We start from the raw sequence: 72089 nt of genomic DNA, 5'->3' as shown, positions 1-72089 counted from the left end.
TGAGGACACTAACTTTTATTAGATTTCAATCTAGACTCTAGACTTTTATTAGATATAACTGTGATTTTGTTCGTCTTAAATTACACCTAACTTTAGGCTAACTTTTATTAGATTTCAATCAATTTTTATTTTACCTTTATTTTATTTGCTTTTGTCACGACTATTTTAAATCTACGTGAGTTCAATTAATATCTACAATGTTACTTCATCTAAATCTCCACGACTTTGAGGAAATCTGTTGGTACATCTCCATATTTATATCTAAACATCCCATTTTTTCCATGAGTGTGGAAACATCACCCTAGTAGACACGTTTTAAAACTATGAGGTTGACGACGATACGTAACGGGCCAAAACGGACAATATCTTCTAGTGGTTGGAGAGGTAAACGAAGCATTCCTTATAAGGGTGTGAAAACCTTTCCCTAGTAAACCCGTTTTAAAACGATGATGCTGATGACGATACATAATGAACTAAAGCGAACAATATCGGCTAGCAGTGAGTTTGAGCTATTAGAAAAGGTATCAGAGTTAACCACCAGGGGGTGTGCCAGCGTGGGAGGTGGATTGTGAGATCCCACATCAGTTTGAGAGAGGATGAAACATTCCTTATAAGGGTGTAGAAATCTCTCCCTAGTAGATACATTTTTAAATTGTGAGGCTGACGGCGATACATAACGAGCAAAAGCGAACAATATCTACTACTAGTGGGCTTCAACCATTACCAATGATTGGTTGGAATAACTCAGTTGGTTAGTGTGTGGTTGTTAATCACAAGGTTGGAGGTTCAAGCTCTCCTTATTATATAAGGGTTTAGACACCACTAATCTCTTAGCCATTGCTACAAGCTCACATATGGTCGGTCAAACTTGCTAATTAGGTAAGTGGCCTTATGATGAGTGCCATATGTGGAAATGGTGAGGGGGTGATGGACCTCATAGAAAGACTCTAGCAAGCATTTAGGGACAATATTGTGTAAGAGATATGATGAGGTTCGACCTCAATCTAGGATACTAGTCCTTCACAAAGGTGACAATGCACCCTATAGATGAGTCGGTAGATCCGCAGTGCTAAAACCCCATAGAGACCTTGAGTCTAGCACCTTAGACTACTTGGTCATCCTAATTGCTTATTGTGATATCGCACATTTGTTGGAGAGGAAAAAATAAAGCATTTTTTACATGGGCGTGGAAACATCTTCCTAGTAGACGCGTTTTAAAACTATGAGGTTGATGACGATGCGTAACAAGCCAAAACGGACAATATCTTCTAACGATTGGGGAAGGAAATGAAGCATTCCTTATATGGTATGAAAACCTCTCCTTGGTAGACGCGTTTTAAAACGGTGATGCTGATGGCGACACATAATTGGCAAAAGCGGATAATATCTGCTAGCAGTGGGTTTGAGCTATTACGAAAGGTATAATAGTTAGCCACTGAGCGGTGTGCCAGTATGGGTGGTGGATCGTGAGATCTCACATCAGCTATAGTGGGGATGAAACATTCCTTATAAGGGTGTAGAAACCTCTCCCTAGTAGACGCATTTTAAAATCGTGAGGCTGAGGTGATACATAACGTGCAAAAGCGAACAATATCTACTACTAGTGGGCTTGAGCCATTACCAATGAGTGGTTGGAATAGCGAAATAACGGAATAGCGAAATAACGGAATAGCTCAGTTGGTTAGAGCGTGTGGCCTTAGTCACAAGGTTGGAGGTCACTTCTCTAAATGTTGATTGAATGGAAATTATTGTGGAAGAGTCTTAACCTTTACATAGATGTATTTAATACTCAATCTATTTATACTCAATCTAGGATACAATAGTGACAATGCAAGCCCACGCTGTCTCGCGCTTTAGTCACAAAGTTGAATGACACTGTGACCTATATGGGTCACAGCCTCATGTATTTATAGATGTATAATGAGATTGCATAACAAACCATGAAATCATAGATTTGGCAGTGGCTTTGTCATAATATCGGCGAGCTAATCTTTGGAAGATATGAGTCGCACATCAAGCTGACTCGTTCACGAACGAAGTGATAATCAACCTCAACATGCTTCGTCCGTTGATGAAAGATTGGATTGACGGCCAGATAGGTGGCACCAATGTTGTCACACCACAGGCTAGNCCCCTCAATCTGGACGATGTACTACTAAGTTCAGATTGCGCCTAAAATTGCTAGAAGAAGGAGCTGGCAATGGCTTTGTCATGATATCGGCGAACTGATCCTTGGAAGAAATGAGTCGAACATCAAGCTGACAAGTCGATACTCGTTCACGAACGAAGTGATAATCAACCTCAACATGCTTCGTCCGTTGATGAAAGATTGGATTGGCAGACAGGTAGGTGGCACCAATGTTGTCACACCACAGGCTAGGCGCTCGCGCTTGCGAGATCCCGAGCGCACGCAAGAGAACTTGGATCCAAATTAATTCGGCAGTGGCATCAGCAACCGCCTTATATTCGGCCTCTGTACTAGAACGAGAAACTTTCGATTGTTTCCTTGAACTCTAGAAGATAAGATTGCCACCAAAGAAGGATCGCATAGCCTCCCGTGCTTCGATGATCATTAGGATTTTCGGCCCAATCAGCATCCAAAAAGGCATTAAGCAAATCAATGCTGGACTTTGTAAGACACAAGCCCATATCAATAGTGTCATGGGGGTGATGGACCTCATAGAAAGACTCTAGCAAGCATTTAAGGACAATATTGTGTAAGAGATATGATGAGGTTCGACCTCAATCTAGGATATTGGTCCTTCACAAAGGTGACAATGCACCCTATAGATGAGTCGGTAGATCCGCAGTGCTAAAACCCTATAGAGACCTTGAGTTAGTACCTTAGACTACTTGGTCATCCTAATTGCTTATTGTGATATCGTACATTTGTTGGAGAGGAAAAAATAAAGCATTTTTTACATGGGCGTGGAAACATCTTCCTAGTAGACGCGTTTTAAAACTATGAGGTTGATGACGATGCGTAACAAGCCAAAACGGACAATATCTTCTAACGATTGGGGAAGGAAATGAAGCATTCCTTATATGGTATGAAAACCTCTCCTTGGTAGACGCGTTTTAAAACGGTGATGCTGATGGCGACACATAATTGGCAAAAGCGGATAATATCTGCTAGCAGTGGGTTTGAGCTATTACGAAAGGTATAATAGTTAGCCACTGAGCGGTGTGCCAGTATGGGTGGTGGATCGTGAGATCTCACATCAGCTATAGTGGGGATGAAACATTCCTTATAAGGGTGTAGAAACCTCTCCCTAGTAGACGCATTTTAAAATCGTGAGGCTGAGGTGATACATAACGTGCAAAAGCGAACAATATCTACTACTAGTGGGCTTGAGCCATTACCAATGAGTGGTTGGAATAGCGAAATAACGGAATAGCGAAATAACGGAATAGCTCAGTTGGTTAGAGCGTGTGGCCTTAGTCACAAGGTTGGAGGTCACTTCTCTAAATGTTGATTGAATGGAAATTATTGTGGAAGAGTCTTAACCTTTACATAGATGTATTTAATACTCAATCTATTTATACTCAATCTAGGATACAATAGTGACAATGCAAGCCCACGCTGTCTCGCGCTTTAGTCACAAAGTTGAATGACACTGTGACCTATATGGGTCACAGCCTCATGTATTTATAGATGTATAATGAGATTGCATAACAAACCATGAAATCATAGATTTGGCAGTGGCTTTGTCATAATATCGGCGAGCTAATCTTTGGAAGATATGAGTCGCACATCAAGCTGACTCGTTCACGAACGAAGTGATAATCAACCTCAACATGCTTCGTCCGTTGATGAAAGATTGGATTGACGGCCAGATAGGTGGCACCAATGTTGTCACACCACAGGCTAGGTGCTTGCGCTTGTGAGATCCCGAGCTCACGCAAGAGGACTTGGATCTAGATTAATTCGGTGGTGGCATCAGCAACCGCCTTATATTCGGCCTCCGTACTAGAACGAGAAACTGTTGATTGTTTCCTTGAACTCCAGGAGATAAGATTGCCACCAAAGAAGGATCGCATAGCCTCTAGTGCTTCGACAATCATCAGGATTCCCGGCCCAATCAGCATCTGAAAAGGCATTCAGCAAATCAGTGCTGGACTTTGTAAGACACAAGCCCATATCAATAATGTCATGTAGATAACGAAGAATTCGCTTGACTGCCGCCTGATGTACAGAAGTCGGGGAGGACATGAACTGACATACTCTATTGACACAGAAGGATATATCAGGACGTGTCAGAGACAAATATTGGAGAGCACCAACGACACTCCGATAGCAAGTAGTATCCTCAGGCGAGAGCTTTTCACCTCCATCCAATAACAACTTCTCAATAGGAAGCATAGGTGTGGGCACACCTTTGGGGGTGAGCATATTGGTTATGGACAATAAATCTTGAATGTATTTATGTTGTGTAAGAACAAGTCCATTGGAAGTATGACGGACCTCAATCCCAAGAAAATAACTCAAAATGCCAAGATCCTTGACGGCAAAATCATCCCGAAGCAGTGTAAGAAGTTTTTCAGTAGCCGTAGAAGATGAGCTGATGATAATAATGTCATCAACATAGATGAGGATATATATCTGAATGCCCGTCTTGTTAAAAATGAAAAGAGAGACATCAGCCTTTGAAGGTGTAAAATCCAGCTGTAAAAGTTTAGAGCTAAGGCGAGAAAACCAAGCACGCGGAGCTTGTTTGAGGCCATAAAGCGACTTATCCAGCTTGCAGAGATAACCAGAATATTGAGAATCCACAAATCCAAGGGTCTGCTTCATATAAACATCTTCATTAAGAAAGCCATGAAGAAAAACATGTTGAGTATCAATCTGCCGAATAGCCCAACCACGAGAAATAGCAAGAGATAAAAAGAGCCGAATGGTAGTGGACTTAACAACTGGACTAAAGGTATCATCATAATCAACGTCATACTGCTGTTTAAACCCTTTAGCAACCAGGCGTGCTTTGTAGCGATCAATAGAGTCATCTGGCTTTTGCTTGAGTTTGAAAACCCATTTGCAATCAATAACGTTAAGACCAGCACGAGGAGGAACTAAGTGCCATGTTTTATTTTTGAGAAGTGCCTGAAATTCATCAATTATTGCCTAACGCCAGAGGGGATGCTCCATAGCAATAATATGTGAAGTAGGTTCAGAGGCAGAAGACCAAACTACAGAATATGTTACTGTTCCATGTGTACGCACCTTGGGTTTCTTGATATTATGCTTCAATCGAGTACCATACGGATGAGTAGTAGGTGCAGGATCCACAATTGAAGGGATAGCTGTACCAGTCGTTGCGANATTGAGGGGACAGTTGTACCAGCCGTTGCGAGGGGAGCAATCGGTGCTACAGCAGTCGGTTGACCAGCGGCTGAGGATCCGACCGGACATTGTGCAATATCATCTGCTGGAGGAGGATCTGAGGCCCAATATTGGTGAAACATCCAACGCCGATTCGCGCGGCAGCGACGCAGAGGATTGCAACGACAATTTTGAAGCTGATGTGGGCACCAGATTTTCTGCATCCAAAAAGTTAGTAAGCACAGATATATGCATATGACCATTATCCAAATTAGTACTGCTGCTACCCAAATGCAATGTGCACAAATCAGGGGCATTGTGCGTCGGCTGCAAGGTTGGAAAATAAGATTCGGATTACCTTGTTGATCGAATATCTCAAGGCAAGAACATTGTTTGAGATTCGAATCACTCCACAAGCAAGATCGATCATGTCTAGCTTGAATGATTCTTGTTGATTAAATATCTCAAGACAAGAACACTTGATTGAGATTCGAATCATTCCACAAGCAAGATTGATCATGTCGAGCTTGAATGATTCTACATGCAACCTAAACTACATAGAATTGCAAAGAAACTTAGCCATTGGCTAAAGAAGATTGGCTAAAGAAGAGCACAAATGCTTCTTTTACTGTGTTTTCCAAGTCTACTTACAAATACAACATACATGGTTTTATATAGTCTACAAAATAAAAGGCATTCCAAGAGTTTAACATTCATACTTTATGGCCATAATTAGCCATTATGTAAATGTAACCTAAAGTAAATAAAGTTTTAAAACACAATAACTCTAAATTACTCTAAATTGTAACCCACCCAAAATTTATAACAATCAAACTTCATTCTTCTTCAATGTGGCATGAATTGAAACATTCTTTTGATAATTTTGACAACCTTTTCTTCACATCTTCATTGAAGTATATTGTATGATTGATGTTTTTTTGGTTCATATCAGTACTGCTGCTACCCAAATGCAAGGTGCACAAATCAGGGGCATTTTGCGTCGGCTGCAAGGTTGGGGAAGAATTGGGTGGGGCTCTCTTGAACGGAAAAACATTCTCATTAAATATGACGTCTCTAGAAATATAGACACGACTAGAATCAGTGTCAAGACACTTATACCCTTTACGTAAAGAATTGTAGCCTAGAAAGACACATTCCTTGGATAAAAAAGAGAGCTTTTGTTTGTTATAAGGGCGAAAATGAGGCCAACAAACACACCCAAAAACTTTTAATAAGGAGTAATTTGGTGGGGTATGAAAAAAACGTTCTAAGGGGCTTTTATTATCGATGACACGAGTAGGAAGATGATTGATGAGATATGTGGCTATAAGAAATGCGTCATCCCAAAATTTAATAGGTACATCAGCATGAGCTAGAAGGGCTAGGTCAGTTTCAATAATATGACGGTGCTTGCATTTAGCAGACCCATTTTGTTGATGCGTGTGAGGGCACGAAACACGATGAGCAATTCCAAGGGAACAAAAGAATGTATTATGAATTTTCTGATATTCCCCACCCCAATCAGACTGGACACACTTGATTTTAATATCTAAGAGACGCTCAACATGAGCTTGGAACTGCAAAAGTATACGAGGAGCTTCTGTACGATTCTGCATCAAATAGATTGACGAAAATTTACTGAAATCATCAATGAAGCTAATATAATATTTAAAACCCCCAACAGATGGAGGTGACGAACCCCATACATCCGAAAAAATTAATTCCAAAGGTGATGAAGACCTAGGAGAAGAACTAGTATATGGTAACTGATGACTTTTTGCTAACTGACATACATTACAAACCAACAAAGGTGACTCACTAACACAAGAAATATTATTGAGACGCAAAATTGACTTTACTACTTGAGATGAAGGATGTCCAAGACGTGCATGCATTGGGTGTGAGTAGTAGATCTGCTCACTAAGGCGTGCTTGAGATCATCGACATCAGATGGCTTAATAGGATAGAGACTAGACTCACACCTCCCGTCTAGAAGACTTTTCATCGACTGTCGATCCTTAATAGAAAAATGCAAAGGATGGTATTAAAAAAATACGTCATTATCACAGAAAATTTATGAACGGAAAGAAGATGTTTTGAAATTTCAGGCACATGCAAAATATTACGCAATGCAAGAGGATGAGCAACAATATTAATTAAAGAATGACCAGTATGCAAAATACGCAAGCCTGCTCCATTGCTGACTTGAACTTGTTCACCTCTATGATAGCGTTCACGCACAGCGAGATGATCCAGGTCACTGGTGATATGATCAGTGGCGCCTATATCGCTGTACAAATTTGGATCAATCTTGTAAGAGGAAGTAGCCGCCAGTGCCGCAGAAGGAGCAGAAGGAGGTTCATCTTGATAGAACTTATCCATCCTATGCCAGCAGCGAACAACAGTATGCCCCACTTTGCCGCAGATATGATAGGAAGGACGAGCAGAAGGGTCACGACGATCACCAGTAGGACGAGAGGGCGCAACACCTTGATAACGGCCATGACCATGATCCCTATGCCCACGGTTCTTATGCTTACCACCACGACCAACATAATTGGCATAAAATCCAGGATTTAACTAAAGTTCAGCTTAATGTTGTTGTTGGCGAGCTTCAAACGCCATTAAATATGTAAACACATCGTCAAGCGTGAGGGCTTCACTCTTGATAGTCATTGAGGTGACAAAGGGATCATAGTTAGGGCCAAAACTAGCAAGAAGATACGAGATGACATCATTATCCTACAAGGCAGAGCCGGTGGCGGCCGGCTCGGTGGCCAGCCCTTTGATCTTGCGAAAATAATTTGTAGCAGACAGATCGCGTTTCTTGGACGTGGCGAGCTCAACACGGATCTGAACAGTNAGTTTGAACTACAAAAGGTTAGTATTCAAACTCATTAAGTTTTAATACTTATGAATATGCTAGTTATTTACTATAATTGATGTTCTAAAAGTGCCTAAGATCCAAATTGCTTCCGCATGTGTTATATTAACACCATCAGAAGGGACCAGCTTGGCAGGTGCGACAATGGTGCCATCGAGGTAGCCCATAAGCTTTATACTCCATAGGTAGGGGAGGAGCTGGGTGCGCCATATGACGAAGTTGTTTTTGGTGAGATGGATTCTGACAACGTGGTGAAGAAGGATTGGGTCAAAAGTCGACGCCATGGTAGTTGAGATCGTGTTGGAGATGGTCGATGGGGAGAAGGAAGAAGATATGATAGACATTGTTAATGAATAAACCTTGGCTCTGATACCATGTTAAGTTGAATGGCACTGTGACCTATATGGGTCACAACCTCATGTATTTATATATGTATAATGAGATTGCATAACAAACCATGAAATCATAGATTTGGTAACAAACCATAAAATCATAGATTTGGTAACAAACCATAAAATCATAGATTTGGTAACAAACCAGGAAATCATAGATTTGTACATATATGATCTATTGTACGTTTAATAGAAACATCTTCCTAGTAGACGCGTTTTAAAACTATGAGGTTGACGACGATACGTAACAGGCCAAAACAGACAAGATCTTCTAGCAGTTGGAGAGGGAAACGAAACATTCCTTGTATGGTGAGGAAACTTCTCCTTGGTAGACGCGTTTTAAAGCGATGATGCTGATGGCGACACATAATAGGCAAAAACGGACAATATCTTCTAGCAGTTGGAGAAGGAAACGAAACATTCCTTATATGATATGAAAACCTCTCCTTGGTAGACGCATTTTAAAACGATATGCTGATGGCGACACATAATGGACAAAAACGAAAAATATCTACTAAAAATGGGCTTGGGCTATGATAAATGATTGGCTGGAATAGCTCAGTTGGTTAGAGCGTGTGGCTCTTAACCACAAGGTCAGAGGTTCAAAACCCTCCTTCTAGCAAAGAGATAGACAGGTACCTATATTGCTTTCGGAGTGGTAAAATTAACATGAAAATGGATAGCCACCCAATGTCGTCGAAACCCACGTGAAAAACACACCGTGAGGTTGACGACGGTATAATGCTTATGGCGATACATGATAGGCCAGTTATGTCAATATTAATCACGACTGTTGGAATTATGGTTCTTCTAGCGGTTGAGAGGGAATCGAAGCAACTGGGCGGTGTGGTGGGCTTGAGCTATTACAAAAGGTATCAGAGTTAGCCACTGGGCGGTGTGGTGGGCTTGAGCTATTACAAAAGGTATCAGAGTTAGCCACTGGGTGGTGTGCTAACGTGGGTGGTGGATTGTGAGATCCCACATCGGCTCGAGTGGGGATGAAACATTTCTTACCACCGGGCGGTGTGCCAACGTGGGTGGTGGATTGTAAGATACTAGAAACCTAGTAGACACATTTTAAAATCGTGAGGTTGACCGCGATACATAACGTGCAAAAGCGAACAATATCTACTAGAGGTGGGCTTGGACTTAGCTGGAATAGGAGCGTGTGGCTGTTAACCACAAGGTCGGAGGTTTAAGCCCTCTAACGAAGTTATTACAAATGATTGTTTAGAATAGCTCAAGCGAAAAGAATTATTATTTTTATTAAATTGAAGAAAAAATAATTTCAAAATAACAAAAATTATAAGATTTATCTAAAATGAAATGAAATAAAATGAAAGCCTAAAGGAAAATAGTGAGTTGTCATGATTTAGTTGTGTCGCTTCCTTTCACTGGCAAACTGCATTCTCTGTCTATTTCTTTTGGCCCTAAATTGAGTTTCAGCTCTTTGCTCTTTCCCCATAGCACACTGTACAGACCTGCGATCAATAACAGCCCTCCTATACCACTGCAACCGAACGAACAAACGAACGAACAAATTATTAACACGTCTAATTATTAAGCATATTCAATTTTGGGTCGAATAAAACAAGTATGAATCAAACCCTTAAGTTACCTTCCAAGGCTGATATTCTCGCCAAAAAGAAAGGTCGAACCAAGAGTTGTAAGAACAAGAACAATTGGTGTTGACATGGCTAAGAAAACGGGTCCTTTCTTCTTAATGAGCCACGTTTGAATCGAATATGTAACCCCAGTTGCCACTATTCCCTGCACCAAATATTATTATCGTTATTCGAACACTTTGATGTTTTACTCTGTTGTATGAGATTTAAGCATCATAGAAGCGACAAATAGGTGACATGGTCATGTCATAGGAAACATGTCAAAAAAGACAAAAGCATGCTGAAAAGACGTGTTAGTTTGTGGGGATAGACTTCACTCTTAGAAGCGATAAATAGGTGATGTCACAGGGGATGCAGGAAAATGTTGGTACCTCTCCTGGTAGGATGTAATTCAAGGACGAACCAAGGAGGAGTTGGTGGGTATGTGATGCCCGAATAAATAAGGAATACATGACTGAATCGAGACCATATTTGAACGAAAATGATTCTAAGAATAGGATTCATGAGAAATACTTAAAAAAAATTGAAATTACTACCTATACCAACCCGGTACACCTTTTTTTTCTTAGATTTTTTTAGAAGGTGACCTAACACGAGCCATGTTGGCTTTACGCTGAACGAACCAAGGTGGAGTTGGTGGGCATCTTAGAAGGTCACGAGCAATCCTATGTTAGATGACCTTCTAAGATTTTTTTAGAAAGTATGTGAATGAGGACAACATGGCTCGTGTTGTTCTTTGCAGATAAACTTCACTCTTAGAAGCGACAATTCGTATATGCAATCACTTCTTACCACCGGGCGGTGTGCCAACGTGGGTGGTGGATTGTAAGATACCACATCNAGATCCCACATCGGCTCGAGTGGGGATGAAACATTTCTTACCACTGGGCGGTGTGCCAACGTGGGTGGTGGATTGTAAGATACTAGAAACCTAGTAGACACATTTTAAAATCGTGAGGTTGACCGCGATACATAACGTGCAAAAGCGAACAATATCTACTAGAGGTGGGCTTGGACTTAGCTGGAATAGGAGCGTGTGGCTGTTAACCACAAGGTCGGAGGTTTAAGCCCTCTAACGAAGTTATTACAAATGATTGTTTAGAATAGCTCAAGCGAAAAGAATTATTATTTTTATTAAATTGAAGAAAAAATAATTTCAAAATAACAAAAATTATAAGATTTATCTAAAATGAAATGAAATAAAATGAAAGCCTAAAGGAAAATAGTGAGTTGTCATGATTTAGTTGTGTCGCTTCCTTTCACTGGCAAACTGCATTCTCTGTCTATTTCTTTTGGCCCTAAATTGAGTTTCAGCTCTTTGCTCTTTCCCCATAGCACACTGTACAGACCTGCGATCAATAACAGCCCTCCTATACCACTGCAACCGAACGAACAAACGAACGAACAAATTATTAACACGTCTAATTATTAAGCATATTCAATTTTGGGTCGAATAAAACAAGTATGAATCAAACCCTTAAGTTACCTTCCAAGGCTGATATTCTCGCCAAAAAGAAAGGTCGAACCAAGAGTTGTAAGAACAAGAACAATTGGTGTTGACATGGCTAAGAAAACGGGTCCTTTCTTCTTAATGAGCCACGTTTGAATCGAATATGTAACCCCAGTTGCCACTATTCCCTGCACCAAATATTATTATCGTTATTCGAACACTTTGATGTTTTACTCTGTTGTATGAGATTTAAGCATCATAGAAGCGACAAATAGGTGACATGGTCATGTCATAGGAAACATGTCAAAAAAGACAAAAGCATGCTGAAAAGACGTGTTAGTTTGTGGGGATAGACTTCACTCTTAGAAGCGATAAATAGGTGATGTCACAGGGGATGCAGGAAAATGTTGGTACCTCTCCTGGTAGGACGTAATTCAAGGATGAACCAAGGAGGAGTTGGTGGGTATGTGATGCCCGAGTAAATAAAGGATACATGAATGAATCAAGACCCCTGTCTGAACGAAAGTGATTCTAAGGATAGGATTCATGAGAAATACTTAAAAAAAAACCGAAGTTACTACCTATACCAACTAGGTACATCTTTTTGTCTTAGATTTTCTTAGAAGGTGACCTAACACGAGCCATGTTGGCTTTACGCTAGACGAACCAAGGTGGAGTTGGTGGGCATCTTAGAAGGTCACGAGCAATCCTATGTTGGGTGACCTTCTAAGATTTTCTTAGAAACTATGTGAATGAGGACAACATGGCTCGTGTTGTTCTGTAGGGATAAGTTTCACTCTTAGAAGCAACAATTTGTATATGCAATCATGGGGATAACTTTTTTCACATCAACAAAATTCAAGTAAATAACGAAATAACTTACGCAATATAAAACTGCAAGAAGTCTTAGATCCCAACCCAATTTCCATTCGTCAAGGTCTCTCTCCAAAGCAATGGCAACAATAAACGATTGAAACGAGCTAACAAGACATTGAAGGGTAGTGAAAAGAAGCGTTGAAGGATAACTTTTCAGTACGAATGCCTGTATTAAACCAAAAGACTCGATAATTAAAAACAAAATCGTTATTAAACACGTCTCGACTCGTAGAATTACAAAGAAATTAAGTACCTGAAGAACAAGTGATAAAGCCCATAAGATATTTGAAGCCAACATTAGGAGGCAACCCTTTAACCAAGTGTGGGTTGAAGCATCATGAAGTGGATGTTGATTATGTATAGTAAAAAGGTGGTGATTGTTAAAGAGAGTGAGTTGAGGGCCTTTGTAGAACACCAAAACCAACACACCGCCCGTACAAAACACTATTCCTCCAACCTTTGCTAACCCTACTATTGACCTTAACCTCAACACCTCCAACCTGCCAAACAATGAACAAAAATTTTACCATTTTGTAATAAATTTGAACAACACCGACCCATTTGTAATTGATTTCGGTTTATATTTCAAATGGGTTGTTGTTTCCTTTTAAGTTCTGAAAATTTTTACCATATTTATGTGTATTTTATCGTACTTTTGTTTGTTTGACTTTTTTGTTATGGTCTGTGCTTCGAAACCTTGAAAATTAAACCGTGACATGGTTGGTGAGATTGAGAATTATGATTGAGGATTGAAAAGAATTGTGAGATCCCACAATCTCACATTGGTTGGAGAGGAGAACGAAACACCGTTTATAAGGGTGTGGAAACCTTTCTCAAGCAGATGCGTTTTAAAGCCTTGAGTGGAAGTGTGAAAGGAAAAGCTCAAAGAGGACGACAGTATCTGCTAGCGATGAGTTTGGGCCATTACAGAAAATAGGTTTTTGTTCTTTCGATACCATAATCGAATGAGAGCGATCCTGAGAATAAGATGATTAAGAAAGACTTTAAAAGAATTGAAAGTTATTACCGATACCAACAAGATGCACCTTCTTAGTGGCTCAATCGTAAGAACTCTAAAGTTAAATGTGTTATGCTTGAAACAATTCTATGTTAGGTGATCTTAGAAACGAGGAGTAAGTAAAGTCACCATGTCGTAGGGAAATGCTGAGGCTATTATGTGCCGAATTTAGATTCCAAATCCTAATCCGTCATCAGGAAGGTTTACATGGATGGAAAGCTACTATCTATACCAACAAAGTGCACCTTCTTTTTTAGTGGCTTAATCGTATAACTTCAAAATTAAGTGAGTTTTGCTTGAAACAATTCTTTGATGAGTGACCTCCCGTGAGTTTTCATAAGAAGTATGTGGATGAGGATAAAGCATACTGAAAGAACTTGTGTTGGTTTGTAGCCGAAAACACCTATGTTGATTTGTTGGGATAGTTTTCACTTTCACAAGCAAGAAGTAAGTAGAGTGACCATGTCACCAGGGGTGCAGAGCAATGTTGGGCCGATCATGTGCCGTATCCGGATTCCAAATCCTAGGCATGATTTATTACACAAAACTTCCAATTTAACCTAAAACTATTTAATAATTAAGTCCGATTAGATACCTAATGAATCTTTTTGAAGTTTAAGAACATATTAGATATTACTCCAAAATCATACGTACAAAAATTTGAAAGTTTAAAGACCAAAATTTAAATGGATAGTTACCTGAATAGAAGAGCGAAAAGAAAGGTAAAGACCGGAATAGAATTTACAGTTGCTGCAGCTAAACTTGCCGATGTATAAATAAGAGCAACCCCCTGAAGATCGAGACTTGCAGTGATCCTACGAATAGAATAACGAATATTAGAAAGATTTCTCTCTATTAGCTAAACAGGGTCGGAGGTGAAAATTATTTTCTTCATCCCCATCTCCGTCCCCACGTTGACCCCACCCAAATCCCCTATATATATATATTATTTTTATATTTAGTAAATGAATAAATAAATATTTTTTTTTAAACGTGGAACATGTATGTTAAAATATTGAAATTAGAGTCTTTTAAAAAATAATATTCTACACTATTTTTGCATATAAAATATTAGTGCATGAAATATTCTTTAATTTATTAGAATATTTTATATTTACGAGTAGAAATTTATTTGAAAATGAAAACTATATCAAACGAATTTCATTTTGAAAAAAAATATATAAAAAATCGGAAAATATTTCGCTCGTTCTTGGTGGTAAATCTCAATCTAATTCTAAACAAAATAAATGAAGAACTTGCCAGAGATAAGAATTGAAACAGGAGACGAGAACAGACACAAAGAAGACTTTCTCGCCCTCTCTCCCGTTTTTTTCAAAAGTAAAAATTAGATCATTACAAAATTTAAAACTTGAGGAGCAATAAAAACATACCCAAATAAAGAAAGCATAAAGATCTTGGCAAAGGTGACAAATGAGAGGGGTGGCGCAGTTTTCCTGAGAAACAAACAGGGTGTTAGACGAACACGAACACTTTGCTTTGGGCTTCCCAAAAGACCTCATACCAATAGAGAGAGTATTTTTTGTTTATAAACGCATGATCATTCCCTAAATTAGCCGATGTGAGACTTTCATCATCCAACACAGAGAAGCTAAGAAAATGAATGAAAGAACGACGAAAAAAAGAGTTACCATTCGAAATACAAAGCGATGGGCAACAAGAACAGTGTGGCTATGGCTTGCCTATAGAAAACAAAGATAAAGTTGTTCATTCCACCATCAAAGGCAGCTTTGGAGAGAAGAAACATTCCTGCATAAATGCTATGTCTGAGTAGCACTGCAAAATAAGGCTTCTTTTCCATCTTCCTCGAACTCTCTATGTTCATTGGCTCATAAACATATATGTTCCAAATTTATAGTGTTTTGGATTTGTATTGGCCAAAAAACAATGATTATTTTTGAAGCATATGGAATGGGTTTATCCATTAATTATGAAGCTATCATTTCCATTTCAAAAGGGATCAACCTTGATACCAACTGCATAGAATAATACAAAGGTTTTGTCGAAACGTGTATGACATCTTTAGTTTAAATGGCAACCACTAAAGTTTTGTTAAATATTGCATTTTTAAATTCATTCATAATATCTTCACATTTTGTTCAATTATTTGGTCAATACACTTGGAACAAATGTTCATGCTAGACCTACCCTTTGAAAAAATATACATATTTTAATTTAAAATTTTAACAAAAATTATACCCTTTAATGGAACAGTATGGTTGGTCTAGTTGGTGATCTAAAGAACTCGAATAGAGATTACAATCAAACCCAACCCTTTATTTTTGGATTGGGTTGTCGAGTTTCTTTTTCAAGACAATTATTTGAAGACATTAATAACAAAAATTTGATAAGCTCAAATATCAAATAGTCTCAAATGAACTATAACGGTCTTAAGGTAGCGAAATTCCTTGTTGGGTAAGTTCCGACCTGCACGAAAGGCGTAACTATTTGGGCACTGTCTCGAGAAANACAGAAAGACCCTATGAAACTTCACTGTTCCCTGAGATTGGCTTTGGGCCTTTCCTGAGCAGCTTAGGTGGAGGGCGAAGAAGGCCCCGGAAAGGGGGAGACCGAGCCATCAGTGAAGTGCATGAATAAAATTAAGAAACTATGATTTAATTTTTTTTAAGAAAAAGATAAGATGAAATAGAATAGCTGTCATAGATATTAAGAACAATTCTCCATATCAAGTCAAAGATTAACAAATATATCTCATAATTGGTTGTGTTTGGGTGACGATCTGTATTCTAATCATTCTTCAATTTCATAATATCTAATTGCACTTGATTTGATTTGAAGTGGTTCATGTCACACCACCATTTTTAATTTATAGATTGAATTTTAATTTGAGGTAAAAATGAAAAATACTTACAAAGTTTTCATAAACCTAAGAAAAATATTAAAATACAATATTAAAAATTAGAAATATTAAAATACAAGGGCAAAATGGTCATTTTGACCCGTGGGGTCGAAAGACCAAGTTTTGATCTTGATTTTTCCTCAAGATTTTGGAAGAGTTAGGTTCTGAATTTTTAATAAGATCATCTTGACATGAAGTCAGAGTTTTGACGAGCGCCAATAATAGTTACTTAGGACGTGTTTATTTATCTCTGGAATTAATGAAAATGGAATGAGATAATTTTGATGGAAAGTTGGATTCAAACTACAACTTTGATGACTGAATCAAGTTGATTATATTTGGAAAAACTTTATGAGTAGGCGATGGGGCGGAGACACACATCATATGATGGGGGCAATGAGTGCGTCAGGCCGTGTGGGTAACACGTGTCACTTAATGAAAGGAGCAACGTGTTCAACGCTATCAAAGACATGCATCGTAGATCTGATTTGCTCTGCTCGACTCAAATTGCTGCACCAACCCAAACTGAATGCTTGACCATAACCAACATAGACACACCTATTTGTGTCCTCCACATGTCATGGGATGAGTATGCATACTCAACCCAGGTACACATGGCTACTTGGGCGTGAAGCTGCGAGTATTTCCCTTCTAGCGTGCACGACGGCGCGTGAACTTGCATGAGGTGTGGGTTTCCGATCCATTCGATTCTTGTTCAACTATTTTTTGTTTCGATTTTGATGTTAACCATATGGCTTGAATTATGACTTGCGAGTGAATTTTAAAAAAATTTAGAGCTCCTAACGTGCAAAAAAAATTTAGTTAAAAAAGATATGCATCATGCAGGTAAGTAGTCGTTCGTTGATCGGTAGAATGTACTAGCATGTGAGCATATTTTTACTTCAGTGGTTAGAACATGCATGTTTAAAATCTTAGAATGAGATTTTTGAATGAAAAATCAATGTATAGAAAATTATTGAAATGCCTTTAGGATGATAATTTATGATGCATGCCAACTTTAATGCCGTGTTAAAATGGAGAATGAAAAATTTTGGTCTATTGAACTTTTATAAATACATGATAAGGTATGTTTTTCTCCAAGGGATTGATTACGTATTCTCTTGGTAGATTGTGTTTATTTGCACAGAGCTAAGACTAAGGCGTTAGAGTTAGACCAGCTAAATAATGACCTAGGTTAAGACGTCTCCAGTAGACTAAAAGCCTTAAAATCTGGAGCAACGAACAAGGGATCTAGACTCTAGTGTTCCCAGACTAAAAAGACTCGATGAGTCAAAACATAATAACTTAGAGTTGAAAGTCCACGTCAAACTAGAATGAACGAACGAACCGATGCTAGAACCCGATGCTAGAACGAACAATATCTGCTGGATCAAATCGGGTGAGGAAGACGACTCCATCGGATCTGGATCCGGGTCGGACCCACTTGCCGCGCCCCAACCCAGATCCAATTCCATCTTCTTGGCCCGTTAAGCCGCCCAGCCCAAATCTGTAGCAACCTAACGCCCGAGACCCAAACTACATGTTCGGCCCACCTGCAGTAACCTAACGCCCGAGGCCCAATACCCTTGTTAGGCCAGCTTGCAACAGCCACGACCCGCATGCCTCAGCGATCCGCGCCTCGACCTGACTCAGCCTGCAATACGCGTCAGCGCCTCATTTCGCCACGTGTCACCCTGCGACAAAAAGAACCCCTCGGCTCCAGAGGCTTAAACGGCTCAACTCGGCTCACTTGTCTCCGCAGCTTGGAAATCAGCTCCTCACCTTGGTAAAGGACAATAATACCTTTTCTTCCACCATTTTGACCCTTTAGAAGCTGATTTTGCCCTAATTAAGGTGATTAAGGTTAACTAAGACGATTAAGGTAATTAAGGTCAGTTCGATGCTCTATTCATAAACTCAAGTTGAATTTATATTAGATTTGTGAAATACTGATGAAAAGCAATGAACGACCTAATAAGAAACAATCCTCAGTGATATTTGGAGCAGCTTCGTGGAATGAAAGCTTAGCAAACTCAAATTTAGGGAAGCGTTGGCTAAGGGCAAACAAGTAAGTGGCCTTAATATAGGATAATTTAAATCATTGTTTGATGTGTGACGACACGTGCCTAGTGGCTCCCACACGTGTCTATTATGCTTTATGTTTATGATGCCTTGATGATGATTTATGATGTATGACGTATGAAGTATGATGACGTGTATGAGTTATATGATGACATCTTATAATATTTTACGATAATTATGATGTATTTATGATGATGACGATGCATGCTAACATGACGACGTAAGATGATGTTATTTTCTTAATATGACGTTATGTTCCATATTAAGATAAGAATCATGTTATGAATGTCATATTGCATTATGAGGATAATTTTCATATGCCACAACCCTAGTTAATATTAATGATGATGAAAGAATGAAGACCAATGCTTATATATTACTCATACTAATATAGGGATGGAATTAGGGTTGTCATAAAGATGTTTTTAGGACGAGAAATCAGACGGACCTCATGCACTTCTCTGTGTACATAAATATCAAGCTACCTTCCCTTTTACGATGATGAGTACAGACGCGTACGCTACAATGATAATGGTGATCATGATGTGCATGACATTTAGGGGTCGGTGAAGAATTAATTAGGGCTCAGTGAAGAAGAAAGTAAAAGGAAATAAAGAAAAGGAAAGAAAAGGCAAAGGAGGAGAAAGGAAAAGGGTTTTAGAAAAAATAATTTTCGGACCTACTTCCATCTGACCACTTGGAGTCATTTTTTGATCGTGGTTCCTTCCGGAAAATTACTCAAAATCATGAGGATCATGAGGAGATCAGACATTTGAGTCATTCAAAGCTAAGATTAGGGTTTAGGGTTTTAGGGTTTAGGATTGAGGAGGATGAAGAGGCTAGTCCAAGTGTGTTGTGTAAAGGCAAGAGAGTGCCTACCCTCCCTAATGCACGTGGGTACTCGTGTGTGGGTTGCATGTGTGGATGTATCAAAGAAATTTTAAAAAATTTGAAGCTCGTAGAAGTGGAAAGACGTGCTTGAGAGGCACGCATCACCTAAATAAGTAGTTATTTGAACATTCTTCTAGAAATACTGGTAGGGATTACTAAGACATGCTAGCATGTGAGGATATCTTGCCTTAGGTGGTTAGAATATACATGATTAGGACCATATAAGGGCAATTTCGGGTGAGAATACAATGTATGTTATGGAAATTATGAAAATGCCCTTAGGATGTGATTTTGGGATGCACATTATTTTTAGTACTTTTTGTTGTGCTAGAAAGGAGGATTAGATGATGTGATTTGTGTTGTGGGAGATTGATGGATTGATGGATGTTATCCCCAAATGAGTTTGTATAATTTTTTTTATGTTGTAGGTGACTGATAAGATTATCTCATTGAAAAGCGTGCATAAATGTACTATGTTCAGAATAGGGCACTAGAGCTAGGTTGGTTGGTTCCACGTGACCTAGGTTACTATATTTTTAGTAGACCGAGAATTTTTTTCATGTTGTAGGTGACTGATAAGATTATCTCCTTGAAAAGCATGCATAAATGTACTATGTTCAGAATAGGGCACTAGAGCTAGGCTGGTTCCACGTGACCTAGGTTACTATATTTTTAGTAGACCGAGAATCTTAGGATCTTGAGCAAAAATTAGTTGCGTAGACCTTTGTGCTCCCAAAAATTGGATTAGCCTTAAAAATCAAGTCTCGAGCAACGTAGAAATATAAGATGTGATTAAAACAACCTAGATACCTTATGATCCGTGTAAATCTCCACTACACCTAAGAAAATTTAAGACAACTTACAAAGCCATTAGCACGGTGAGCGATATCATTAAAGCCTGACGACCTCCTATTCCCACCTGTACCGTTGAGCTTGACAAAGTTAAATAGGATAACATATTAACAAGATGACTAATTCTAAACAATGAAAAAATTAATTCACCTCATGCATGAGTAACACAATTAAATCTCACAATACAAGTTGTCAGAAGTGGGATTTGAACCCATACCCTCTCACAAGGACCAAAACTTGAGTCTGGCGCCTTAGAACACTCGGCCATCCTGACTACTAATTATGAGATCCTACACTAGTTTGAGAGGGGAATGAAGCATTCCTTATAATAGGGTGGAAACGTCTCCCTAGTAGATGCATTTTAAAACTATGAGGCCGACGACGATACTTAACGAACTAAAACGGAGAATATATATTAGCGGTTGGAGAGAGGAACGAATTATTCCTTATAAGGGTGCGGAAACCTCTCCCTAATACACGTATTTTAAAACTGTGAAGTTGATGGCAATACGTAATGGGCCAAAACGAACAATGACTAATAGTAATGGGCTTGGACTGTTACAAATGATATTAGAGCTAGTCACAAGACGGTGTGTCAAGGAGGGCACTTGGCCCCCAAAAGAGGTGGATTGTGAGACCCTACACCGATTGGAGAGAGGATGAAACATTTCTTACAAGAGTCTAGAAACCTCTCCTTAGTAGACACGATTTAAAACCATGAGGGTGTCTATGATAGTAACCAACGAAAGCAGACATTATCAACTAGTGGTGGGCTTGGACTCTAACGAATGATTGACTGGAATAACTCAGCTAATTAGAGCATGTGGCTCTTAACCACAAGGTTGGAGGGTCCACTTCAACTCTTATTCCTATGTTTTTCACACCAATTTTGATATTTAATTTCTCCTAATTTGAATAAGGACCTACCAAAGAAATTTTAGATAGTTCGAAACTACTAGAAGTGGAAAGACGTTTTCGAGAAGGCACGCGTCACCTAAGTAAGTAGTTATTCGAACATTCTTCAAGAAATACTTATAGGGATCGGTAAGACATGCTAGCATGTGAGCATATTTGCATAGGTAGTTAGAATATGCATGATTAAGACCTTATAAGGGAATGTTGGATGAGAATGCAAAGTATGTTATGGAAAATTATGAAAATGCCCTCTCACGGTGTGAGTTTGTATTATGGGTGATTGTATGGAAATTATTGTGAAAGGGTTGTCAGTTAACCTCACAAATCCCACTTCTCACAAGGACAAAAACTTGAGTCTTGCGCCTTAGACCACTCGGCCATCCTAACTACTAATCGTGAGATCCTGCATTGGTTGGAGAGAGAAATAAAGCATTCCTTATAGGGGTGTAGATTGTCTCTAGTAGACACATTTTAAAATTGTGAGGCTTACGACGATACTTAACAGACTAAAACGGACAATATCAGTTAGCGGTTGGAGAGAGAAACGAAACATTCCTTATATGGGTGCAAAAACCTCACCCTAATAGACATATTTTAAAATCGTGAGGTTAATGGTGATATGTAATAGGCCAAAATGGACCATGTCTGCCAGCAATGGGCTTAGACAAGTACAAATGATATTATAGCTAGTCACTAGGCAGTGTGCCAGCGAGAACACTTAGGCTCCCAAAAGAGGTGGATTGTGAGATCCCACACTGATTTGAGAGGGGATGAAACATTTCTTACAAGGTTCTGGAAAACTCTCCCTAGACGACGATAGTAACGAACGAAAGCAGACACTTCTACTAGTTGTGAACTTGGACTCAATTAAATGACTGACTAGATTAGCTGAATTGGTTAGAGTATGTGGTTGTTAACCATAAGGTTGGAGGTTTAAGCCGTTTCTAGTGTTTAGAAGAATAAAAAAGATGTAGTTGTTAACCATAAGGTTGGAAGTTTAAGCGATTTCTAGTGTTTAGAAGAATAAAAAAGAGACGGAGGGATGATGGACCTCATGGGAATACTGAGTAGCTAACAAGCCTGTGTAAAATCATTGAAGATGATATTCTCCACTTTGGCTCATCATTAGCCTCACAATAATATGGAGGAGTTGTTAAAAGTGGGATTTGAATCCACACCCTCTCTTAACGACCAAAACTTGAGTATGGCGCCTTAGACTACTCGGCCATCCTAACTACTTTTTATGAAATCTTGCATTGGTTTGAGAGGGGAATGAAACCATTTCTTATAAGGGTGTGAAAACGTCTCCCTATTAGACGTGTTTTAAAACTGTGAGGCTGACGACGATACGTAACAGACTAAAATAGACAATATCTAGTAGCAGTTTAAGAGAGGAACGAAATATTCCTTATAATGGTCTGAAAATCTCTCCCTAGGTCTGAAAATCTCTCCCTATTAGAGGCATTTAAAACCGTGAGGCTAAGTGCGATAAGTAATGAGCCAAAATGGACAATGTCTACTCGCAGTGGGCTTGGATTATTACAAATGATATTCAAGCTAGTCACTAGGCGGTGTGGCAACGAGGATGCTAGGTCCTCAAAAGGGGTGGATTTTGAGTTACCACATTGATTAGAGAGGTGAAAGAAACATTTCTTACAATGGTCTAAAAAACTCTCTCTACTAGATGTGGTTTAAAACCGTGAGGTTGACGATGATACGTAACAAATGCAAGCGAACAATATCTGCTAGATGTGGGCTTGGACTGTAATATATTATTGGCTGGAATAGTTTAGTTGGTTGGAGCATGTGGCTCCTAACAACAAGGTCGGAGGTTTAAGTCCTCTCTCTAGTAACGAGAGAATTAAGCCTTCCTCATAACGACGTTGGATACTTCTCCCTTCTCCTTCACACGTAAGCCCAAAAAGATAGCGATGAGAGGGGGGTTAAGGAGGTTTGAGAGGTAGATGCAATCGAGACGTGCATAAGGGGAGCTTGGATAACTAAACAAGAAGCTCAAGGCTAACTATAAACAACTTGCCTACTCAATTTGCTTAAACTAATGAATAGAACTATTGATAATATAACACCTCGAATTTTCTTAGACTAATTAGTGACGTCACCCATGCATATTTTAATCATATATGCGAAAATTCATAATATATAATTTTAAAATAAAGTCATAGACTTACCTACTCAATTCAAAACCACAATGAAAATAATATTGTTTTTGAATATAAAACAAATTGCATTAAAAACACCTAATATGTACTAATTAAATTCAATACTACTGTCCTAACATGATCTATCCGACTTCCATGAATTTTCTAGCGTTCACCACCGTCAGTGCATGAGAGCTTTTCCTTTACCTGAAAAATATAAGGTAACACGTGGCTTTGAGTATTTTATGAAATACTCAATAAATCACTCCACTGTTGGGATTCGTAATGCAATCGCACACAATGATCTTTCATTTAAAGACCGTAACATGACCTTAGGCTCTTTCAAGTTTCAGGCAGGGTTGGATGCATGGTACTTCTCCACACACAGTCCACATATGCGCACATGGACCCACCAATTATGATATATATGTACCCTTGGGCCTGACATGATTTGGCACAACGCATTACATGTCACCGAACTCCTCAGAAAAGAAAAGGCCCACATGATATCATGGCAAACATAAATGTTGAAGGTACGCGTCCATACTAGCTGATAAGGCAACCCTAATCCTCAGCCCAACGATCCAACCTTTTGTTGAACTGAGAACCCTTGAATCAAACAAATTAACCCCTTATAAAAATTCAGATCAACCAATATTGAACTGAGAACCCTTGAATCAAACAAATTAACCCCTTATAAAAATTCAGATCAACCAATAGATAATGCTAGAATATGATTACCTCTCAAGATCAAAGATCTAGGAGCAAGATTTGGAATCTTGTTCTAAATTAAGTCACTCCACAGTCGAACTTGATCAAGGCTTAAGTCACTCCACAGTCGAACTTGATCAAGGCTGGATTGAGTGACTCAGATGCAATCTACCACAAGATTTGTTTGACACTTAGAAATGACAAAGATGATGATCAAATTTCTAAGGGGGGGGAAAGACTCAACTTGATAGATCAAATTTCATTCATCACAAATCTGATTTTTACGTAATAATTTGTGGGTATTTATAGTCTCTCAACAAAAGAAGTTAGTGGCCGTGATTTAATCTCGTTCCCCCTCAAATCTCCACAATAGACTAAGTCAACTTGACCATTACAAACTTTATGAAATTAAAAATAATAAATAAAGTTTTCTAACAACTCATGAAATGATACTTGCAACTTCATCCACTACTTCTACCGTGCAAATATTCACTTCTGAAGCTTCAAATGGTCCTTCCTCAATCGAATTAGTTTGTAACACATGAAATGATGGTTGAATCGAGCCTATCCAATTTCGTAGATGAAGAATGAATGCTTGTTGAATCTTCTTAGCCTTGGATCGTGTAATAGGTCAAGTTGGAAAATTTGGAACACCGTGATCCTTATCATCTTCCCCCTCTTCAAAATGATTCGTCCTCAAATCAGAAAAATTATCACCTACATCTAAAGGAATCAAGTTAGCAACATTGAAAGTAGAATGTACTGAAAGTTTTTCAGAAAGATCAATTTTATATGCATTATTATTAATTCTTTCAAGGACTCGATAAGGGTCATCCCCTCGATGTAACTTGGTCTTCCTTTGAGATGTGAATCTCTCCTTGCAAAAATGTATCCAAACCCAGTCACCAGGTTGAAAAATGATTTCTTTCCGTTCTTCGTTAATTCTTGAAGCAACTTTAAAATTTTGTTTCTCAATTCTCTCCTTCACCTCTTTGTGCTATGTTTTGATCAAATCTACCTTACTTTGTCTGCTTCACTCACAAAAATATTAGAAGGAATAGGAAACAAATCAAGAGGCATAAGTGAATGAAATCCATAAACAACTTCAAAAAGAGAACAATGGCGAGTACTATGAATTGCTTTATTATATGCAAACTTTACAAATGACAAACATTCGTCCCAAGACTTAATATTCTTAGAAATAATAGCGGTAAGCAATGCTCCTAATGTTCTATTAACCACCTCAATTTGTCCATCAGTTTGAGGATGATTCAATTTGGTACCCAATTTACCCCACAAAACTTTGACTTAAAAATTTAGAATCCCCGTGACTAACAATTATGGTAGGGATTCCATGTAATCTTCCTTTTCCCCTAGAGAATAAGTCAACAACATGTTTTGTATCATCCATCTTATTGCATGCTAAATGAACGATTTTACTAGATCTGTCGACCACAAAAAAAAAAAATATTTTTACCCTTTTTAGTTCAAGAGATACTAGTCCAAGGCACTTTAGGTACATTCAAAAGAGTATACAATTCATTTGGTTGTGATTAGCATCTTTACCTTTAAAACATTGACTACCAAACTTATGAACATCATGCTTCATCCTTGACCAAAAAAAGTATTCATGCAACATATTATAAGTTTCCACCCGGTGCTTCTTTTACAAGCAAATCTTTTACAGAGAATTTAAGAATACAAAGCTTACATTTCTTAAATGAAAATTCATGAAACACAGGATAATCATCCAAAACTGTTTTTACAAGACAAGATCATAAATAATTCCAAAGTCTTGGTCACCTCTCTCAAATTCTTTAATATGCTCAAATTCAAGAATTTTTGCACTAAGAGGAGTATAAGATTGTACCTTCTAGATAATGCATCAACTACCACATTGGTAGCACATCACAAAGAACTTTATCTTTATATTTTCCCAAAATAAAAGATATTAAAGCTTGAGAAACTACCTTCATTGTTACGTTGTGAGCCATTGAAGCTTGTAAGGTTTAGAAGGGTGTTGGGTTGAAATTTGCAATCTTTTGATCAGAATAGTAAGTACTATAAGGATTCCCCTTTACTAAACACTTTGTGTGAAATAGGTTGTCTCTTTGATCATCAACATAATTCTCGGTAACTTGAGTTTTAAGAAGTTTTCTTATAACAAGTGCCAAATGACTCTCATCTTCCAATTCCTCCTCATTCTCTTGGATTTCTTCTTCAACTAGCTCAACATGGTCACTTTCCTCACTATCTGTGACAACTTTGACACAATATCTACCATCAAAAGTGTGAATTGATCTGAAAATATTATTACTCAAGGAAACACTACAGAGTTAAGAATGAGAAATAGAATTGGGATCGAAGGTTCTAATCTTCATTGATATTCACAACGTTTAAATAGGATACAAGCTACCAACTAATACCTACAAATAAGGAAAATATAAATTAACTAAATCTCGAGAATAAAATAAAATATACTACTAATCAAATCATAAAGAAAAAAATATTAACTTATTGAATATCTAAGATATATTTCATAACTAATATATTCTCCAAATATTAACTTATTACGGATATCTGGACAAATTCAAACTAGAATAAGTTGCACTAAATCCTAATAGCCTCCCTTAGTACAAATTTATTTCTCAATAACTCCAAGAGCCTTACGAAAAACTTCAAACTTCAAACTTCACTTTGGCGAGTGCCTTAGTAAATATGTCTGCAACTTGCTCATTACTATGTATTTTCTGCCATTAAACATCCTGCAATAACACTTTCTCTCAAACAAAATAAATATTATCACAATTAATTTAAATTGGCTGATTGAGAGTAGTCATCATTTCTTGAATGAGCCTCCTAAGCCACAACCATTCTTGAGTATTCATTGTAGTAGCTACATATTCTGCTTCACAACTTGACAAAGCAACGGTGTTTGCTTTTTACTACACCATGAAATTGCAGCAGAGCCTGTTGTAAAACAAAAACCTCTTGTGGAGCGTCTGTGGTTCACGTCACCAGCCCAATCAGCATCCACAAAACCACTAGGATTTATATCAGGTTGAGCACCCGGCCCCACTGGTCTAGAGTTATTGAAACCCAACCCAGCTACACCTGAAGAAACGTCTCTTCCAGAGCCCAGAGAAACTGGTGGGCCTGGAACGGGTGACATGCCAGGAGTAAGTGGCTAAATTGGTCCTAGAGGTCCAAAAGGAGATCCTATCATTGACAATGGAATTCCCCCTATTGACTCTCTCTCCCGGTAGGTCTTCCTCTGCCTCCTCTCCCTACTCTATTTCCTTTCATTCCTTGATAGGTAGCTCTATTGAAGGATCCCGACTCTTGGCTGCCATAGAGTTGCTGTGAACCACTGCTAGAACTTTGACCACCCCCAACACGACTGAAATTTAAACCTTTCTGCCTCTTCCTTTCCCTCCATGAAAATCAAAGTCGTCCCTCCATGAATTCTGATCTTTTGATAGCTCCAATTCTAATGACAAAGAGTTGTAGGCTTCAACAGCTTTGATTCCATCTGATGAAAATCAAAGTCGTCCCTCCATGAACTCATTTTTATGTTTTTCAACAAGGGAGAGTGTCTCTTAGAGTTGTGTTCTTAAATAATCCATCTCAACTTGTGCAAACTCACAAGGTTACTTTGGGTTTGGTCAGATTCAGATACCATGTTCAGCTGAACCTTGAGCCTCTGAACTTCATTCATGGCAGAGGCCAATGCAGCAACAACCATTGTGTGCTGCTTCTGAACATCTTCGAGTTCAAACTCCCATGCTCGATCGCAATCTTGAGAAAGTTTGTGCAGTTCTTGAACACGATCTTCTTTAGAAGTTGAGAGCTCAAGCACCTGCTATTGGGATTCTTCAAGCTTTGCAAACATATCTAATAGTTGTTTCTTTGCTTCTTCTACTTTCTGTTGGGCTTGCTTTTTGTGTGATTCAGATGCGCTCAGTTGATCACTTGTTTTATTCAGTTTCACCTGGAGTTGAGAGAGCCGTGATTCCAATTCAGCCACTTTGTTGGGTCCTTTACTCTTCTTTTGACAATGTGGACGAACATCCGATAGAAGACTTTTGTTTCCAGTTGCATGATGAGAACAACAAGAATCGACAATCCATTCTTCATTGTAGTCTATAAAGACATGAGCATCTGTAGATACATCATCTTGATGTACAGCTGGAGTCTGGTTAAGAACCTCAATAGTTAAACAGTGTTGAAGATCTAAAGAATTTTTACTTTCATGTACAACATTTGCTTCTGATTCCTGCATTTTGACTTGACAATTTACTTAATATGGCTTAGCTTTCCGCAACGATCACACACCACTTTCACCTGACAATCTCGTTTGAAATGGCCAGATTTTCCACACAAACTTTAAATGGCTTCTTTGACGACTCTTCACTTCTCAATTGATTCCCATTGCTTGATGAAGGCTCTGAATGAAAATTATATCTCCTTTGATCTTTGACATACAACACATCTTCTGACTTTGGAGAAAGCTCGTTGTTGCTAGTCATTTTCTTAATCAAAACGTCCTGATTAGAAAGCAAATTCTCTCATTCAATAACTGTAGGGTGATTTGCCCACCTTTGTACTCAGGAAACAGGGAATAAAGTCTTTTCGTAATCCACGAATAAGATAACGCCGTAATCGAGCATCGACTCCTCAACATCTAATTCCAAAATTTCAGAACACAGATTTTTTTCTTTCAAGAAATATTCTTCAACAGAAAAATTACCTTGAGTTACCATAGCTAGTTCATTCTCTAGAAATTGATATCGAGTTGTATTTTTCTTAATGAACAACTTTTGAAGTGTTTCCCACACTTGCTTTGGTGACTTTAAATCACGAACATGATCAATATATTCCTTGCTAATCAAAGTTCACAAGGTAAATAAAGCTTTTCCACATTTGATCTTCCATTTCTGGCGTAATTCAACATTCTGTGGAGTATCTGTTTGAATTTCTATGTCATCACCTTCAATTAAATCCCACAAATCTTGCCCCTATACATAAGCTTCCATGCATAACTTCCAATAATTATAATTATTGCCAACAAGTTTTTCCATAGCTATACCCATAGAAGCACTTCCACCATTCATCTCATTGAGTAATAATATTAAACACTTGGTTACCAAGTTGGCTCTCATACCAAATGACACAATATCTACCACTCAAACGTATGAATAGATCTAAAAATATTATTACTCAAGGAAACAATACAGAGTTAAGAATGAGAAATAGAATTGGGACCAAGGTTCTAATCTTCATTGATATTCACAACGCTTAAATAGGATACAAGCTACCAACTAATACGTACAATGATAAGGAAAATATAAACTAACTAAATTTTGAGAATAAAATAAAATATACTACTCATCCAATCATAAAGGAAAAAATATTAACCGATTGAATATCTAAGATATATTCCATAATTAATATATTCTCCCAATATTAACTAATTACGAATATCTTGACTAATTCAAACTAGCACTAAGTTGCACTAAATTCTGACAAACTTGTCCATTCTTGATGATCATGACTCTCTTGTTAGGACAATCACGACTAATATGACTAATTCCTTGACGTTTCCAACATTTGATGTCTCTATTTCTTTCTCGAACCTCCTTGTACTCCTCCACCTTTCTCTTTACCCTTGGAGGTCTCAACTTTTTTCTTTTTGTCAAGCTCATACTTGCCTCTATCCTTGAAATCTATCTTTTCGATATTTGAATTCTTTTTCCAAGTGTTAAAAGTAGTAGACTTAGAAATAACATACCTCTTGAAGTTCTCCTTCTCCCAAGCTAGTTGCCATTTGATTTTGACAGCAAGGTGTAATAATTCTTGCATATCAAAGTACGTTTGCCTATCCACTTGATGAACAAGTTTTTGGTTCAACCCACTAAGGAATCTAGCCATTGTATCCTCTTCGTCTTCATCAATGCATCAATGCTTGCTCTATTCATAAGGGACTCTATTTCTTTGAGTACTCGAGAATAATGCTTAGCAATGTACCTTTTTCTCATTAAAGTCTTCAATTCTTCCCACGTTTCGTTTGGTTCTTCATAAATTCTCCTCCCCTCTGATTTTAAAGATGTCCACCATTTAATTGCGTAATAAAAAAATTCAGCCACAACAAGTTTCAAATTTCTTTCTTCACTGAAATTGTTGCAATCGAAAACATGCTCAATTTTACTCTCATATTGAAAATACTCCTCTAGATCATATCTCGAATAGAAAGTTGGAATTTTAAGCTTTACTCCCCCCAACTACTATTTCTTCTCCTCTCATATTGGTACTTCCTCTCAATTCTTTTTTGTGCTAAAATTTCTCTACCCCTTCTTCTGCCTCTTCCTCTCCCTCGACCGACATCTCTCCCTTCCCTAGGACTATGTCTCGCTAAAACGGTGACATTGTCATCTTCTTCATTTTCAACTCCTTCATTCAAGAGTACTTCCCTTCTTTGAAGATTACCTAAAGCTATTTCAATTCGCTTCATCCAGTCTGTCAATATACTTGATTCAAACGAGTAATGGTTCCGACCTATGCTTCTCTCCACCTAACTTCATTGATCTCTCCTCCATTTCATCCATCTTGGTTCATGATTGTACAAACAGTAGTTAAATATGTTTAGGACCTCACACACAGAACTCACTTATTTTACACTCAGGGACACTCGTGTTTAGTACCCACAAAGGTAAGCTATTTGGGAAAGTGACTAAATTATGATCAAGATAGGCTAATATATGGATAAAGCAATTTTGATATTAGAAAGCTATTCAAGAAAATCAAAATAAGTTAATTATAAAATAACAAGGAGATAAAACAAGAAATGAACAAACAATCAAGGGNTACAATTGCACGTAAAAAAAAAAAAAAAAAAAAGGTGGTGAAGATTTTGAGAACGATCTAATTCGGGTGGTGAAAATATTATAAGTTATCTTTGAGTTTAAATTAAGAGGGAACAATATCACCACAAGTAAAAAAATAAAAAGAATTAAAAAGAAAGGTGGTGAAGATCTAATTGAGGCAAAACTAATTATCAGACAACAATATCAACACAAGGACTAGAACTTGAGTCTAGCGCCTCAGATCACTCCGCCATCCTAATTACTAATTGTGATATCCTATATTGATTGGAGAGGGGAATGAAGCATTGTTTATAAGGGTGTAGAAGCATCTCCCTAGTAGACGCATTTTAAAACTATGAGGCTGACGATAATACTTAACGAACTAAAACGGACAATATCTGCTAACGATTGTTGAGTAACGGACAATATCTGCTAACGATTGTTGAGGAACGAAATATTCCTTATAAAGGTGCTTCTCCCTACTAAACGCAGTTTAAAATCATGAGGCTGACGACGATATATAATGAACGAAGGTGGTGGACAATATAGCATATGATTGGCAGGAATAGCTCAGTTGGTTAGAGCGTGTGGCTGAACCACAATGTCGGAGGGCTTCCTTCTAGGAAAGATTAGAATGAAGCATGATGGATATTTCTCCTTATCCTGGAAAAATGCATTCGAAGAACCCTTGAGTTGAGTTGAAGGGACACTTGAATCCTCTAAAGCGGTCCCTTGAATCCTCTAAAGCCATCATTAACCTAACTGTTTTTTACTTAATTTTCTCCACAAGTTGTCAAAAGTGTGATTTGAACCCATGCCCTCTTCCCAACGACCAGAACTTAAGTCTGGCACCTTAGACCACTCAGCCATCCAGACTACTAATTATGAGATACTACACTAGTTGGAGAGAGGAATGAAGCATTCCTTATAAGGATGTGGAAACGTCTCCTTTCTGGCCCTTTAGACCACTCGACCATCCTGACTACTAATTGTGAGATACTGCACTAGTTGGAGAGGAGAATGAAGCATTCCTTATAAGGGTGTGGAAACGTCTTCTTCGTAAACATATTTTAAAACTGTGAGGATGTCAGTAATACTTAATGGACTAAAATGGAGAATATCTGCTAGCGGTTGGAGAGAGGAACGAAACATTCCTTATAAGGGTGCGGAAACCTCTCCCTAATAGACGTGTTTTAAAACCGTGAGACTGATGGCGATATGTAATGGGTCAAAATGAATAATGTCTGCTAGCAATAGGCTTGGACGGTTACAAATTATATTAGAGCTAGTCATTAGGCAGTGTGTCAGCGAGGACACTTGGCCCCCAAAAGGGGTGGACTATGAGACCTCACACCGATTTCAGAAAGGATGAAACATTTCTTACAAGGGTTTAGAAACCTCTACCTAGTAGACACGGTTTTAAATTGTAAGGTTGACGACGATAGTAATGAACGAAAGCAGACATTATCTACTAGTGGTGGACTTGGACTATAACAAAAGATTGACTGGAATAGCTCAGTTGGTTAGAGTGTGGATGTTTTGGAAGAATGAAGTATTTCCTTTCAAGCCCAAAGGAGGAAAAAGAATGGTTAGTTTTCTAGTTTTTTAACCAACTTTGAAAGCATTTATTTCTCTTTATAGACAACCAAGTAGCATGAAATTAATTTGGTTGTGAAGCTGTATTAAAAAGCTATTACAGAAATTGTTAGGCCTCCCAAAACATGCTCACCGCATTATAAACCTATCTTGAGGGATAATGGAACTTAGGAGAAGAAGCTAACAAAGTTTTTATCATTTTATCCCTCATTGATATTATCCACTTTGCCGTTAGCCTCACAATAATATGAGTTGTTAAGAGTGGGATTTGAACTCACGCCCCAAAACTTGAGCTTGGCGCCATACACAACTCATCCATCCTGACTACTAATTGTGAAATCCTGCATTAGTTTGAGACGGGAATAAACCATTCCTTATATAGGTGTGGAAACATATCCCTAGTAGACGCATTCTGGAATGAACCATTCCTTATATAGGTGTAGAAACATATCTCTAGTAGACGCGTTCTAAAACTGTGAGGCTGACGACGATACGTAACGGACTAAAACAGACAATATTTACTAGCGGTTGAATAGAGGAATGACACATTCCTTGTAAGGATGCGAAAACCTCTCCTTAATAGACGCATTTAAAATCGTGAGGCTGAGTGCGATAAGTAATGAGCCAAAATGGATAATATCTGCTAGCAGTGAGCTTCGACTATTACAAATGATATTAGATCTAGTCATTAAATGATGTGCCAACGAGGATTCTAGGTCCTCAAAAGGGGTGGATTGTGAGTTACCACATTGATTGGAGAGGTGAAGAAACATTCCTTACAACAGTTTGAAAACCTCTCCTTACGCGGTTTAAAATTATGCGGTTGACGACGATAGTAACAAACTAAAGTAGACAATATCTACTAGTTGTGGGCTTGGACTATGGCTGGAATAGTTCAGTTGGTTAGAGTGTGTGGTTGTTAACCACAAGGTCGGAGGTTCAAGCCCTCCTTCTAGTGAGTAGAAGAAGAATGCTTTGCAAATTCTTCAAACCAAATAACAATATAAAAGAAAAGGCTAGTCTCCATGGCTGCTATAAGCGGAGCCGATTGATTACTCTTCAGCTGCACCCTCCCTTTTTGACCTCCAAATCATCGTACATATAACCTTTTCCACCCTTTCCAGCCCATACTTTGTAACCTCACCTAACCTTTTCCACCCCATACTTTGTACATATAACCTCACCCATTGACCTTTTCCAAAGATTTACCTTTGGAATCTGGGTGCCGCACTGGCCTGTTCGCCAACCAAGTCGTCGCTGCCCTTCTCCAAATCATCGTACATATAACCTTTTCCACCCTTTCCAGCCCATACTTTGTAACCTCACCTAACCTGGGTGACCTTTTCCAAAGATTTACCTTTGGAATCTGGGTGCCGCACTGGCCTGTTCGCCAACCAAGTCGTCGCTGCCCTTCTCCAAATCATCTTTCGCCATACTTTGTACATATAACCTCACCCATTGACCTTCTGCAAAGATTTACCTTTGGAATCTGGGTGCCTCACTGGCCTCTTCGCCAACCAAGTCGTCGCTGCCCTTCTCGCCAAAATTGGCTCCTTCGCCCACTGGGGTGACTCTTCTGGCTTCAACATTGTCTTTGTCTCTTGCTCTAGGTTTCTCCTTCTACTTCTTGGTTTAGACATATTCTCACCAGAGTCAAGGCAGCATCATCGCTGAGCGACAATCCCTCTTCATTAGTTAGACATATTCTCGCCGAAGTCAAGGCTGCATCGTTACTGAGCGAAGATCTCTCTGCAATTTTCGATGGCCAAGAAAGTGTTTCTCTATGCCTCCTCCGAACCAGGTTGTTGACATCTTCTCGAAAAGTGTTTCTTGACCTCTCTTTAAATTTTTCAGATCCAAGCTTCACATTCGTTCAAACCGGACACTTAGCTTGTGGGGGAGTGTTAAAGATATTTAGTACTAAATTATAGTTTACCATATATATTATATATGATCTTTTATTATAGACAAATATCTCCCTTACACATAGGTATGTTTCCATTTATTAGTATTTTCATCTACTTGTAATTTATTTGATTATAAACAGAGATATTTCACACACAATTTAGATGTGGTGGATTAAGCAAACATTCTCACACATCAACCTAGGATACTGGCTGTTCACTATTGTGATAATGTAAGGTGACTAATTCTAAATACTGAAAAAAATTAGTTCACATCAGAGATAAGATACACCGTTCAGTAGATCCGCAGTGCTAAAACTCAATAAACAACTTCTAAACCACGATTGGGTTTGTGACATGTAAGAGAACAACATGGAACTTCGAGGCCTTCTCCAAAGCTTAGATAAATGTAGAGCAATTACGCCCTAACTTTCTAAAACCTAAAGAAAAGCTCATGGATATCTTACTAGGAATTATATGTGATAATTGCCTACAAACAGACTGTTTACGGAGTATTTTTATATTCACCTTTATCTACATTTCATTTTTAGTTTTTTGTTGACTCTTAACTCTGTGGTCACACGCGAGTCGTCCCAAGGCCTCAATCACCTGTGTATTTTGAATTTTTTTTTTTAATTTGAGCTGAATTGTATTCCAAACACATGGAGATAATTGTACTTCCAACACCTCCTCCAATTGTTATTAAAGGATTTAAATTTTTTTAACAATGGTTTTGTTTACTTAATTGTATTCCGATCTCTCCATTTGTTATTAAACTTGAATAATACTAAATTTTATTTGATTTCAATTTAATTTTAATTGTGATTTTAAAATGTATCAAACTTTTTTATTATTTGCTTTTTTGTGCATTCACAGATGGGTGTCGTCTCAAAGTGTCAGTGTCTATTTATTTTGAATTTATATCTGACTCTTAACTGTGCAGTCATAAGAGGTCGTTCCAAAGCCTCAATAGCCTGTGTATTTTGAATTTTTTTAAAATTTTTTAATTGAATAGTACTCCGAACACATTTTTAATTTATTATAAAGGATAATTATACTTGGAACACGTCCTCTATTTGTTATTACAGGATTTAAATTTTTTTTAACCGCGATTTTGTTTATTGAATTGTACTCCAAACCATTATCCATTAGGATTTCAATTTATTTTGAATGGTGGTTTTGTTCGTCTTAAATTGTACAAAATTTACTAGGAACACATTCTCCATTTATTTTTTTAGTTGTTTGTTGACTATTGGTCGACGTAAGCTAGAACTATGGGTCACAAAGGGGTTTTGTTTGTCTTAAATTGAAAAAAACTTTACTCCAAACACATTCTCTGAACTGTGGGGTCATAGAGGGGGTGGTCGTCTAGGGTCTTTCCGAGGCGAAACCGCTTACATTTGAAGCCCCTAGGTAAAGCACCTCCTCGTCTCAAGCCCCCAACAATCCTCACTACTTATTATGAGATATCACATTGGTTGGAGAGTGAATGAAGCATTCCTTATAAGGGTGTGGAAACCTCTCCCTTGTAGACCCGTTTTAGAGTTGTGAGACGGCCGACAATATGTATCAGGCCAAAACGAACAATATCCATCAGCAGTTCGAGAGAAGAATGAATCATTTCTTATAAGGGTATGNTTTTAATTTGAGCTGAATTGTATTCCAAACACATGGAGATAATTGTACTTCCAACACCTCCTCCAATTGTTATTAAAGGATTTAAATTTTTTTAACAATGGTTTTGTTTACTTAATTGTATTCCGATCTCTCCATTTGTTATTAAACTTGAATAATACTAAATTTTATTTGATTTCAATTTAATTTTAATTGTGATTTTAAAATGTATCAAACTTTTTTATTATTTGCTTTTTTGTGCATTCACAGATGGGTGTCGTCTCAAAGTGTCAGTGTCTATTTATTTTGAATTTATATCTGACTCTTAACTGTGCAGTCATAAGAGGTCGTTCCAAAGCCTCAATAGCCTGTGTATTTTGAATTTTTTTAAAATTTTTTAATTGAATAGTACTCCGAACACATTTTTAATTTATTATAAAGGATAATTATACTTGGAACACGTCCTCTATTTGTTATTACAGGATTTAAATTTTTTTTAACCGCGATTTTGTTTATTGAATTGTACTCCAAACCATTATCCATTAGGATTTCAATTTATTTTGAATGGTGGTTTTGTTCGTCTTAAATTGTACAAAATTTACTAGGAACACATTCTCCATTTATTTTTTTAGTTGTTTGTTGACTATTGGTCGACGTAAGCTAGAACTATGGGTCACAAAGGGGTTTTGTTTGTCTTAAATTGAAAAAAACTTTACTCCAAACACATTCTCTGAACTGTGGGGTCATAGAGGGGGTGGTCGTCTAGGGTCTTTCCGAGGCGAAACCGCTTACATTTGAAGCCCCTAGGTAAAGCACCTCCTCGTCTCAAGCCCCCAACAATCCTCACTACTTATTATGAGATATCACATTGGTTGGAGAGTGAATGAAGCATTCCTTATAAGGGTGTGGAAACCTCTCCCTTGTAGACCCGTTTTAGAGTTGTGAGACGGCCGACAATATGTATCAGGCCAAAACGAACAATATCCATCAACAGTTGGAGAGGAGAATGAATCATTTCTTATAAGGGTATAGAAACCTCTCCCTAGCAGTTTTAAAATCGTGAGGTTGATGGTGCTATGTAATGGGCTAAAACGGACAATATCTATTAGCGGTAGGCTTGAGCTATTATAAATGGTATTTGAGCTAGTCATCAGGTGGTATGCAAGCGAGCACGCTAGGTCCTCAAGAATAGTGGATTGTGAGATATCACTAATTNGTCATCAGGTGGTATGCAAGCGAGCACGCTAGGTCCTCAAGAAGAGTGGATTGTGAGATATCACTAATANAGCTATTATAAATGGTATTTGAGCTAGTCATCAGGTGGTATGCAAGCGAGCACGCTAGGTCCTCAAGAATAGTGGATTGTGAGATATCACTAATTACTCTCCAAAAGTAGAGTTATATGTCTTTTTGTAGTTAATTATGCTCACATACAAACCATTTTCTCATTATTTGCTCCCTTTGTTCTAATTAGTAAGCATGAAATAGTTTATTGTGGTTCAACACGAAAACATATCAATTTGCATGAATCAAGCCTATTTGTACATTTAATTCAGTTATTTGACAAAATTTCAGAACATTTATGTTGAACCATGATGTTGTAGCAAATCTAGGAACAACACTACTCGCAAATCTGGGAACAACACTGCTGACAAATCTGGAACAAATTGTTGACACGGATGCTCAAGCAATTTAGAAAGTAAATTTTTGGGGATGACATGAAAATTTTAATCCCCATCACCAATCCAAGTGGTTCATTTACTACCCAATTAGGAACATCCTAGGTGGACAATTTATTCATTTGCAGCCGAGTCATGCACAATATAGAAGAAAAAAGGATTCACAATAGGGATACACACTTTGGGAAGCAAAATTTGGAATAGACAACAGCAGACTCTGCTGCTGTGAAACCAGAGAAGAAAGAAGAAAAAAAAACCTAATCCAAGAACTATCACTGCATAAGAAAAAGAAGACCAAGAAGGATTGATTAGAGCAAAGAGGTGGACGTGAGAGCTCAAAGGAAGAGAACTTCCATTGAAGAACAACAACAAAGCTCGATAACTCTCTATTTCCTTACTCTCTTCTCTTATTCTATCAATTTTGTATGATTGAGATGTGATTCCTCTGTATAATTAAGTTTGTATGGAGAGCTAAATTTTATAGGGGACAAGAGAGTTTTATGTAGTTTAAATATGTTATGATGTGATTTTAGTTTATTAAAGAGTTGTTGTTAATGATTTACATGATGTGTTTAAGTAGCTACTTTACATATATAGTTGTTCTCTTATTCGAGAAAAAGAGAGGGAGTAATAAAATCTTCTTTAATACTCTTGTTAAATTGCAAAGATACTTAAAGGTAATAGAACGGTTAGGAATAATTCTTCTCCTAAAGTCTTGTTAATAGAAATTAAAACACCATTATGAAAGTATTCACTATTTAGTCTCTCTTAGCCAAACCTTCTCATTATTGTTGGTCTTTTCATTATTTTTATGTTTTTCTATGCCATTGACACTCTAAAAATTACCAACAGCTATTTGAATGTTACCCAAAAACTAGCTTAATTTTCAGCAACAAAAGTAATAAAAAAAAGATAGGTTCTTGGTGGAATCGATAATTCACTTATTACTTGCTAATTGTGATAGTGTATACTTCCACTTGTTCTTGTGAATTTTACATTAGTTTATTATATACATTCACAGGCAATCATCCACCTCGGTTGGAGAGGGGACGAAATATTCCTTATAAGTGTGTGGAAAACTCTCCCTAGTAGACACATTTAAAAACTATGAGGTTGATGGGGATATGTAACGAGTCAAAACGGACAATATCTACAAATGGTGGGCTTGGGCTATTGCAAATTATTGGCTGGCTCGTATATTGCCCTCAGTCTCGGGTTGTCTCGCAATCCATCCCTTCTACAGCTTAGCCCGCAGCAGTACCTTGCTCAGGGTTGAGGTTTCATCTTACAATGAACTAGAATGAATCTTGAGTGAAGACTTTCAACACTTTCAAGAAAAGGAAAAAGAAAGAAGGAGGAGCGTGTGGCTGTTAACCACAAGGTCTCAAAGGTTTAAGCCTACCTTCTAGGGATAGGAATGAAGAAACCTTTCCTTAGTATTAAACTGCTTCCTAAACTCTCTCACATTAGGTCAGAGGTTCAAGCTCTCTTCTAGTGATGGGAATGAAGAAACCTAGAAACCTCTCCCTAGTATTAAATGCTTCCTAAACTCGCCCACTCACAAGGTCTAAGGTTCAAGCTAATTTTTGTACTAAGTCCCGTATCCTTATGAACCAGTATTAAACCGCTTCTTAAACTCTCCCACACGACAGCCTTACTCATAGAGCGTGCCTGCAAGAAAAATAAGGTAGTAATACACCGAGAGGACGAAGGGGAAGACGAACGATCATTTTTGTTTCCTTTTCGACGGACACAACGCCTGGCGACTTAAAAACCGACTACCAAAATCTCATAAATCACCACGGTAAGCAAAACGACACATTTACATGGACATGAACGTAGTAATATTACCAATGAAAGAGAGAAGATAATTGGATGAAACATGATGTCGTGATTTAGAGTGAGAATATAAGGTCAAAAAATTGTGAGGAGAGTCGAGTGGAGAAGAAGGGTTCCACTGGATCGGGCCGAAACTCGAATACCCGCCTGCACCAACCCTCCCTACAACCCTTAACCTCACGCACCTGATAATCGAAGCCTAGCCATCGTTCAAATCCAGCCTTTCACTTGACCCAAGAAACAAGCTCCACGACCTAGTTTTTCAATGCGGCCCAGTAGACTTATTCTGAGTATCATCGTGCTTGTCCCACATTCACAAAGCATGTGACCCATATACCATTAGAGTGACCTGAGACCCGTGCCTCGACCCGGTTAGTGACTCTTGTGTGCGTCAGTCCCTCCCAGTGACAGATGTCGTGCTAGCAAACATTGACTTCCCTCGACTCAGTCAGCTTGGTTTGACCCAGCTCGGCTTCCGTGGCTTATCGACTAAAAAACTTGTTGTTCAGCTCGAGTTGCACAATTTCACACTGTTCCTTACATTTTTTACCCTTGACCCCGAGCAATTTTGTCCGTACAATTTGATCTCAAGCAATTTGATCGGTTTAGGGGCTTCACTCACAGTTCTTTGTGTTTTTTTTTTCAAATATTCTTAACTCATACTTGCTGGTTCATATAGAAATCCAAGCGATTCCTACGAGTATTTCTTAAGAAAAGTCTAAGGTGGCTACTTACCTCGTCGTCTACGTTTGGGACCTCTGTTCTCTAAGATTTGTTAACCGAATTATAACAAATTTTATTTATTAGATTCATCTTTGAGTCTAATTTCATGAACCTAATGTAATGAGAACCGGTCTTACAAAGGTCCAAATTGATCAAAAAAATGTAGATAGGTCAATTTATGGCTAGCTTTGATTTTTATGGGTCAAAGTTTGACCTTTGATTTTGGGCTTAGTTTTTTCGTTGGTGGCTCGAAAATCATGATTTTTTCTTATCATATACCTTTGGTTTTTCCTTTGTGCAACTTTACATAGAATTCGAATGGACTCGATTCCTTCACAAAACCTTTAAATGAAGTTTCAAAGAAGAGGTAGAGATAAATTTCATACTGTTTCATTGTTTGTAACTCGAGTTATAACCTTCTAAAATTTGCCAAAAAACATGTTTCTTGCCGAAATAACTCGGAAAACTTTTTATTGGCCTACCGATTCTAAAGCTTGTGAGGACCCGATCCCTTCACGAACTTGTTGGAAATCCCATATGGAATGTGTAGGAGTTGATAGGAAGGAAAATGACTAACCATAGACCTTGAATTTAGAAAAAACGTGAGGAAGAAAAGCCCATAATCTAAAATCCTCAAACTTAGTTTTAGGAATCCTCATCACTCAATTATTGTCTTAAAACATTATTCCAGAATCGTCGTGAATTTTCCTTTTTATTTTACACTTTCTGGAATTCACGTAAAAAAATATCTACAACGATGAGGGTGCTACCAACATCGATTTTGATTTGTGTTGTGGGTGATTCACGGATGTTGTCCCGTAATGAGTTTGCATTTTTTTTTCATGCTTTAGGTGACTTACAAGATTATCTCCTTGATGCTAAGCATGCATGAATATACTATGTTTTGAACACAACACTAGAGCTAGGCTGGTTTCACGTGACCTAGGTAACTATAATTTTAGTAGACCGATCATCCTAGGATCGTGAGCGAAAATTAGTTCTATAGACCTTTGTGCTCCCAAAAATTGGATTACCCTAAAAAAAAAACTAATTTCGAGCAACGTAGAAATAGGAGATGTGATTTAAACTGCCTAAATACCCTAAGAACCATGTAAACCGCCATTACACTTAAGAAAATTTAAGAGGACTTATACCGCCATTAGTAGGGTGAATGATATCACTAAAGCCCGACCACCTCCTATTCCCTGCCAAGTGGTAGCCATCTAGGAACCCGTACCATTGAGCTTGACTAAGTTAAATAGGATAACATATCGAGGCTACCTGTGGAGTTATTATTGTGTGTAGAAATGAGTTGAGAGCGATTTTGTAAACCCATCCTAAGAGGAAAAAGCATTACATAAATTTTTTGGCTAATCATGAGTATCACTATCGTATGAGAAAATGGTTAGGAGCTCCCTAAATAGGCTCACGACATTGTAAACCTTTCTTGAGGGATGATAGACCTCATGGGAAGACTGAGTAGGTAACAAGCATGTAGGGTTACTTCTCCAAATATTGATTGTAGGGTAATTATTGTGAAAGGGTCGCAAGTTAACCTTAGACTTAGTGATTTAGGTTCTTAAACTAGCTTATAACGGTGTTCGGTGAACCTAAAGAATGACTAGTTTTTTTAATTTTTTAACCAACTTTGAAAGCATTTATTTCTACTTATAGAACAAAATAACATGAAATTAATTTGGTTGTAAATCCGGATAAAAAGCTTCAATTTTGGTGAGAAGAAAAAAATGTTGCAAAAACATAGAGTTTAGAAAACAATCCCTGATGTAACCTAGGTGAACATGCATGGAATGAGAAGGAAAAAGGCCAGGCAATGGAAACGCAACTAGCATAGAGAAAAACGCAACTACATGAACTATAGATCAGGAGGTCAAAGAGGTTAGTCCAAGTGCGTCATGTCTAAAGCCAAGAGCGCACCCACCCTACCAAACGCACCTGGGTACTCGTGCGTGGGTTGTTGCCTTCCAACTGCGCTTGAGGGTCCATGAGGTGAGATTTTTGTCCATTTCAACTCTCGTTCGTCTATTTTCACACCAATTTTGATACTAACTTTATCCTAAATTCAATTACGACCTACCAGAGAAATTTTAGAAAATTCGGAGCTCCTAGACGCAGAAAGAAGAGCTCGAGAAGGCAAGATCACCTAATTAAATAGTTATTCAAACATTTTTCAAGAAAGACTTGTAGGGATCCCTAAGACATGTTAGCTTGTGAGCATATCTTGACATGTTAGCTTGTGAGCATATCTTTACTTAGGTTGTTAGAATATGCATGATTAGAACCTTAAAAAGGGCAATTTTAAGTATGTAATGAAAAATTATGAAAATGTCCTTAGGATGGTATTTTGGGATGTACATTATCAATAGTACTTTTCGTTGTGCTGGAATGGAGGATGAGATGATGTAATTTGTGTTGTGGGTCATTGATGGATGTTATCCCCAGATGAGTTTGCATAATTTTTTTCATGTTGTAGGTGACCGATAAGATTATCTCCTTGAAAAGCATGCATGAATGTACTATGTTTAAAATAGGGCACTGGAGTTAGGTTGGTTCCACATGACCTAGGTTACTATATTTATAGTAGACCGAGAATCTTAGGATCTTGAGTGAAAATTAGTTGGGTAGACCTTTGTGCTCCCAAAAATTGGATTAGCCTTAAAAATCTAGTCTCTAGCAACATAGAAATATGAGATGTGATTTAAACCACCTAGATACCCTATGAACCGTGTAAATCTCCACTACATCTAAGAAAATTTAAGATGGCTTATAAGGCCATTAGCAAGGTGAACGATATCACTAAAGCCCGACGACCTCCTATTCCCTCTAGACCTCAGTAGCACTATTTGAACACTTAGGTCGAACCTAGTAGTGCCCCTACCAAGTGGAAGGCATCTAGGAACCCGTGCAGATGAGCTTGACTAAATTAAATAGGATAACATACCGAAGCTACTTGAAGAAGAGAACAAGGTATTACATAAATCGTTTGCCTCATGATGAGTGCCACTATCTATGAGGAAATGGTTAGGGGCTCCCTAAACAGCCTCAGTGCATTGTAAAACTGTCTCGAGTGATGATGGACCTCATGGGGAGTAACTAGCAAGCACGAATGGTCACTTCTCCAAATGAAGTGTAGAGCGGACAAATGTTGAAAGCATCTAAATAGTAAGCCCACCCCAAAAGAACCCTATGAATTGTGTAAATCTTTTCACTATACCTAATTTTATTTTGGCCCACCACCAGTCTCAAAATACAGAGTTGTCAGAAGTGGGATTTGAACCCACGCCCTCTCACGAGGACCAGAACTTGAGTCTGGCGCCTTAGACCACTCGGTCATCCTGACTACTAATTGTTAGATACTGCACTAGTTGGAAAGGGGAATGAAGCATTTCTTATAAGGGTGTAGAAATGTCTCCCTAGTAGACGCATTTTAAAACTGCGAGGCTGACGGTAATATTTAACGGACTAAAACAAAGAATATTTGCTAGCGGTTGGAGAGAGGAATGAAACATTTCTTATAAGGATGCGAAAACCTCTCTCTAATAGACGCGTTTTAAAACTGTGAGACTAATAGCGATACGTAATGGGTCAAAACGAACAATGTCTACTAATAGTGAGCTTGGACAGTTACAAATGATTTTAGAGCTAGCCATTAGGCAATGTGCCAGCAGGACACTTAGCCCCCAAAAGGGTTGCATTGTGAGATCCCCACACCGATTGGAGAGAGGATGAAACATTTCTTACAAGGGTCTAGAAACCTCTTTATAATAGATACGAATTAAGACCGTAAAGCTGACAGTAATATGTAACAAATGAAAGTAGACAATAAATACTAGTGATGAGCTTAGACTATAGCAAACGCAATAGCTTGGATGGTTAAAGCCACAAGTTTGGAGGTTCATGCCATTCTTCTATATACATCTCCTTAATAGAATTTTTGTGAATCAACTTAAAATAAAATAATACATAATTTCCTAGTTGATTGGAGGTTCGATCCAGTCTCACAATAACAATACATAATTTGTCAGAAGTGGGATTTGAACCCACGCCCTCTCACGAGGACCAAAACTTGAGTCTGGTGCCTTAGACCACTCGGCCATCTTGACTACTAACTATAAGATCCTACACTGGTTTGAGAGAGGAATGAAACATTTCTTATAATGGTGTGGAAATGTCTCCCTAGTAGATGCATTTGAAAACTATGAGGCTGACGGTGATACTTAACGAACTAAAACCAAGAATATATGCTAGCAGTTGGAGAGAGGAACGAAATGTTCCTTATAAGGGTGCGGAAACTTCTCCTTAATAGACGTATTTTAAAACTATGAGGCTGATGGCAATATATAATGGGCCAAAATGGACAATACCTGCTAGAAGTGAGCTTGGACTGTTACAAATGATATTAAAGCTAGTCACCAGGCGGTGTGCCAACGAGGACACTTGGCCTGCAAAACGGGTGGATTGTGGGATCCTACACTGATTGGAGAGGGGATAAAACATTTCTTACAAGGGTCTGGAAACCTCTCCCTAGTAAACACGGTTTAAAATCGTGAGGCTGACTGTGATAGTAACGAACGAAAGCAGACATTATTTACTAGTGGTGGGCTTGGACTCTAATGAATGATTGGCAGGAATAACTTAGTTGGTTATTTAAGCTCTTATGTGTCTGTTTTTCACACCAATTTTGATACTCACTTTATCCTAGCTTGAATGAAGACCTACCAAAGAAATTTTAGAAAATTCGAAGCTCCTATAAGTGGAAAGACGTTCTCGATAAGTTACGCATCACCTGACTAAGTAGTTATTTAAACATTCTTCAAGAATTACTTGTAGGGATCGGTAAGACATGCTAGCATGCAAGGATATTTGCGTTAGGTAGTTAGAATATGCATGATTAAGACCTTATAAGGGAAATTTTGGATGAGAATGCAAAGTATGTTATGGAAAATTATGAAAATGCCCTTACGATATGATTTTGGGATGCACATTATTTTTGGTACTTTTTGCTGTGATAGAAAGGAGGATGAGATGATGTGATTCGTACGGTGGGTGATTTATTGATGTTATCTCCCACACGNTTACTTAGGTTGTTAGAATATGCATGATTAGAACCTTAAAAAGGGCAATTTTAAGTATGTAATGAAAAATTATGAAAATGTCCTTAGGATGGTATTTTGGGATGTACATTATCAATAGTACTTTTCGTTGTGCTGGAATGGAGGATGAGATGATGTAATTTGTGTTGTGGGTCATTGATGGATGTTATCCCCAGATGAGTTTGCATAATTTTTTTCATGTTGTAGGTGACCGATAAGATTATCTCCTTGAAAAGCATGCATGAATGTACTATGTTTAAAATAGGGCACTGGAGTTAGGTTGGTTCCACATGACCTAGGTTACTATATTTATAGTAGACCGAGAATCTTAGGATCTTGAGTGAAAATTAGTTGGGTAGACCTTTGTGCTCCCAAAAATTGGATTAGCCTTAAAAATCTAGTCTCTAGCAACATAGAAATATGAGATGTGATTTAAACCACCTAGATACCCTATGAACCGTGTAAATCTCCACTACATCTAAGAAAATTTAAGATGGCTTATAAGGCCATTAGCAAGGTGAACGATATCACTAAAGCCCGACGACCTCCTATTCCCTCTAGACCTCAGTAGCACTATTTGAACACTTAGGTCGAACCTAGTAGTGCCCCTACCAAGTGGAAGGCATCTAGGAACCCGTGCAGATGAGCTTGACTAAATTAAATAGGATAACATACCGAAGCTACTTGAAGAAGAGAACAAGGTATTACATAAATCGTTTGCCTCATGATGAGTGCCACTATCTATGAGGAAATGGTTAGGGGCTCCCTAAACAGCCTCAGTGCATTGTAAAACTGTCTCGAGTGATGATGGACCTCATGGGGAGTAACTAGCAAGCACGAATGGTCACTTCTCCAAATGAAGTGTAGAGCGGACAAATGTTGAAAGCATCTAAATAGTAAGCCCACCCCAAAAGAACCCTATGAATTGTGTAAATCTTTTCACTATACCTAATTTTATTTTGGCCCACCACCAGTCTCAAAATACAGAGTTGTCAGAAGTGGGATTTGAACCCACGCCCTCTCACGAGGACCAGAACTTGAGTCTGGCGCCTTAGACCACTCGGTCATCCTGACTACTAATTGTTAGATACTGCACTAGTTGGAAAGGGGAATGAAGCATTTCTTATAAGGGTGTAGAAATGTCTCCCTAGTAGACGCATTTTAAAACTGCGAGGCTGACGGTAATATTTAACGGACTAAAACAAAGAATATTTGCTAGCGGTTGGAGAGAGGAATGAAACATTTCTTATAAGGATGCGAAAACCTCTCTCTAATAGACGCGTTTTAAAACTGTGAGACTAATAGCGATACGTAATGGGTCAAAACGAACAATGTCTACTAATAGTGAGCTTGGACAGTTACAAATGATTTTAGAGCTAGCCATTAGGCAATGTGCCAGCAGGACACTTAGCCCCCAAAAGGGTTGCATTGTGAGATCCCCACACCGATTGGAGAGAGGATGAAACATTTCTTACAAGGGTCTAGAAACCTCTTTATAATAGATACGAATTAAGACCGTAAAGCTGACAGTAATATGTAACAAATGAAAGTAGACAATAAATACTAGTGATGAGCTTAGACTATAGCAAACGCAATAGCTTGGATGGTTAAAGCCACAAGTTTGGAGGTTCATGCCATTCTTCTATATACATCTCCTTAATAGAATTTTTGTGAATCAACTTAAAATAAAATAATACATAATTTCCTAGTTGATTGGAGGTTCGATCCAGTCTCACAATAACAATACATAATTTGTCAGAAGTGGGATTTGAACCCACGCCCTCTCACGAGGACCAAAACTTGAGTCTGGTGCCTTAGACCACTCGGCCATCTTGACTACTAACTATAAGATCCTACACTGGTTTGAGAGAGGAATGAAACATTTCTTATAATGGTGTGGAAATGTCTCCCTAGTAGATGCATTTGAAAACTATGAGGCTGACGGTGATACTTAACGAACTAAAACCAAGAATATATGCTAGCAGTTGGAGAGAGGAACGAAATGTTCCTTATAAGGGTGCGGAAACTTCTCCTTAATAGACGTATTTTAAAACTATGAGGCTGATGGCAATATATAATGGGCCAAAATGGACAATACCTGCTAGAAGTGAGCTTGGACTGTTACAAATGATATTAAAGCTAGTCACCAGGCGGTGTGCCAACGAGGACACTTGGCCTGCAAAACGGGTGGATTGTGGGATCCTACACTGATTGGAGAGGGGATAAAACATTTCTTACAAGGGTCTGGAAACCTCTCCCTAGTAAACACGGTTTAAAATCGTGAGGCTGACTGTGATAGTAACGAACGAAAGCAGACATTATTTACTAGTGGTGGGCTTGGACTCTAATGAATGATTGGCAGGAATAACTTAGTTGGTTATTTAAGCTCTTATGTGTCTGTTTTTCACACCAATTTTGATACTCACTTTATCCTAGCTTGAATGAAGACCTACCAAAGAAATTTTAGAAAATTCGAAGCTCCTATAAGTGGAAAGACGTTCTCGATAAGTTACGCATCACCTGACTAAGTAGTTATTTAAACATTCTTCAAGAATTACTTGTAGGGATCGGTAAGACATGCTAGCATGCAAGGATATTTGCGTTAGGTAGTTAGAATATGCATGATTAAGACCTTATAAGGGAAATTTTGGATGAGAATGCAAAGTATGTTATGGAAAATTATGAAAATGCCCTTACGATATGATTTTGGGATGCACATTATTTTTGGTACTTTTTGCTGTGATAGAAAGGAGGATGAGATGATGTGATTCGTACGGTGGGTGATTTATTGATGTTATCTCCCACACGAATTTGCTTGACATTTTTCAGGCTTTAAGTGACATTTTTCAGGCTTTAGGAGATAAAGAGCCAACAAGTAGATTGTTAACTAAGTATTTTTATACTCACCTCATTCTAAATTTTTTTTAGTTGTTTGTTGACTACTGGTCGAGTTAAGAAGCATTCAAGATCTGTTTGATCACAAAAGGGGTCTTCCAAAAGAACTCGAGAAGGCACACACCACCTAAGTAAATAGGTATTCAAACATTCTTCATCGGGATGAGTTTGCATGATTTTTTCATGCTTTACGTGACTGATAAGATTATCTTCTTGATAGGTATGCATGAATGTACTATATTTAGAATGGAACGAGAGCTAAGCTAGTTTCACTTGACCAAGATCACTATATTTTTAGTAGACCAAGCATTCTAGGATCTTGAGCAACAAATAGTTGTGTAGACCTTTGTGCTCCCGCGACCAGAACAAACATATTGATAACGAGGAACATAGTTTTGCTACTCTACTAATATTTGTACTTACTCTGCTATTCTACCGAAGCCTGCTGAGGAAGAATTACGGGGCGTGAAACAAAAAAATATGTTGATTCGGGTTGAGTATACTATATTTAATTTATAACGAAACTCCTGCTNTGGACCTCATGGGGAGTAACTAGCAAGCACGAATGGTCACTTCTCCAAATGAAGTGTAGAGCGGACAAATGTTGAAAGCATCTAAATAGTAAGCCCACCCCAAAAGAACCCTATGAATTGTGTAAATCTTTTCACTATACCTAATTTTATTTTGGCCCACCACCAGTCTCAAAATACAGAGTTGTCAGAAGTGGGATTTGAACCCACGCCCTCTCACGAGGACCAGAACTTGAGTCTGGCGCCTTAGACCACTCGGTCATCCTGACTACTAATTGTTAGATACTGCACTAGTTGGAAAGGGGAATGAAGCATTTCTTATAAGGGTGTAGAAATGTCTCCCTAGTAGACGCATTTTAAAACTGCGAGGCTGACGGTAATATTTAACGGACTAAAACAAAGAATATTTGCTAGCGGTTGGAGAGAGGAATGAAACATTTCTTATAAGGATGCGAAAACCTCTCTCTAATAGACGCGTTTTAAAACTGTGAGACTAATAGCGATACGTAATGGGTCAAAACGAACAATGTCTACTAATAGTGAGCTTGGACAGTTACAAATGATTTTAGAGCTAGCCATTAGGCAATGTGCCAGCAGGACACTTAGCCCCCAAAAGGGTTGCATTGTGAGATCCCCACACCGATTGGAGAGAGGATGAAACATTTCTTACAAGGGTCTAGAAACCTCTTTATAATAGATACGAATTAAGACCGTAAAGCTGACAGTAATATGTAACAAATGAAAGTAGACAATAAATACTAGTGATGAGCTTAGACTATAGCAAACGCAATAGCTTGGATGGTTAAAGCCACAAGTTTGGAGGTTCATGCCATTCTTCTATATACATCTCCTTAATAGAATTTTTGTGAATCAACTTAAAATAAAATAATACATAATTTCCTAGTTGATTGGAGGTTCGATCCAGTCTCACAATAACAATACATAATTTGTCAGAAGTGGGATTTGAACCCACGCCCTCTCACGAGGACCAAAACTTGAGTCTGGTGCCTTAGACCACTCGGCCATCTTGACTACTAACTATAAGATCCTACACTGGTTTGAGAGAGGAATGAAACATTTCTTATAATGGTGTGGAAATGTCTCCCTAGTAGATGCATTTGAAAACTATGAGGCTGACGGTGATACTTAACGAACTAAAACCAAGAATATATGCTAGCAGTTGGAGAGAGGAACGAAATGTTCCTTATAAGGGTGCGGAAACTTCTCCTTAATAGACGTATTTTAAAACTATGAGGCTGATGGCAATATATAATGGGCCAAAATGGACAATACCTGCTAGAAGTGAGCTTGGACTGTTACAAATGATATTAAAGCTAGTCACCAGGCGGTGTGCCAACGAGGACACTTGGCCTGCAAAACGGGTGGATTGTGGGATCCTACACTGATTGGAGAGGGGATAAAACATTTCTTACAAGGGTCTGGAAACCTCTCCCTAGTAAACACGGTTTAAAATCGTGAGGCTGACTGTGATAGTAACGAACGAAAGCAGACATTATTTACTAGTGGTGGGCTTGGACTCTAATGAATGATTGGCAGGAATAACTTAGTTGGTTATTTAAGCTCTTATGTGTCTGTTTTTCACACCAATTTTGATACTCACTTTATCCTAGCTTGAATGAAGACCTACCAAAGAAATTTTAGAAAATTCGAAGCTCCTATAAGTGGAAAGACGTTCTCGATAAGTTACGCATCACCTGACTAAGTAGTTATTTAAACATTCTTCAAGAATTACTTGTAGGGATCGGTAAGACATGCTAGCATGCAAGGATATTTGCGTTAGGTAGTTAGAATATGCATGATTAAGACCTTATAAGGGAAATTTTGGATGAGAATGCAAAGTATGTTATGGAAAATTATGAAAATGCCCTTACGATATGATTTTGGGATGCACATTATTTTTGGTACTTTTTGCTGTGATAGAAAGGAGGATGAGATGATGTGATTCGTACGGTGGGTGATTTATTGATGTTATCTCCCACACGAATTTGCTTGACATTTTTCAGGCTTTAAGTGACATTTTTCAGGCTTTAGGAGATAAAGAGCCAACAAGTAGATTGTTAACTAAGTATTTTTATACTCACCTCATTCTAAATTTTTTTTAGTTGTTTGTTGACTACTGGTCGAGTTAAGAAGCATTCAAGATCTGTTTGATCACAAAAGGGGTCTTCCAAAAGAACTCGAGAAGGCACACACCACCTAAGTAAATAGGTATTCAAACATTCTTCATCGGGATGAGTTTGCATGATTTTTTCATGCTTTACGTGACTGATAAGATTATCTTCTTGATAGGTATGCATGAATGTACTATATTTAGAATGGAACGAGAGCTAAGCTAGTTTCACTTGACCAAGATCACTATATTTTTAGTAGACCAAGCATTCTAGGATCTTGAGCAACAAATAGTTGTGTAGACCTTTGTGCTCCCGCGACCAGAACAAACATATTGATAACGAGGAACATAGTTTTGCTACTCTACTAATATTTGTACTTACTCTGCTATTCTACCGAAGCCTGCTGAGGAAGAATTACGGGGCGTGAAACAAAAAAATATGTTGATTCGGGTTGAGTATACTATATTTAATTTATAACGAAACTCCTGCTCACCAAAGCCTGGCTGAGGAAGAATTACGGGGCGTGAAACAAAAAAATATGTTAATTCAGGTTGAGTATACTATATTTAATTTATAATGGAACACATGCCGTTAATCCATTAACAAAAAAATGAAAATAAAAAGATAAGGCCATTCCATTTCGACAAAAGATCCACACACCCAAAGTTCCATAGCTTTAGGTCCACTATCTCCATCCACATCATGTGTAAATTGTCTTGGCTCATGATGAGTGGCCACCATGAATTTTCCCATTTCTCAAATCAAATGATAAACCATCAGTCTTACAATACAAATTTGTCAAAAGCGCGTTTTGAACCCACGCCCTCTCACAAGAACCAAAACATGTGTCTGGTACCTTAGACCACTAGGTCATCCTAACTACTAATTATGAGATACTACACTGGTTGAAGAGGAGAACAAACCATTCCTTATAAGGGTGTGGAAAAGTCTCTCTAGTATACGCATTTTAAAACTANTTCTTATAAGGATGCGAAAACCTCTCTCTAATAGACGCGTTTTAAAACTGTGAGACTAATAGCGATACGTAATGGGTCAAAACGAACAATGTCTACTAATAGTGAGCTTGGACAGTTACAAATGATTTTAGAGCTAGCCATTAGGCAATGTGCCAGCAGGACACTTAGCCCCCAAAAGGGTTGCATTGTGAGATCCCCACACCGATTGGAGAGAGGATGAAACATTTCTTACAAGGGTCTAGAAACCTCTTTATAATAGATACGAATTAAGACCGTAAAGCTGACAGTAATATGTAACAAATGAAAGTAGACAATAAATACTAGTGATGAGCTTAGACTATAGCAAACGCAATAGCTTGGATGGTTAAAGCCACAAGTTTGGAGGTTCATGCCATTCTTCTATATACATCTCCTTAATAGAATTTTTGTGAATCAACTTAAAATAAAATAATACATAATTTCCTAGTTGATTGGAGGTTCGATCCAGTCTCACAATAACAATACATAATTTGTCAGAAGTGGGATTTGAACCCACGCCCTCTCACGAGGACCAAAACTTGAGTCTGGTGCCTTAGACCACTCGGCCATCTTGACTACTAACTATAAGATCCTACACTGGTTTGAGAGAGGAATGAAACATTTCTTATAATGGTGTGGAAATGTCTCCCTAGTAGATGCATTTGAAAACTATGAGGCTGACGGTGATACTTAACGAACTAAAACCAAGAATATATGCTAGCAGTTGGAGAGAGGAACGAAATGTTCCTTATAAGGGTGCGGAAACTTCTCCTTAATAGACGTATTTTAAAACTATGAGGCTGATGGCAATATATAATGGGCCAAAATGGACAATACCTGCTAGAAGTGAGCTTGGACTGTTACAAATGATATTAAAGCTAGTCACCAGGCGGTGTGCCAACGAGGACACTTGGCCTGCAAAACGGGTGGATTGTGGGATCCTACACTGATTGGAGAGGGGATAAAACATTTCTTACAAGGGTCTGGAAACCTCTCCCTAGTAAACACGGTTTAAAATCGTGAGGCTGACTGTGATAGTAACGAACGAAAGCAGACATTATTTACTAGTGGTGGGCTTGGACTCTAATGAATGATTGGCAGGAATAACTTAGTTGGTTATTTAAGCTCTTATGTGTCTGTTTTTCACACCAATTTTGATACTCACTTTATCCTAGCTTGAATGAAGACCTACCAAAGAAATTTTAGAAAATTCGAAGCTCCTATAAGTGGAAAGACGTTCTCGATAAGTTACGCATCACCTGACTAAGTAGTTATTTAAACATTCTTCAAGAATTACTTGTAGGGATCGGTAAGACATGCTAGCATGCAAGGATATTTGCGTTAGGTAGTTAGAATATGCATGATTAAGACCTTATAAGGGAAATTTTGGATGAGAATGCAAAGTATGTTATGGAAAATTATGAAAATGCCCTTACGATATGATTTTGGGATGCACATTATTTTTGGTACTTTTTGCTGTGATAGAAAGGAGGATGAGATGATGTGATTCGTACGGTGGGTGATTTATTGATGTTATCTCCCACACGAATTTGCTTGACATTTTTCAGGCTTTAAGTGACATTTTTCAGGCTTTAGGAGATAAAGAGCCAACAAGTAGATTGTTAACTAAGTATTTTTATACTCACCTCATTCTAAATTTTTTTTAGTTGTTTGTTGACTACTGGTCGAGTTAAGAAGCATTCAAGATCTGTTTGATCACAAAAGGGGTCTTCCAAAAGAACTCGAGAAGGCACACACCACCTAAGTAAATAGGTATTCAAACATTCTTCATCGGGATGAGTTTGCATGATTTTTTCATGCTTTACGTGACTGATAAGATTATCTTCTTGATAGGTATGCATGAATGTACTATATTTAGAATGGAACGAGAGCTAAGCTAGTTTCACTTGACCAAGATCACTATATTTTTAGTAGACCAAGCATTCTAGGATCTTGAGCAACAAATAGTTGTGTAGACCTTTGTGCTCCCGCGACCAGAACAAACATATTGATAACGAGGAACATAGTTTTGCTACTCTACTAATATTTGTACTTACTCTGCTATTCTACCGAAGCCTGCTGAGGAAGAATTACGGGGCGTGAAACAAAAAAATATGTTGATTCGGGTTGAGTATACTATATTTAATTTATAACGAAACTCCTGCTCACCAAAGCCTGGCTGAGGAAGAATTACGGGGCGTGAAACAAAAAAATATGTTAATTCAGGTTGAGTATACTATATTTAATTTATAATGGAACACATGCCGTTAATCCATTAACAAAAAAATGAAAATAAAAAGATAAGGCCATTCCATTTCGACAAAAGATCCACACACCCAAAGTTCCATAGCTTTAGGTCCACTATCTCCATCCACATCATGTGTAAATTGTCTTGGCTCATGATGAGTGGCCACCATGAATTTTCCCATTTCTCAAATCAAATGATAAACCATCAGTCTTACAATACAAATTTGTCAAAAGCGCGTTTTGAACCCACGCCCTCTCACAAGAACCAAAACATGTGTCTGGTACCTTAGACCACTAGGTCATCCTAACTACTAATTATGAGATACTACACTGGTTGAAGAGGAGAACAAACCATTCCTTATAAGGGTGTGGAAAAGTCTCTCTAGTATACGCATTTTAAAACTATGAGGCTGATGGTGATACTTAACGGACTAAAACAGAGAATATCTGCTAGCGGTTGGAGAGAGGAATGAAACATTCCTTATAAGGATGTGAAAACCTCCCCCTAATAGACGTTTTTTAAAACCATTGTGAGGCTGATGGTGATACTTAACGGACTAAAACAGAGAATATCTGCTAGCGGTTGGAGAGAGGAATGAAACATTCCTTATAAGGATGTGAAAACCTCCCCCTAATAGACGTTTTTTAAAACCATTGTGAGGCTGATGGTGATACTTAACGGACTAAAACAGAGAATATCTGCTAGCGGTTGGAGAGAGGAATGAAACATTCCTTATAAGGATGTGAAAACCTCCCCCTAATAGACGTTTTTTAAAACCATTGTGAGGCTGATGGTGATACTTAACGGACTAAAACAGAGAATATCTGCTAGCGGTTGGAGAGAGGAATGAAACATTCCTTATAAGGATGTGAAAACCTCCCCCTAATAGACGTTTTTTAAAACCATTGTGAGGCTGATGGTGATACTTAACGGACTAAAACAGAGAATATCTGCTAGCGGTTGGAGAGAGGAATGAAACATTCCTTATAAGGATGTGAAAACCTCCCCCTAATAGACGTTTTTTAAAACCACTATGAGGCTGATGGTGATACTTAACGGACTAAAACAGAGAATATCTGCTAGCGGTTGGAGAGAGGAATGAAACATTCCTTATAAGGATGTGAAAACCTCCCCCTAATAGACGTGTTTTAAAACCATGGGACTGATGGCAATACGTAATGGGCCAAAACGAACAATGTCTATTAGCAGTGGGCTTGGATTGTTACAAATGATATTAGAGCTAGTCATTAGGCAGTGTGCCAGCTAGGACACTTAGCCNTGGGATTTGAACCCACGCCCTCTCACGAGGACCAAAACTTGAGTCTGGTGCCTTAGACCACTCGGCCATCTTGACTACTAACTATAAGATCCTACACTGGTTTGAGAGAGGAATGAAACATTTCTTATAATGGTGTGGAAATGTCTCCCTAGTAGATGCATTTGAAAACTATGAGGCTGACGGTGATACTTAACGAACTAAAACCAAGAATATATGCTAGCAGTTGGAGAGAGGAACGAAATGTTCCTTATAAGGGTGCGGAAACTTCTCCTTAATAGACGTATTTTAAAACTATGAGGCTGATGGCAATATATAATGGGCCAAAATGGACAATACCTGCTAGAAGTGAGCTTGGACTGTTACAAATGATATTAAAGCTAGTCACCAGGCGGTGTGCCAACGAGGACACTTGGCCTGCAAAACGGGTGGATTGTGGGATCCTACACTGATTGGAGAGGGGATAAAACATTTCTTACAAGGGTCTGGAAACCTCTCCCTAGTAAACACGGTTTAAAATCGTGAGGCTGACTGTGATAGTAACGAACGAAAGCAGACATTATTTACTAGTGGTGGGCTTGGACTCTAATGAATGATTGGCAGGAATAACTTAGTTGGTTATTTAAGCTCTTATGTGTCTGTTTTTCACACCAATTTTGATACTCACTTTATCCTAGCTTGAATGAAGACCTACCAAAGAAATTTTAGAAAATTCGAAGCTCCTATAAGTGGAAAGACGTTCTCGATAAGTTACGCATCACCTGACTAAGTAGTTATTTAAACATTCTTCAAGAATTACTTGTAGGGATCGGTAAGACATGCTAGCATGCAAGGATATTTGCGTTAGGTAGTTAGAATATGCATGATTAAGACCTTATAAGGGAAATTTTGGATGAGAATGCAAAGTATGTTATGGAAAATTATGAAAATGCCCTTACGATATGATTTTGGGATGCACATTATTTTTGGTACTTTTTGCTGTGATAGAAAGGAGGATGAGATGATGTGATTCGTACGGTGGGTGATTTATTGATGTTATCTCCCACACGAATTTGCTTGACATTTTTCAGGCTTTAAGTGACATTTTTCAGGCTTTAGGAGATAAAGAGCCAACAAGTAGATTGTTAACTAAGTATTTTTATACTCACCTCATTCTAAATTTTTTTTAGTTGTTTGTTGACTACTGGTCGAGTTAAGAAGCATTCAAGATCTGTTTGATCACAAAAGGGGTCTTCCAAAAGAACTCGAGAAGGCACACACCACCTAAGTAAATAGGTATTCAAACATTCTTCATCGGGATGAGTTTGCATGATTTTTTCATGCTTTACGTGACTGATAAGATTATCTTCTTGATAGGTATGCATGAATGTACTATATTTAGAATGGAACGAGAGCTAAGCTAGTTTCACTTGACCAAGATCACTATATTTTTAGTAGACCAAGCATTCTAGGATCTTGAGCAACAAATAGTTGTGTAGACCTTTGTGCTCCCGCGACCAGAACAAACATATTGATAACGAGGAACATAGTTTTGCTACTCTACTAATATTTGTACTTACTCTGCTATTCTACCGAAGCCTGCTGAGGAAGAATTACGGGGCGTGAAACAAAAAAATATGTTGATTCGGGTTGAGTATACTATATTTAATTTATAACGAAACTCCTGCTCACCAAAGCCTGGCTGAGGAAGAATTACGGGGCGTGAAACAAAAAAATATGTTAATTCAGGTTGAGTATACTATATTTAATTTATAATGGAACACATGCCGTTAATCCATTAACAAAAAAATGAAAATAAAAAGATAAGGCCATTCCATTTCGACAAAAGATCCACACACCCAAAGTTCCATAGCTTTAGGTCCACTATCTCCATCCACATCATGTGTAAATTGTCTTGGCTCATGATGAGTGGCCACCATGAATTTTCCCATTTCTCAAATCAAATGATAAACCATCAGTCTTACAATACAAATTTGTCAAAAGCGCGTTTTGAACCCACGCCCTCTCACAAGAACCAAAACATGTGTCTGGTACCTTAGACCACTAGGTCATCCTAACTACTAATTATGAGATACTACACTGGTTGAAGAGGAGAACAAACCATTCCTTATAAGGGTGTGGAAAAGTCTCTCTAGTATACGCATTTTAAAACTATGAGGCTGATGGTGATACTTAACGGACTAAAACAGAGAATATCTGCTAGCGGTTGGAGAGAGGAATGAAACATTCCTTATAAGGATGTGAAAACCTCCCCCTAATAGACGTGTTTTAAAACCATGGGACTGATGGCAATACGTAATGGGCCAAAACGAACAATGTCTATTAGCAGTGGGCTTGGATTGTTACAAATGATATTAGAGCTAGTCATTAGGCAGTGTGCCAGCTAGGACACTTAGCCCCCAAAAGGGGTGGATTGTGAGATCTCACACAGATTTTAAAGGGGATGAAACTTTCTTAAAAGGGTCTAGAAACCTCTCCCTAGNGAATATATGCTAGCAGTTGGAGAGAGGAACGAAATGTTCCTTATAAGGGTGCGGAAACTTCTCCTTAATAGACGTATTTTAAAACTATGAGGCTGATGGCAATATATAATGGGCCAAAATGGACAATACCTGCTAGAAGTGAGCTTGGACTGTTACAAATGATATTAAAGCTAGTCACCAGGCGGTGTGCCAACGAGGACACTTGGCCTGCAAAACGGGTGGATTGTGGGATCCTACACTGATTGGAGAGGGGATAAAACATTTCTTACAAGGGTCTGGAAACCTCTCCCTAGTAAACACGGTTTAAAATCGTGAGGCTGACTGTGATAGTAACGAACGAAAGCAGACATTATTTACTAGTGGTGGGCTTGGACTCTAATGAATGATTGGCAGGAATAACTTAGTTGGTTATTTAAGCTCTTATGTGTCTGTTTTTCACACCAATTTTGATACTCACTTTATCCTAGCTTGAATGAAGACCTACCAAAGAAATTTTAGAAAATTCGAAGCTCCTATAAGTGGAAAGACGTTCTCGATAAGTTACGCATCACCTGACTAAGTAGTTATTTAAACATTCTTCAAGAATTACTTGTAGGGATCGGTAAGACATGCTAGCATGCAAGGATATTTGCGTTAGGTAGTTAGAATATGCATGATTAAGACCTTATAAGGGAAATTTTGGATGAGAATGCAAAGTATGTTATGGAAAATTATGAAAATGCCCTTACGATATGATTTTGGGATGCACATTATTTTTGGTACTTTTTGCTGTGATAGAAAGGAGGATGAGATGATGTGATTCGTACGGTGGGTGATTTATTGATGTTATCTCCCACACGAATTTGCTTGACATTTTTCAGGCTTTAAGTGACATTTTTCAGGCTTTAGGAGATAAAGAGCCAACAAGTAGATTGTTAACTAAGTATTTTTATACTCACCTCATTCTAAATTTTTTTTAGTTGTTTGTTGACTACTGGTCGAGTTAAGAAGCATTCAAGATCTGTTTGATCACAAAAGGGGTCTTCCAAAAGAACTCGAGAAGGCACACACCACCTAAGTAAATAGGTATTCAAACATTCTTCATCGGGATGAGTTTGCATGATTTTTTCATGCTTTACGTGACTGATAAGATTATCTTCTTGATAGGTATGCATGAATGTACTATATTTAGAATGGAACGAGAGCTAAGCTAGTTTCACTTGACCAAGATCACTATATTTTTAGTAGACCAAGCATTCTAGGATCTTGAGCAACAAATAGTTGTGTAGACCTTTGTGCTCCCGCGACCAGAACAAACATATTGATAACGAGGAACATAGTTTTGCTACTCTACTAATATTTGTACTTACTCTGCTATTCTACCGAAGCCTGCTGAGGAAGAATTACGGGGCGTGAAACAAAAAAATATGTTGATTCGGGTTGAGTATACTATATTTAATTTATAACGAAACTCCTGCTCACCAAAGCCTGGCTGAGGAAGAATTACGGGGCGTGAAACAAAAAAATATGTTAATTCAGGTTGAGTATACTATATTTAATTTATAATGGAACACATGCCGTTAATCCATTAACAAAAAAATGAAAATAAAAAGATAAGGCCATTCCATTTCGACAAAAGATCCACACACCCAAAGTTCCATAGCTTTAGGTCCACTATCTCCATCCACATCATGTGTAAATTGTCTTGGCTCATGATGAGTGGCCACCATGAATTTTCCCATTTCTCAAATCAAATGATAAACCATCAGTCTTACAATACAAATTTGTCAAAAGCGCGTTTTGAACCCACGCCCTCTCACAAGAACCAAAACATGTGTCTGGTACCTTAGACCACTAGGTCATCCTAACTACTAATTATGAGATACTACACTGGTTGAAGAGGAGAACAAACCATTCCTTATAAGGGTGTGGAAAAGTCTCTCTAGTATACGCATTTTAAAACTATGAGGCTGATGGTGATACTTAACGGACTAAAACAGAGAATATCTGCTAGCGGTTGGAGAGAGGAATGAAACATTCCTTATAAGGATGTGAAAACCTCCCCCTAATAGACGTGTTTTAAAACCATGGGACTGATGGCAATACGTAATGGGCCAAAACGAACAATGTCTATTAGCAGTGGGCTTGGATTGTTACAAATGATATTAGAGCTAGTCATTAGGCAGTGTGCCAGCTAGGACACTTAGCCCCCAAAAGGGGTGGATTGTGAGATCTCACACAGATTTTAAAGGGGATGAAACTTTCTTAAAAGGGTCTAGAAACCTCTCCCTAGTAGACACGGTTTCAAATCGTGAAGTTGACGGCAATAGTAACGAACAAAAGTAGACATTATCTACTAGTAGTGGACTTAGACTATAACAAATGATTGGCTTGAATAGCTTAGTTGGTAAGAGTGTGGACATTAACCATAAGGTTGGAGGTCCAAGTCCTCCTTCTAGTGATGAGAAAAATATAAAAGAAGAANTATGAGGCTGATGGCAATATATAATGGGCCAAAATGGACAATACCTGCTAGAAGTGAGCTTGGACTGTTACAAATGATATTAANAATAACTAGTTTTCTAATTTTTTAACCTAACTTTGAAAGCATTCATTTCTCTCNGGATTGTGGGATCCTACACTGATTGGAGAGGGGATAAAACATTTCTTACAAGGGTCTGGAAACCTCTCCCTAGTAAACACGGTTTAAAATCGTGAGGCTGACTGTGATAGTAACGAACGAAAGCAGACATTATTTACTAGTGGTGGGCTTGGACTCTAATGAATGATTGGCAGGAATAACTTAGTTGGTTATTTAAGCTCTTATGTGTCTGTTTTTCACACCAATTTTGATACTCACTTTATCCTAGCTTGAATGAAGACCTACCAAAGAAATTTTAGAAAATTCGAAGCTCCTATAAGTGGAAAGACGTTCTCGATAAGTTACGCATCACCTGACTAAGTAGTTATTTAAACATTCTTCAAGAATTACTTGTAGGGATCGGTAAGACATGCTAGCATGCAAGGATATTTGCGTTAGGTAGTTAGAATATGCATGATTAAGACCTTATAAGGGAAATTTTGGATGAGAATGCAAAGTATGTTNATGAGGCTGATGGTGATACTTAACGGACTAAAACAGAGAATATCTGCTAGCGGTTGGAGAGAGGAATGAAACATTCCTTATAAGGATGTGAAAACCTCCCCCTAATAGACGTGTTTTAAAACCATGGGACTGATGGCAATACGTAATGGGCCAAAACGAACAATGTCTATTAGCAGTGGGCTTGGATTGTTACAAATGATATTAGAGCTAGTCATTAGGCAGTGTGCCAGCTAGGACACTTAGCCCCCAAAAGGGGTGGATTGTGAGATCTCACACAGATTTTAAAGGGGATGAAACTTTCTTAAAAGGGTCTAGAAACCTCTCCCTAGTAGACACGGTTTCAAATCGTGAAGTTGACGGCAATAGTAACGAACAAAAGTAGACATTATCTACTAGTAGTGGACTTAGACTATAACAAATGATTGGCTTGAATAGCTTAGTTGGTAAGAGTGTGGACATTAACCATAAGGTTGGAGGTCCAAGTCCTCCTTCTAGTGATGAGAAAAATATAAAAGAAGAATAACTAGTTTTCTAATTTTTTAACCTAACTTTGAAAGCATTCATTTCTCTCTATAGACAACCAAATAGCATGTAATTAATTTGGTTGTGAAGCTTTCAAANAAGCTCTTATGTGTCTGTTTTTCACACCAATTTTGATACTCACTTTATCCTAGCTTGAATGAAGACCTACCAAAGAAATTTTAGAAAATTCGAAGCTCCTATAAGTGGAAAGACGTTCTCGATAAGTTACGCATCACCTGACTAAGTAGTTATTTAAACATTCTTCAAGAATTACTTGTAGGGATCGGTAAGACATGCTAGCATGCAAGGATATTTGCGTTAGGTAGTTAGAATATGCATGATTAAGACCTTATAAGGGAAATTTTGGATGAGAATGCAAAGTATGTTATGGAAAATTATGAAAATGCCCTTACGATATGATTTTGGGATGCACATTATTTTTGGTACTTTTTGCTGTGATAGAAAGGAGGATGAGATGATGTGATTCGTACGGTGGGTGATTTATTGATGTTATCTCCCACACGAATTTGCTTGACATTTTTCAGGCTTTAAGTGACATTTTTCAGGCTTTAGGAGATAAAGAGCCAACAAGTAGATTGTTAACTAAGTATTTTTATACTCACCTCATTCTAAATTTTTTTTAGTTGTTTGTTGACTACTGGTCGAGTTAAGAAGCATTCAAGATCTGTTTGATCACAAAAGGGGTCTTCCAAAAGAACTCGAGAAGGCACACACCACCTAAGTAAATAGGTATTCAAACATTCTTCATCGGGATGAGTTTGCATGATTTTTTCATGCTTTACGTGACTGATAAGATTATCTTCTTGATAGGTATGCATGAATGTACTATATTTAGAATGGAACGAGAGCTAAGCTAGTTTCACTTGACCAAGATCACTATATTTTTAGTAGACCAAGCATTCTAGGATCTTGAGCAACAAATAGTTGTGTAGACCTTTGTGCTCCCGCGACCAGAACAAACATATTGATAACGAGGAACATAGTTTTGCTACTCTACTAATATTTGTACTTACTCTGCTATTCTACCGAAGCCTGCTGAGGAAGAATTACGGGGCGTGAAACAAAAAAATATGTTGATTCGGGTTGAGTATACTATATTTAATTTATAACGAAACTCCTGCTCACCAAAGCCTGGCTGAGGAAGAATTACGGGGCGTGAAACAAAAAAATATGTTAATTCAGGTTGAGTATACTATATTTAATTTATAATGGAACACATGCCGTTAATCCATTAACAAAAAAATGAAAATAAAAAGATAAGGCCATTCCATTTCGACAAAAGATCCACACACCCAAAGTTCCATAGCTTTAGGTCCACTATCTCCATCCACATCATGTGTAAATTGTCTTGGCTCATGATGAGTGGCCACCATGAATTTTCCCATTTCTCAAATCAAATGATAAACCATCAGTCTTACAATACAAATTTGTCAAAAGCGCGTTTTGAACCCACGCCCTCTCACAAGAACCAAAACATGTGTCTGGTACCTTAGACCACTAGGTCATCCTAACTACTAATTATGAGATACTACACTGGTTGAAGAGGAGAACAAACCATTCCTTATAAGGGTGTGGAAAAGTCTCTCTAGTATACGCATTTTAAAACTATGAGGCTGATGGTGATACTTAACGGACTAAAACAGAGAATATCTGCTAGCGGTTGGAGAGAGGAATGAAACATTCCTTATAAGGATGTGAAAACCTCCCCCTAATAGACGTGTTTTAAAACCATGGGACTGATGGCAATACGTAATGGGCCAAAACGAACAATGTCTATTAGCAGTGGGCTTGGATTGTTACAAATGATATTAGAGCTAGTCATTAGGCAGTGTGCCAGCTAGGACACTTAGCCCCCAAAAGGGGTGGATTGTGAGATCTCACACAGATTTTAAAGGGGATGAAACTTTCTTAAAAGGGTCTAGAAACCTCTCCCTAGTAGACACGGTTTCAAATCGTGAAGTTGACGGCAATAGTAACGAACAAAAGTAGACATTATCTACTAGTAGTGGACTTAGACTATAACAAATGATTGGCTTGAATAGCTTAGTTGGTAAGAGTGTGGACATTAACCATAAGGTTGGAGGTCCAAGTCCTCCTTCTAGTGATGAGAAAAATATAAAAGAAGAATAACTAGTTTTCTAATTTTTTAACCTAACTTTGAAAGCATTCATTTCTCTCTATAGACAACCAAATAGCATGTAATTAATTTGGTTGTGAAGCTTTCAAATCTCTTTATAGACAACCAAATAGCATGTAATTAATTTGGTTGTGAAGCTGGATTAAAAAGCTTTAATTTAGGTGAAAGAACTGAGTTGAATCGAGTTATATAGAAAAAGATATAAAAAATGTTGGNTTCTCGATAAGTTACGCATCACCTGACTAAGTAGTTATTTAAACATTCTTCAAGAATTACTTGTAGGGATCGGTAAGACATGCTAGCATGCAAGGATATNAATTGAGTTATATTGAAAAAGATATAAAAAGTGTTGAGTTGAGAGTGATTCCGTAAAACTATCCTAAGAAGACAAGGTGTTACATAAATTGTGTGTTGGGTTGAGAGTGATTCCGTAAACCTGTCTTCTTAAGATAGGGTATTACATAAATTGTTTGGGTCATGATGAGTGCCACTATCGTCTGAAGAAATGGTTAGGGGCTCCCTAAACGTTCACTGCATTATTATAAACCTGTCATGAGAGATGATGGACCTCAAGGGAAGAAGCTAACAAGCATGTTGGGCCACTTCTCCAATGGTTGATTGTCTGACAACCCTGTGAAAGGATTGTCAGTTAACTTTACACAGATGTGTTTAGACAACCGATGTGTTTAGACAACCGATGTGTTTAGACAAAGACACTGTCCATCTGCATTGCTAAAACCCAATAAACAACTTCTACACCATTGTGACTTGTAAGAGAACTACCTGAAAGTGATGGACCTAACGGAAGCATGAGATACACTGTCCATCCGCATTGCTAAAACCCAATGAACAACTTCTACACCATGATTGGATTTGTGACTCGTAAGAGGAACTACCTAAAACTTGAAACAACTTATCCACTTTGGCACACCATTAGCCTTACACAATAATATAAGTTGTTAGAATTGGGACTTGAACTCACGCCCCCAAAACTTGATCCTGGCACTCTAAACCACAAGACTATTCTGACTACTAATTATGAAATCATGCATGGGTTTGAGAGATGAATGAAGCATTTCTTATATAGGTGTGGAAACGTCTCCCTAGTAAACGCGTTTTAAAACTGTGAGGTAGATGACGATACGTAACGGACTAAAATAGAAAATATTTACTAGCGGTTGAAGAGAGGAACAAATAATTCCTTGTAAGGGTGCGAAAACCACTCCCTAATAGACGCGTTTAAAACCGTGAAGCTGAGTAGGATAAGTAATGAGCCAACATGGATAATATCTGCTAGCAGTGGGCTTCGACTGTTACAAATGATATTATATCTAGTCACTAGGCAGTGTACCAGTAAGGATTCTAGGTCCTCAAAAGGGGTGGATTGTGAGTTACCACATTGATCGGAGAGGTGAAGAAACATTTCTTACAACGGTCTAAAAATTTCTCCCTACTAAATGACGTTTAAAATTGTGCGGTTGACGTTGATAGTAACAAACGAAATCTGACAATATCTACTAGTTGTGGGCTTGGACTATAACATATGATTGGTTGGAATAGCTTAGTTGGTTAGAGCGTGTGATTGTTTTAACCATAAGGTTAAAGGTTGAGGCCCTTCTTATAGCGATGAGAAGAATGAAGCATTTCTTATAATTATGCTCGATTATTTTTGCACGAAGAAGAAAGTAAAAGGCAAAGGAGGAGAAAAGACAAAAGGTCTTAGAAAGACCTGGGTACTCATGCGTGGGTTGCTGCCTTCCACCTACGCTTAACGGTCCATGAGGTGAGATTATTGCACATCCCAACTCTCGCTCGTCTGTTTTCACACAAATTTTGATACTAAATTTATCTTAAATTGAATTACGACCAACTAGAGAAATTTCAGGAAATTTGGAGCTTCTAGAAGTAGAAAGAAGAGCTCGAGAAGTCACGCATCACCTAAGTATGTAGTTGTTCGAACATTCTTCAAAAAATACTTACAGGGATCGCTAAGACATGCTAGCATATCTTGTCCATGATTGTTAGAATATGCATGAAAATTTTTGGATGAGAATGCAATGTATGTTATGAAAAATAATGAAAATGTCGTTACGGTTGTATTTTCGGATGCACATTATTTAGAGTACTTTTCGCAATGCTGGAATGGAGGATGAGATGATGTGATTTGTGTTGTGGGTGATTGATGGATGTTATCCTCACGATGAGTTTGCATGATTTTTTTCATGCTTTAGGTGACGGATAAGATAATTTCCTTGAAAAGCATGCATGAATGTAATATGTTTAGAATGGGACACTAGAGCTAAGCTGGTTTCACGTGACCTAGGTCACTATATTTTTAGTAGACTGAGCATCTTAAGATCGTGAGACCTATGTGCTCCTAGCAATTGGATTAGCCTTAAAAATCTAGTCCCAAGGAACATAGAAATATGAGATGTGATTTAAATCGTCTAGACACCCTAAGAACTGTGTAAATCTGCACTACACCTAAGAAAATTTAAGACGGCTTACAAGGCCATTAGCAGGGTGAACGATATCACTAAAGCTCGACAATCTCCTATTCGCTCCTATTCGAACACTTGGATTGAACCTAGTAGTGCCCTATTCGAACACAAGACCGCACCATTGTTTTTTCGTTGGTTGCTTGAAAATCACGATTTTTTCTTATCATATATCTATGGTTTTGCCCTTGTACAACTCTATATAGACCTCAAATGGACTCGATTTCTCACAAAACGTTTAAATGAAGTTTCAAAAAAGAGATAGAGACCAATTTCATACTGTTTCGTCATTTGTAACTCAAAGGAGAGGAGAAAGAAATAAGAAGAAGAAGAAAATAGTTCGAGTTTGAGTTTTCGTGACTTTTCACGATATACAACCAAATGGGTCGGCATAGGTCCAAAAAATGTCGGGAGAAGTGAAACACGCTTCATTCAATTCCCTGAGTGCTAAAAGAAAACATTGGCATAATTTCTATTAGGTTAGTCTCTTTTTACTCATTGATACGATAGATTATGGAGCGTAAAAATATCTCTAAACGTACAAACGTTTTGACACTTGTCAATTTTTTAAGCAACAATTGGTCAATCTAGGTATATGTTCAAATTTTCCAACTTAACTTAAAATTACATCAACTAAATTTGAAATATACAAACTAAAAACAAAATGAAATCTAAGAACGAATAAAAAACAAAGGCTTGTCACATTCAAATAGTTCTAATCAAGGAAGATTGTGAATTGTCAAGATTGAGATGTCTCATTTCCCCTCACTGGCAAACTGCATTCTTTGTCAATTTGTTTTAGCTCTTCATTAACTTTTTGCTCTTTGTTCTTTCCCCATAGCACACTGTAGAGACCTCCAACCAGTAAGAGCCCACCTATACCACTACAACCAAACAAAAAGAAACAAAAAAACAAGATTCATAAGAATTATTATGCAATTTATTTCAAAGAGTGTTGTTTTGAAATAATAATATGTCCAAGTTACCAAAAAGAATGATTTCAAAGAATGTTCCTGAAAAGGAGAAATCAATGATTAGAACTCAATCTCACACAAAATGAAGCTCTCAAAAGATGAAATCAATGTACTTTGATCAAGGGACATCTAGTATCAAAACCAACATCTGTCATCTGCTTGTGCTACAAGTCTTGGAGATTGAAAGAAGGTCTGTCTGTGGAATAGTTCATAAGTAGTTTCCGTTGCAATATTGATTTTGAAGCACGTTTATTTTCAATCTAAAGTTTAGATTATCATCGGAATGACATTGAGATAAAATGGAGGAGTGTCAAACTCTTGATGCCGATTGTGCGCCGAGAAAGTTATTGAGAAAGAATTATTAGTTTAAGTTGGGGGAATGTCACAATCCACGATGCAATTGTGTCGTTAAAAAAGTCATCGAGAACGATAACTAGTTTAAGTGAGGGAGAGTGTCACAACCATACTATGAAAATAGTAGATTATGATCTCTACACGCACATAGACAAAGTGGCAACTCTCAACTAGCACCCATCTGACTACATGAAAGCCAAGATAGATAAGTGCTATGATGCCACTAGGTATAATAGTGCATCATCCAACACACCATAAAAAGTGTTCAATAAAGCCAAATTTAGGCATAATAGAGACAAAGGCAAAAGATGGATAAGAGCATTAAAGAGAGGCTCGAAGAAGAAACTTGGAGTTCCGATATAATTTTTGTCATATGGCTCTGGAGTTAATTCTATCATTATGAAATACAAGTGCTTTGCTAAATTTGGTGTTGATCAAACAATCGATGGACACCCCACAAGGCCGTATAACCGTTTTAAAAATCATGTCACTCCTGCAATACCAAAAATGCCTCAAAATATACTAGAATAGGAAGCATGTATCAGCTCTCCACCACCTTCGGGGCCTGTGGCCTAAGTGAGCTACCTTCTGGCATATACTTATGTCACAATGTGGGCGAGGGTTGCAAGACAAGTGTCTTGAGGTTCTTCCTTTTAAAATTGTTTTCAAGGACAATGTTAAACGACATGGGTGTGCTAACATTGTGACCCAGCCCATATGTTAGTGGTTGATATATTCACCCGCTATCCAGTATGATATCCATAGATGACCCAACATGAACAAGAGAAGGTTCATTCCTCAACCAAACCTGGATGGATGTATGTTCGAGATGTCCTGGCAATATGGTGGACTCATGGGGTCTATTCTTGACAAGCGTATCCAAGCGAGCATCACGAACATGCGGGTCGCGTCGTTGAAAACTTAGATGACAAGATGACGACGGATGAGATTTGACGTTATATATGAGAGACCTTGATCTAGAAAATGGGTAAGGTCATGCCAAAAGACTTGGACTAGAGGCGAGGCAAGCCGATTAGAGTTGCAGACAATTGAACATACACACGGAATGCCTAGTCTCTGTGAAGACAGAAGATCCAGGCATAGGGTTTTGAAGACATACAAATATTTGAGAGAGACTGAGAAGTTAGGGTAACAGCTGAATATCTAATCCAAGCCTAACTAATGGCTTGAGATCATTTTGAACAAGTCCTATAGCTGAATTCTTCTCGATGCTTGAGAACTTTATCTCTTGAAAATAGATGTATCAACTTTACATCTCCATTGACAGGGTTGTTCTTCTCTGAAATCTTGATATAAGGGTCTTAACAATGAAATTTCATGGAGTGAAAGAAGCAAAAAAAAAAAAAAAAATTCCAAGTCTATTTTCATCGACTCAAGAAAGTATAAAATAAAATCAGATAGAATAGGGCGCTTGAGTTAAAATGGTTTCATGATGACGAATTCCATGACCCTTCTAGTAGACCAAACACCTAAAGATTGTGTAAAGCGATCAAAGAACAAAACCATAGTGCTTCTAGAACCAGATTAACCCTGAGAGCTAGTCTTCGAAAGTCTTGGAATTGAGAGTTAAAGGTTAAATCATTTAGATGTGCTAAGAAACTAGCTAACCTCCTCGACACTAAGAAAGGATTAAGAAAGCTTATTATGCCTATAGTAGTTGTGAACAGTATCACTAGAGCCAGACCGCTTCCTATTCCCTCTAATACATCATTGGTGGTATATCGTAACCTAGATTGGACCTAATAGTGCTCTTGCCGAGCAGCAGATATTTAGGAACTTGTATTATCGAGCTTGACCCAAATTGGTTAGATAGGATAATGCATCGAGGCTACCAGTTAGGTATCCCTATCGTGTGTTGAAATAGGTCAAGGGCCTCCTAAACATGGTTGCAACTCTATAGATTCATCCTCAATGAGGATAAAGGACTACACAGGTAGACTCAGTAGTTAGCCGACACATGAATCCTTTAGGTATATTCTTGAGGAAGGGTCATCAGTTAACTTGACACAGATGATATTTAGAGTCATGATGCCATAATTCCCTCTTTATGAGATGATAATGATAACGTCACACCTCGAAAATCTAAGATACCAATGATTTACTTTCATGGTAATAAAATCTAGCCAAGTCTAAAGAACAGAAAAGGTGAACAAATTCCAAATTTTTATTGGGTTTGTGAGGAGCATGAGAGCTCCCAAAAACTCTCATGGTTGTAAAATCTAAGCTCAAACTTCCTATAACCAAGAGAAAAGTTTGAGATAACTTATTAGGTCAAAGATGAGGTCAAAGCCTTAAGCATCTTTATACTCACCACATACAACTTTTCTTTTTTAAGGTAGGGAGCGTTTGTGAGTTATGTAGTTAAAAGAGGAGAGTCATCCTCGGGTATCAATCCTATGTGTTACGGGNATATTGTTATGTTATATGAAAGAATTTGATAGGGTTTCTTGACCATAATTCCTCTATTTTATCTTTTAATTCCCTTTTACTCCTTGTATTTACTCAAATAATTTAAATTTTTCTTTTTCCTCTACTTTTTTTTTATAACATTCTCTACTCCCAATTTTGTAATAAACTTTTGAACAACAATTTTATTTTATCTGTTTTTGATTTCGTCTCGTAAACTTGGTATTATTATTTTTCAATTTCTTGTAGAGTGATTTCAATCTCAAACCAGGATTTTTGTCTTCATACATTTGATCAACAAGGTAATCCGAACCTTATTTTTTCCTAGGGGGATTCCTTATCATTTTGACATTCTTGAGTATATTTAGATTTAAAGGACTTATTTTTTTTAATAAAATTAGATTAAATTCTAAAGATTTACCATAGTTTGGAATAAAATCAAATTGATTTTAGAGTTAAACATTTAACTAGGATTTTGAATATTACTAAGGTTTAAGATTCAACATACTAGGATTACCATGAGATCTCAAATGAAATCAAACACTTAAGTTACCTTCCAAGGCTGATACTCTCGCCAAGAAGAACGGCAGAAGAAATAGTTGTAATGACGAGAATAATTGGTGTTGACATGGCTAAAAAAACTGGTCCTTTCTTCTTAATGACCCATGTTTGAAGAGAATATGTAACCCCAGTTGCCACTATTCCCTGCATCAAATATTATGATATTATTTGATATTATTGATTTGCTAAGTATGTATATAAAAATGGTGAAAAAAATGGAAAAAGTTGTCAGAAGGGTATTTTAGTCATTTATGTTCTCCATCAAAGGTATCAGGTGCCAAATTCAAATTTCAAATCATTATCAGAATCCTAGGCATGAGACATTTGGCGCCCTAGTAAAGGATGTAAATTGTAATGTCTCATGACAAATGGTATCAAAGTAGTATCTGTCCTAGTAGGATGTAAATAAAGGACGAACCAAGGGTGAAGCTAGCGGCCACGAGAAGCTAGTGGCCATTTGACGTCCTAGTAAAGAATGGGTACGTGAACAAATTGATACCACATCCAAATGAAAGTAATTTTGAGAATAGGATCCTTGAGAAAGACTAAAAAGAATTGAAGTTACTATCTACCCTAACAAGGTGTATTTTCTTTTGGAGTGACTCAGTGATAAGAACTCCAAAATCAAGCATACTTAGCTTTGAACAATTTTAGGTTGGGCGACCTCTCAAAAAATTTCCTAGAAAACATGTAAGTGAGGATAAACAAATGTGAAACCACCCATTTTGGTATGTGGAGATAAACTTCCCTCTTAAAAGTGATAATTAGGTAATGTGGTGTATGTGGGATAGACTTTACTCTAAAAAGTGACAATCAGGTGACGCAATCATGTCGCATGAGATACAGGAGAATGTCAGAGTTATCGGGTATCTATAAACAATCACTTTGAACTTGTTTGTGCATGCAATCACAATGATAAATTTTTAACGTAATCAAAACGCAACTAGATATTATATTACCAACAAAATGACTTACACAATATGCGACCAAAAGAAGTCTAAGATTCCAAGACAATTTCCATTCGTCAAGGTTTCTCTCCAAAGCAATAGCAATAACGAAGGATTGAAATGAGCTAACAAGGCACTGAAGACTAGTGAATAGAAGTGTCGAAGGATAACATTTCAGTACAAACGCCTGCGTTAAACCAAAGAACTCGTGATAAATGTTTTACGATCATTCATAAAAAGAGATTAAAAATAATTATGAAGTACCTGAAGAACAAGTGATAAAGCCCACAAGGTATTTGAAGCCATCATTAGTTGTATATAAAAATGGTGAAAAAAATGGAAAAAGTTGTCAAAATAAATCCGAGAAGAGTATTTTAGTCATTTATGTTCTCCATCGAAGGTATCAGGTGCCAAATTCAAATTTCAAATCATTATCAGAATCCTAGGCATGAGACATTTGACGCCCTAGTAAAGGACGTAAATTGTAATGTCTCATGACAAATGGTATCAAAGTAGTATTCCCAATTTTGTAATAAACTTTTGAACAACAATTTTATTTTGTCTGTCTTTGATTTTGTCTCGTAAACTTGGTATTATTTATTTTTCAATTGCGTGTAGAGTG

At 37.8% G+C, this 72089-nt stretch overlaps 1 protein-coding gene, 9 non-coding genes and 1 pseudogene across 10 annotated transcripts; 2 read left to right on the top strand and 9 right to left on the bottom strand.

The window, feature by feature from the left end:
• Positions 1–9143: 9143 nt before the first annotated feature.
• Positions 9144–9218, top strand: TRNAK-CUU. The gene has a single exon. It is a non-coding gene; the product is annotated as a tRNA-Lys (tRNA).
• Positions 9219–11703: 2485 nt separating this feature from the next.
• LOC111777152 (WAT1-related protein At5g64700-like) lies at positions 11704–15388 on the bottom strand. Its single transcript, XM_023656615.1, has 6 exons — positions 15215–15388; positions 14957–15019; positions 14264–14380; positions 12801–13047; positions 12555–12713; positions 11704–11859 (listed from the first exon to the last, which is right to left on the bottom strand). The coding sequence occupies exons 1-6, from the start codon at positions 15382–15384 to the stop codon at positions 11704–11706; spliced, it is 912 nt and encodes a 303-aa protein (XP_023512383.1). The 5' UTR covers positions 15385–15388.
• An 18008-nt stretch (positions 15389–33396) lies between these two features.
• On the top strand, positions 33397–33470 carry TRNAN-GUU. Its single transcript has one exon. It is a non-coding gene; the product is annotated as a tRNA-Asn (tRNA).
• Positions 33471–43545: 10075 nt separating this feature from the next.
• On the bottom strand, positions 43546–43629 carry TRNAL-CAA. The gene has a single exon. It is a non-coding gene; the product is annotated as a tRNA-Leu (tRNA).
• A 679-nt stretch (positions 43630–44308) lies between these two features.
• On the bottom strand, positions 44309–44392 carry TRNAL-CAA. Its single transcript has one exon. It is a non-coding gene; the product is annotated as a tRNA-Leu (tRNA).
• Positions 44393–46372: 1980 nt separating this feature from the next.
• Positions 46373–46456, bottom strand: TRNAL-CAA. Its single transcript has one exon. It is a non-coding gene; the product is annotated as a tRNA-Leu (tRNA).
• Positions 46457–47135: 679 nt separating this feature from the next.
• TRNAL-CAA lies at positions 47136–47219 on the bottom strand. Its single transcript has one exon. It is a non-coding gene; the product is annotated as a tRNA-Leu (tRNA).
• Positions 47220–48992: 1773 nt separating this feature from the next.
• On the bottom strand, positions 48993–49076 carry TRNAL-CAA. Its single transcript has one exon. It is a non-coding gene; the product is annotated as a tRNA-Leu (tRNA).
• Positions 49077–49755: 679 nt separating this feature from the next.
• On the bottom strand, positions 49756–49839 carry TRNAL-CAA. Its single transcript has one exon. It is a non-coding gene; the product is annotated as a tRNA-Leu (tRNA).
• A 2587-nt stretch (positions 49840–52426) lies between these two features.
• Positions 52427–52510, bottom strand: TRNAL-CAA. The gene has a single exon. It is a non-coding gene; the product is annotated as a tRNA-Leu (tRNA).
• Positions 52511–66782: 14272 nt separating this feature from the next.
• The window catches only part of LOC111777168, a 12220-nt pseudogene continuing 6913 nt past the window's right edge, over positions 66783–72089 (bottom strand).

The sequence above is a fragment of the Cucurbita pepo genome, chromosome LG16, assembly GCF_002806865.2.
Source record: "Cucurbita pepo subsp. pepo cultivar mu-cu-16 chromosome LG16, ASM280686v2, whole genome shotgun sequence".
Lineage (NCBI taxonomy): Eukaryota > Viridiplantae > Streptophyta > Magnoliopsida > Cucurbitales > Cucurbitaceae > Cucurbita > Cucurbita pepo.
Note: the sequence above shows the minus strand (reverse complement) of the source record. Positions and strands in the feature narration are given on the sequence as shown.

Excerpts from the sequence above, each read along its gene's own strand:
- LOC111777152 (XM_023656615.1), bottom strand. The coding sequence starts at position 15,384 with ATGGAAAAGAAGCCTTATTTTGCAGTGCTACTCAGACATAGCATTTAT. Across the intron at positions 13,048-14,263 it reads CTTTTCGCTCTTCTATTCAG|GTTGGAGGTGTTGAGGTTAA; the intron begins GTAACTATCCAT and ends ATTGTTTGGCAG. Across the intron at positions 12,714-12,800 it reads CTTTATCACTTGTTCTTCAG|GCATTCGTACTGAAAAGTTA; the intron begins GTACTTAATTTC and ends GGTTTAATACAG.